Below are 70,900 nucleotides of genomic sequence, written 5' to 3'. Positions count from 1 at the left end.
GTGTGTGTGTGTGTGTGTGTGTGTGTGTGTGTGTGTGTGTGTGTGTGTGTGTGTGTGTGTGTGTGTATGAGCTACTCACAAGCTTTTAAGCAAAACTCCATTAGGCAAAGATTTTCACTTCATGTCTTTGCTTTGAAACCCCACTCACCAGTTGAAACATGTCTTTGCTTTGAAACTTTACCAGATTCACAATTGAGCATTGAGAGCCTACAATCTCTATCCGCTATCCTTTATTCTTTATCCTCTATCCTCTATCCTTAATCCTCTATCCTCTATCCTTTATCCTCTATTCTTTATCCTCTATCCTCTATCCTTAATCCTCTATCCTCTATCCTTTTTCCTCTATTCTTTATCCTCTATACTTTATCCTCTATCCTCTATCCTTAATCCTCTATCCTTTATCCTCTATTCTTTATCCTCTATACTTTATCCTCTATCCTTTATCCTTAATCCTCTATCCTCTATCCTTTATCCTCTATTCTTTATCCTCTATACTTTATCCTCTATCCTCTATCCTTAATCCTCTATCCTCTATCCTTTATCCTCTATTCTTTATCCTCTATACTTTATCCTCTATACTTTATCCTTTATCATTTACCCTCTATCATTTATCATCTATTCTTTATCCTCTATACTTTATCCTTTATCCTCTATCCTCTATCATTTATCCTCTATACTTTATCCTTTATCCTCTATCCTTTATCCTCTATTCTTTATCCTCTATTCTTAGCATCTACCCTTCAACCTCTATCATTTATCCTCTATCCTTTATCCTCCAACCTCTATCCTTTACCCTCTATCCTCTATTCTCTATCCTTCAATCTCTATTATTTATCCTCTATCCTTTATTCTCTATCCTCTATTCTTAGCATCTATCCTCCAATCTCTATTCTTTATCCTCTATCCTTTATCCTCTATCCTTTATCCTCTAACCTCTATCCTTAGCCTCTATCCTTCATCCTCTATCCTCTATTCCTTATCCTCTATTCTTTATCCTCTATCCTCTATTCTTTATCCTTCAATCAATATCATCTATCCTTTAACCTTCAACCAATATCCTCTATCCTTTATCCTTTGTCCTCTATCCTTCAACCAATATCCTCTGTCCTTTATCCTCTATCCTGTATCGCCTTTCAGCCCTATTATCATCTGTTTGCCTTTTCACAAGTTACACTTAACTTATCAAACAAATTAGACTTAATTTATGTATAAAACTCAAATCCACCGCTAAACAGGGTCGTATTCATTAGGACACACCATAGCAAAACGTTTTTCAACAGAAAATGAAAATGTGCCTCTCTTATTGGACTAGTTCAGTGTTCTCCCATAGTTGGTGCCTTATGAACACTGACCCAGATAAATACCACTCATTAGGAATGACTGAGGCATGAAAAATAGTCTTGACTCCTCCTGACATTCCTCTAAATTAACACACACCAATTACCCAGACCATTGATGGTATGCTCTGCCTTTCATCTGGGGCCGTATCAAACATCTCAGAGTAGGAGTGCTGATCTGGGATCAGTTCCAACCTGTCTATGTAGTCTTATTCATTAGGATCTAAGGCTGCGTTCACATAGGTATCCCAATTCGGATCTTTTTTTCAGTAATTGGTCTTCAGACCAATTAGATCAACTCTTTGGCCAATAATTTGGCAAAAGATCAGAATTGGGCTACCTGTGTAAACGGCCAGTGCTATCCTAGGATCCTTGGGATGTCCGACTCTGACGTCATCCCATTGCTAGAGGACTCCCAATAACTCCAGTGATAAGTATAATTTTGCAGGTGATTGTTGACACATCAACCAGCATTAAGGGGCAGGGCAATTTGTGACTGTTGTTGTTTTGGTAATCAGTGGCTATATTGTAGAGGGAGTAGTTTCTCCTTTTTAGGCAATCAGAAATTGGTACCAGGAGGTGTGCTCTTAACCTCTGCTAGGCAAGTAGCCATTAGTGTTAGTTCTTTAGTTTTAGCCGAAACAAAGACAGGTCTGTGGAGTTGGAAGGACGGACGGACAGACGGACGAGACCAGACCAGACCAGACCACACCACTCTCACTTGAGAATCGTGCCTTGTTATTTACAGACTCTCATTTTGCTCTTTGTCAACTATGTGTGTGTTTTCTATACCTGTTCACTCTTCTCCCTGTAGGCTTTACAGATGCTTCCCACCCCTTGGCTGCAACCCTTCTTATTTAGTGTACTCTGTGTGCCCAACCCATGTGTAATTTCTGGTCTGGTAGCGTTTTAATCTGCTTATCTGTGGTCAAGAATGCAGAGTTCATCTCAGCCTATGTTGCCCTTCAGTCCCTGTACTTTTTTTTTTACCCTGACGGAGACATGGATCAGCCCAGAGAACACTACTACTCCAGCTGCTCTCTCTCCATCTGACTACGTGTTCTCTCATAGTCCGAGAGCATCTGGTTGTCATGCTGGTGGCACAGGGCTACTAATGTCTCCTAAGTGGAGACTTTCTCTTTCTCACTCACGTGTCCATTTCATCTGTGTCCCTCCTTTTCTTTCCATAATACTTGAGCTCTGACCACCACCTGAGCTCAACCTCAACAAAACTGAGCTTTACTTCCTCCCGGGGAAGGCCTGCCTGCTCCAAGACCTCTTCATCACGGTTGACAACTCCGTGGTGTCCCCCTCCCAGAGATCAAAGAACCTTGGCGTTACCTGGACAACACCCTGTCGTTCCCTGCAAACATCAGCAGTGACTCCCTCCTGCCGGTTGATGCTCTACAACATCCATAGAGTATGAACCTACCTCACACAGGAAGCGGCGCAGGTCCTAATCCAGGCACTTGTCATCGCCCATCTGGACTATTGCAACTCAATGTTGGCTGGGCTGCCCGCTTGTGCCATCAAACCCCTGAAACTTATCCTACCTGGTGTTCAACCTTCCCAAGTCACCCCACTCCTCAGCACGCTCCACTGGCATCCACTACAAGACAATGGTACTTGCCTACGAAGCAGCAAGAGCAACTGACCCCCCACCTATTCAAAGAGTTTCTTAAATAATCCCACAGCAACTCCCCTCACCCCCCTCCAACAGGTCTGATACGTTGATATGAGTTGTCAAATTAGAAGAAAGCACAAAATCCTTATTTTGATATATCAATACTAATGTTCTGTATAGTGTTGGTTACGGTTTGTCTATTCATAGAGCCACTGTGCAGGACCATTAGGCTAATTGTACTAATGGGTCGCCCCTTACATAAGAGGTGTGTGGGTGGCTGTGGTTAGTGCCATCATTAACTGTCAGCTCAAGGACCTTTTTTCTTTTTGCCATCTGCTCCTTCAGTGCTGTCAATGGCAGGACCACACACAGTCAGATGGGTTCCCTTCATAAAAAAATATCTGTTGGATACTGACTGTTATCAAAGTGTACACCCTAGTTTATACCATATGTACGCATGGAAGAACTATAAGAAGCTACACAAAATACTGTTGCGTAGCAAAACTACGCAGACATGTGCAGCCCCGCAATTCATAACTCAACGCAAGAATGCAGGATTGCCGTTTTGCGTATAGCGTTCTTGCATTGCATATGTAGGCCTAGGGTATAAAATGGTATCTATCCGCATTGGGGAAATTATTTTTGTTACTTAAATAACAATTCCTTTCAGCCCATATGTGTCATCCTATGTTGCACACTCACTATCCCTCTGTTTAATTAGTCTATATTTGCCCTAACTAATGTGGAAGTGGTCCTGAAGCTCATCTGTCGACTGTACACTTGGGGACTGCAGGGGTTTTATCTCAGAGGAGGTAGCCTACCTCCCATTAGTTTTCTGTGGGGAAAAACTAACTACATCCACAAATGTTCCAGTTCTAAGGGAGGTTAAGCGATAGGGAGGGATCCAATCTCCTGCCTATTCAACTGAACAGAGTTTGAAATTGGGGATGAGATGTGGTCAGCGACTGTGACATGAGAGTGGGCTAATCGATGGCCTTTCTGATTGGCTCCCTTACAACATCCTAGCAGTTCCTGTGGGTTGGCTGCTCTTCCTCTCTCCCCAAGTCAATTCCCTTCGACACTGGAGCCAAATGAGATCAGTGACGGTTCACAGTCCCTCTGTCACCATCCAGCTCCTCTTCTCAGCTGGGAGAACAGACAGAGGTAAAGGAGAGGGGAAGAAGCTAAAGAGGAAGAGGTGGGAGGGCGGAAAGGAGATGGTGAGGGATGAACTGAGATTGAAGGAAGCTAAAGAGGAAGAGGTGGGAGGGGGGAAAGGAGATGGTGAGGGATGAACTGAGATTGAAGGAAGCTAAAGAGGAAGAGGTGGGAGGGGGGAAAGGAGATGGTGAGGGATGAACTGAGATTGAAGGAAGCTAAAGAGGAAGAGGTGGGAGGGGGGAAAGGAGATGGTGAGGGATGAACTGAGATTGAAGGAAGCTAAAGAGGAAGAGGTGGGAGGGGGGAAAGGAGATGGTGAGGGATGAACTGAGATTGAAGGAAGGAAAAGAGAGACTGAGTATGAAAGTCGATCGACAAAATAAAAAACATTGAAGCTGAAGCTATGAGGCAGGATTTTATTGAGCTAGTCAAAATTACCAAGCACAATGTTTAATTAAACCTGGTTAATCAGGTGCCAGTTCATAAACCATTTTAGAATTAGATATACAAAACAACATTTACATTGTGAAATAAAAAGAAACCCAGCACAATAAAAACCTGCTGCTAGTGCTGCAGGGAAATAAATTATATTTTTCAATCCTACCAGACGCCCAGTAACTGGCTGTGATCGATTTAGTATCTTTTATTTTATATTTTTATTTCACCTTTATTTAACCAGGGAGGCCAGTTGAGAACAACTTCTCATTTACAACTGCAACCTGGCCAAGATAAAGCAAAGCAGTGCGACACAAACAACAACACAGAGTTACACATGGAATAAACAAATGTACAGTCAATAACACAATAGAGAAAGTCTACATACGGTGTGTGCAAATGGCGTGAGGAGGTAAGGCAATAAATAAGCCATAGTAGTGATGTAATTGCAATTTAGCAAATAAACACTGGAGTGATAGATGTGCAGATGATGACGTGCAAGTAGAAATACTGGTGTGCAAAAGAGCAAAAAAAAAGTTAATCAAAACAATATGGGAATGAGGTAGGTAGATTGGGTGGGCTATTTACAGATGGGCTGTGTACAGCTGCAGCGATCGGTAAGCTGCTCAGATAGCTGATGTTTAAAGTTAGTGAGGGAGATATAAGTCTCCAACTTCAGCGATTTTTGCAATTCGTTCAAGTCATTGGCAGCCGAGAGCTGGAAGGAAAGGCGGCCAAATGAGGTGTTGGCTTTGGGGATGACCAGTGAGATATACCTGCTGGAGCGCGTGCTACGGGTGGGTGTTGTTATGGTGACCAGTGAGCTGAGATAAGGTGGAGCATTACCTAGCAAAGACTTATAGATGACCTGGAGCCAGTGGGTCAGGCGACAAATATGTAGCGAGGGCCAGCCGACGAGAGCATACAGGTTGCAGTGGTGGGTGGTATATGGGGGTTTGGTGACAAAACGGATGGCACTGTGATAGACTGCATCCAGTTTGCTAAGTAGAGTGTTGGAGGCTATTTTGTAAATGACATCGCCAAAGTCAAGGATCGGTAGGATAGTCAGTTTTACGAGGGTATGTTTGGCAGCGTGAGTGAAGGAGGCTTTGTTGTGAAATAGGAAGCCGATTCTAGATTTCATTTTGGATTGGAGATGTTTAATATGAGTCTGGAAGGAGAGTTTACAGTCTAGCCAGACACCTAGGTATTTGTAGTTGTCCACATATTCTAAGTCAGAACCGTCCAGAGTAGTGATGCTAGTCGGGTGGGCGGGTGCAGGCAGCGATCGGTTGAAAAGCATGCATTTAGTTTTACTAGCGTTTAAGAGCAGTTGGAGGCCACGGAAGGAGAGTTGTATGGCATTGAAGCTCGTTTGGAGGTTTGTTAACAGTGTCCAAAGAAGGGTCAGATGTATAGAGAATGGTGTCGTCTGCGTAGAGGTGGATAAGGGAATCCCCTGCAGCAAGAGCGACATTGTTGATATATACAGAGAGAGAGTCGGCCCGAGAATTTAACCCTGGGGTACCCCCATAGACTGCCAGAGGTCCGGACAACAGGCCCTCCGATTTGACACACTGAATTCTATCTGAGAAGTAGTTGGTGAACCAGGCAAGGCAGTCATTTGAGAAACCAAGGCTGTTTGTTGAGTCTGCCGATATGAATACGGTGATTGACAGAGAGTCGAAAGCCTTGGCCAGGTCGATAAAGACGGCTGCGCAGTACTTTCTTTTATTGATGGCGGTTATGATGTCGTTTAGTACCTTGAGGGTGGCTGAGGTGCACCCGTGACCAGCTCGGAAACCGGATTACACAGCGGAGAAGGGACAGTGGGATTCGAAATGGTCAGTGATCTGTTTGTTAACTTGGCTTTCGAAGACTTCAGAAAGGCAGGATGGATATATGTCCCAAAACTTTTGTTCTGAATTGTATTAGTTTAATTTGAGCTGCCATATCGGCAGATATCAATGGAGTTTTGCTTGCTTTCTCTGTTCTGCCTGGCAGTCCCTCACTCTGAAACGGTGGTGGCGGCCGAATCTGTGTGAGCCTAGCGTCACCTGGTTTGCCTCAATTGCCATCTGTGCTGCAACTCAGTTATAAGATTAATTGCATCACGTTTCAAGGATGTCAGATGACTTGGACAAGCAGAGCGGGGCAACAACCGAATGATGCGTCAACGTTTTCAGTACAGTGGCTAATAACCCCACTAGGGCACGGTGCCAAGAGGAAATTCTGTGTACATGAGGCCTTCTCTTTAACCTCCGGCCATTTGCATACATTTAACATGCATGTTGACTACCTGCTCTGTGTCTGCACTGAAGGCAGAGGGTGGCCAGGATTCAGTGCAAGTTGTGTTTATAGAGCAGTGCACTGTTCCATACTTTTCAAAAAAGCATTTTATGCTTCAACCAACATGCACAGCATTTACCATGGTCCAGCTATCGAACCGGTTTGCCCAGCTTGAGACGGCCCTACCAGCCCCGGGAGTCAACACAGATCCTGGGTGTATACCAACAGCTGGCGGCCGCCCAGTGGCACCATCCTCCACAGCCACCACACTTCAGCAGGTCATTTCCACATCGGATTCCACCACTACCATCATCATTGTGGGCAGCTCAATGGTGAGAGATTTTGGTCTGCCTATGGTTTGTGGACCGACCAAGGTCCACTGTCACCCAGGAGCCCATTTCCATGACGTCACCTCTCTCCTGCACCCGGTTCTGGCCAACTACTCCAATATTGACACCATCGTCACTCACGTAGGTTTTAACGACCTTCGTTTTAGGAGATCTGAGGGAGGACTACAACATTTTTTTAAAGACTCTCGCTAGCACAGGAAATATAATTATCTCTGGCCCCTCCCATGCTACCGAAGGGGTTTGGAATGTTCCAGCCGACCCTTTGCCCTAAATGAATACCTGAAGAATGTTTTGTGACCACTTTGATTTGCTGTGGGAGCAAACAGCACTTTTTTTAAAGAGATGGGATTCACCCTAACCACAGGGGTTCAAGGATTAGTTCCAGCAACATGGCAAACTGTTTAAGAGACTGACAGACAGCGTCTGGACTTGGAAACCATATCAACTCCTGTAGAACTGGCACTATGGTTATTGTGAGTAACCTTATACTCTGCCTTCTAGTGAGTTTATACAAACTGTCATCCTACCATTCTGATTGGAGACTGTCAGAAAATGTGGTTGTAATGTTAATAATTTGGTTGTTATTCTATTGGTTACCTCTAGGCAGATCCCAGTGTGCTCACACTCATTGAATATGGCACTTTTAAATGGTAGGTTTTACTAGTGATTGCTCTTTCTCGTGAATGACCTCATTACTGAGCGCAAAGTTGATTGCATGTTTCTCACTGAAACATGGATGTGTTCAGACTGTAGTGCCACTCTTATTAAAGCACCCCCCACCCAACCCTACAGCGTTCCATACTCTATCAGAAAAGGGTAGAGGGGCAGACACTATTTTTACTGATGCTCTCAGCTGTTAGGACATTTCATTTGGTGACTTTGGGTCTTTTGCGCATCATGCTATACTGTTTAAATGTTTTATCTAGGCAAGTCAATTAAGAACAAATTCTTATTTACAATGATGGCCTACCCCGGCCAAACCCGGACGACGCTGGGCCAATTGTGCGCCGCCCTATGGGACTCCCAATCACGGCCGGATGTGATACAGTGTCAGAATCTCCCTAGGAGAGGTGGGTGTGGAGTCAGGCGCAGGAGAGCAAGAATATCCAAAGAAGGGAGTTAATTACTGTCCACCAACACAACAGGTACAGGACCACAAACGTAGCCACAGGAACGCAGTCAGTAAAAGAAACGGAGGAAACACTCCTCTATGGAAACTGACGTGAGGGCAAAACAGTCCCGTGACAAAACACCTGCTAAACAGTAAAAAAACGCAACCCAAACCAACGACTGTAAATCAAAACCAATCCCGCACAAAACCAATCCCGCACAAAACCAATCCCGCACAAAACCAATCCCGCACAAAACCAATCCCGCACAAAACCAATCCCGCACAAAACCTAGTGGGTAGGGCGAGATTAAATACCCCACTGATTAACTAAACTAGACACAGGTGAGCACAAGACAGACAAAACCTAGCAGGTAGGGCGAGATTAAATACCCCACTGAATAACTAAACTAGACACAGGTGAACACAAGACAGACAAAACCTAGCGGGTAGGGCGAGATTAAATACCCCACTGATTAACTAAACTAGACACAGGTGAACACAAGACAGACAAAACCTAGCGGGTAGGGCGAGATTAAACACCCCACTGATTAACTAAACTAGACACAGGTGAACACAAGACAGACAAAACCTAGCGGGTAGGGCGAGATTAAATACCCCACTGATTAACTAAACTAGACACAGGTGAACACAAGACAGACAAAACCTAGCGGGTAGGGCGAGATTAAATATTCCACTGATTAACTAAACTAGACACAGGTGAACACAAGACAGACTAAACCTAGCGGGTAGGGCGAGATTAAATACCCCACTGATTAACTAAACTAGACACAGGTGAACACAAAACAGACTAAACCTAGCGGGTAGGGCGAGATTAAATACCCCACTGATTAACTAAACTAGACACAGGTGAACACAAGACAGACTAAACCAAATGGGATCGGTGGCAGCTAGTAGGCCGGCGACGACAACCGCCGAGCGCCGCCCAAACAGGGAGAGGAGCCACCTTCGGTGGAAGTCGTGATATACAGCCTGGATTCAAACCAGGGACTGTAGTGACGCTTCTTGCACTGAGATGCAGTGCCTTAGACCGCTGCGCCACTCAGGAGCCTGACATTACCTCTGAAGTTGCTACAGATTGTGAGTGTATGAACAGTACTCCGTCACCTATTTTGCCTTCCTCTTGTGGTGATTATAGTTGACTTAACTTTAATAGCAAATTAAGGGCAACCATTGATGTCCTAGCACATGGGTATCAGTCAAGCAAGACCTGATGAGAAGTTTGTGCCCTAGGCTACCATGCAAAGTCACTATGGATTTATTTTCCCTGGTTGACAGACATGCTCATCAGGAAAGAGATGTCACAATTTAAGCCTTCTACCTGCCTTCTCGATCCTATCCCCACCACCTTATTCAAAACAGTATTTAATTGCATATCTGAAGAAGTGCAAGCTATTGTTAATCACTCCCTGATCACAGGCACTTTCCCCACTGCACTAAAACCTGCTATGGTGAAACCCCTTCTGAAGAAAAGTGATCTAAATTCTTCAGCTCATAACAATTTTCAGCCAATCTCCAACCTTCCATTCTTAAGCAAATTTCTGGGGAAATTGTTTTTTAAACAGCTAAATGATTTTTTTTTTTAAGTGCCAACTGTATTTTTGAAAAATGACAATCTGGTTTTCAGGCCCATCACAGCACCGAGACATCCATAGTTAAAATGGTAAATGATCTTAGAGCCAACACAGATGCCAAACAGCTCTCTGTCCTTGTATTGCATTTGACACTGTTGACTATGATGTTCTTCTAGACAGACTGGAGAGGTGGGTTGGCCTCTCCGGTTCAGTTCTAAATTGGTTTAGGACCTATTTAACCGGTCAAAAAATAAATAAATTGTAACCCTTGGTGAACATAACTTCAAGAAATACATATCACATGTGGCATTCCACAAGGTTCAATTTTTGGGTCTGGTACTGTTCAGTTTATATATCTTACCCCTTGCCAGCGTTATCCGAAAGTCAAAACATTGATTTTCACTGTAATGCAGATGATACACAACTTTTATTGTTATTTATACATTTTTTAAGTACTTCTTCCAGCTAAATCAAGACAAGACTGAGGTACTTATTGTTGGAGCCAAAGCACAGAGAGAGAATATTGCCGCACATTTAAATCACAGGCAATAAAGAAATAAAGATAAAACACCAGGTAAAAAAGGTAGATGTTATTTTAGATTCTGAACTCAATTTCGAATCACACATTAGGAATGTGACCAATAGCTTTTTACCACCTGAAGAACATTGCAAAGGTGCTGCCGTTTCTCTCTGTCTGATGCAGAGAGACTCATCCATGCTTTTATTACAAGCAGGCTTGACTACTGTAATGCTCTGCTGTCTGGTCTATCCAAGAAATCCATTGGTCAACTGCAAAACATACAGAATGCTACAACACGGGTACTGACCAAGACCAGACGGAGAGCACACATTACACCAGTGTTAAGGTTTCTGCACTGGCTGCCTGTGAGTTTAAGAATTAATTTTAAGATTATTTTATTGTTTTTTAAATCAATCCATGATTGTGCACACCAATACATGTCAGACATGCTCTTTAGTTATGTACCCAGTAGGTCCCTCAGGTCCTCTGGCACTGGCCTTTTAACTACCCCAAAGCCTAGGACCAAGAGGCATGGAGAAGCAGCCTTTAGTTACAATGCCCCAGCCTCTGGAAAGCCTGCCAGAGAACCTGAGGGCGGCCGACACTGTGGACATTTTTATAAGAGATCTTAAAACACACCTTTGCTTTGCTTTTCCTTGGGGTGCTATTTAGTCGTTCAGTTTTTGTTATTCTTTAGTTTTTTATCCACTTGTGTTTTTATTCTCATTGTTATTATTGGTCTTTTCCTGTGAAGCATGCCATGTCTGAAAATGTGCTGTATAAATAAAGCTTGATTTCATTTGATTCGCAAACTTTGGAGGAAAATGCATTTTAAAAGGCACATTGTCAGGTGTATATTGTAGCGAACAGCGGGTCAGGGAAGCGAACCCGGGTCACTGGCATGAAAGGCAAACACCCTACGCCAATAGTTAACCACTGATTGGAATTGTTATACAATGCCCCCTCCGAAGAGGAAGTCCCCGTGCTTCGACCCATCGCGGCTCCCTCACAAGTCTGGCCATGAGTTCCGACAACTTCACGACCGGCATCCCATTCTCCCACCAATGTAGCGAATGGAGGGGCAGGAAAGTGAACCCGGTTATGTTCCCCAATGCTGGAAGGGGAGCCTGAGTGAAAGTTTGGGAACCCCTGGTATGGAGCATTGTGCTATATAACGCGGTTTGCATTTAATCCCAGCGAATGTCTTGTCTGTGAGGCTTGATAAGGCTACTGTGTGATTGGAGTCCAAATTGAGCCGTTTTCAGTAGCCACTGACTACAGTACTTTTGGAGGTTTTCTGAGTCCTATGGTGTGAAGGCCACTGTCCATGTGATTGGTTATTGATTTGACCATAGCAGCCTGGAAATCGAGGCTAATTGGACCTCTAAAAATCCATCCACTGTAATTACTTGAGATAATTAGGGACATAACTTGTTCTGACTGTCTCTCTGACTTCTTTCGGGTCTATGTGTTTGATTTGGCCTTGAGAGGTTATTTTTCATCTACAACGATGAGAGAGCGAGTGTGAGAGAGTTCTAGCATTCTCTTGCTCTGTACTTTCCTCTGTCTTTCTCATTTACAGTGCATCCTGAAAGTTTACAGATCCCTTGACTTAATTACTCTACAGCCTTATTCTAAAATGTATTTAAATATTTATTTCCCTCATCAATCTACCCACAATACCCCATAATGACAAAGCAAAAACAGGTTTTTGTCAATTTAGCAAATTTATCACATTTACATAAGTATTCAGACCCTTTACTCAGTACTTTGTTGAAGCAGCTTTGGCAGCGATTACAGCCTCGAGTCTTCTTGGGTATGAAGCTACAAGCTTGGCACACCTGTATTTGGAGAGTTTCTCGCATTCTTCTCCGTAGATCTTCTCAAGCTCTGTCAAGTTGGATGGGGAGAGTCGCTGCAGAGCTATTTTCAGGTCTCTCTAGAGATGTTCGATCGGGTTCAAGTCCGGGCTCTGCATTGTCTTGGCTGTGTGCCTAGGGTCATTGTCCTGTTGGAAGGTAAACCTTCGCCCCAGTCTGAAGTCCTGAGCACTCTGGACCAGGTTTTCATCAAGGATCTCTATGTACTTTGCTCCGTTCATCTTTCCCCTCGATCCTGACTAGGAAAAACATGCCCACAGCATGATGCTGCCACCTCCATGCTTCACCGTAGGGATGGTGCCAGGTTTCCTCCATACGTGACGCTTGGCATTCAAGCCAAAGAGTTCAATCTTGGTTTCATCAGACCAGAGAATTTTGTTTCTCATGGTCTGAGAGGCTTTAGGTGCCCTTTGGCTGTCATGTGGCTTCCGTCTGGCCACTCTACCATAAAGGCCTGATTGGTGGAGTGCTGCAGAGATGGTTGTCCTTCTGAAAGGTTCTCCCATCTCCACAGAGGAATTCTAGAGCTCTGTCATTGTGACCATCGGGTTCTTGGCCACCTCTCTGACCAAGGCCCTTCTCCCCCGATTGCTCAGTTTGGCTGGGCGGCCAGCTCTAGGAAGAGTCTTGGTGGTTCCAAACTTCTTCCATTTAAGAATGATGGAGGCCACTGTCTTCTTGGGGACCTTCAATGCTGCAGAAATGTTTTGGTACCCTTACCCAGATCTGTGCCTCGACACAATCCTGTCTCGTAGGTCTACGGACAATTCCTTTGACCTCATGGCTTGGTTTTTGCTCTAACATGCATTGTCAACTGTGGGACCTTTAATATAGACAGGTGTGTGCCTTTCCAAATCATGTCCAATTAATTGAATTTCGCACAGGTGGATTCCAATCAAGTTGTAGAAACATCTCAAGGATGATCGATGGAAACAGGATGCACCTGAGCTCAATTTCAAGTCTCATCGCAAAGGGTCTGAATACTTATGTAAATAAGGTATTTAAGTTTTTTTATTTGTAATACATTTTCAAAAATGTCTAAAAACCTGTTTTCTCTTTGTCATTATGTGGTACTGTGTGTAGATTAATGAGGAAAATAATTAAACTAATCCATTTTAGAATAAGGCTGTAACAAAATGTGGAAAAAGTCAAGGGATCTGAATACTTTCTGAATGCGCTGTACATTCTGCTCTACTTTCCCAGTTTGTCTCTTCTCTGTTTAACCTGTCTGTATGTGTCAAGTTATCTTAATACCACATGCTTGAATGTCTCTTTGCAAATAATACAGTAGAATTGTAGACCTAAATGGAATCTTTCTTTGTGGCTTTTGATAAAATGGTTACAGGAGGCAAATATTAAGAGGCATCATAGACCTATTTTGATCCGGGGTAAATGTTATACTGCTGTAGGTACAGATCTAGGATCAACTTTCCCTGCCCCATCATAATTTTAACAATTTGTCTGAAAAATACATAACGGACTCAAGATCAGTGTCTAAGTGCAACTTCACTTTACTCCTTACTACACTACCGGCCCCCCTTACTACACTACTGTCTGATGCCATCTAGTGGGTAAAGTGAGGGAACATTTCATAGTTTTTTTTAATCCTCAAAATACAGTGTTATGAAATGTAACCTTTTTCTCACCTGCCCTGTTAACTTTCTATTCTTAGGAATTAGTCATGGGAACAAAATCTGTTTTTAAAAGCTTTCATGAAGGCTTTTAGTTCAGAGGGTATCAAGAGATTCTCATTAAAAGTGAAACTACACACTTTGAAATGATTAAATTATTAAGGTTTAACTTTTTAATTTTCTCTGGAGTGTAATTTAGTTTGTAAAGTATTTACAAAGGGAAATTGTAGTACTAAAACAGAAATGTAGTACGAGTCAACATATGAATAGTACAACAACGCATGCTAACCTGCTAACATCACTTTAACCCATTGTGTTCTTCATTATAGAATTGTATAAGATAAAAACAAGAGACACGGCAATAAGACCTGAAATGTTTTGAACGTGGCGTTGTAAAAGTGATGAACCATTCCTGTGAGAAAATAGCTGTATCCACTTGTCATTTTGACATCTTGTGGTTACTAATTTTGTTTAATCTAAAATGAAGACGTATGAGATTAAATGATCACTTGCTTTTGATTTAAATAACGAAGTAAACAGATTGTTTTACCCGCTTATTCTCACAAAAATGTAAAAAAAAGTTATTTTGATTCATATAGATCTGTAAGGTACATATATATATATATATATATATAGCCATTTGTACAACACTGATCAGGCTTTTGAATATACCAGCTCAGTGGTAGAACTGTGCATTGTAACATACAAAACATACAAAAAGCATTGCAACGTACAAAACGTATCCAAGTTCCGCTCATATCTACAATACAGTCCTAGCAGTATACTTCAGCTGTAGACACCGACAGCTCTATTTTTGGTCAGTTGTATCCATAGAGAACGATAGAGGCCTCTAGTTGACAACAGACCGTATTAGCATGGGCAGCGCCATTGAGGGTTTCCACCATTTTAATTAAGTCAACAGGGTGGGAGCAAGGCTGACGGCAGGCCCAAAAATACAATTTCCATACACGGCCACATAGAAAAGTTAGATTTTCAAATGTGTAATAAGACACTGCCGTCTGTTACGTTCGTTGATGGAAGGATCGGACCAAGGTGCAGCGTGGTGTTGATAAAACGTTTACTGGAGACAGGAGATCAAGTGGAGACATAGGACAAGGTGGATATTTTTATAATAAGGCCGTTTAATCACATGTAAAAATATCTTAGTAAAATCGTGCAGCACGGCTCCTTCTGTCTGATTCGTATGGAATCGTCAGGAAAGAGAGTCTCTAAACAGTTGTACAGCTTTATATATGCATTGAATGAAGTAGGTTGATCTGGTAGTCTGGCCTTCTGATTGGTCGATCTGGGTCGTGGGTAGTCCTGATCAGGCCTGGTGTCAACGTTCCATTGGTTCCTGAGATAGTTTTTTGTTTTGTGCTCCAACCTTGAGTTGTGTGTGTCTGTGGTTGTCATGGGGGGGGGGGGGGAGTTGTGTGTGTCTATGGTTGGTGTCTTAATGAGACCAGCATATGTCCAAGGGAAAAGGGGGGTGTGTGTATTTTGTATAAAAGATGGCTTATGTTGAGAAGTTGTTATTACAAGTTTCCAGTATCTATTACAATTTCTTACAGTGGTAGGCACACATTTTAATTTACTAAAGGAACACCGAATAAACAACAAAACAAAACGAAACATCTGGTAGGGCTAAACAGCACAGTACCAAAAACAAGGTCCCACAAACTACAGGTGGAAAAAAGGCTGCCTAAGTATGATCCCCAATCAGAGACAACGATAGACAGCTGCCTCTGATTGGGAACCATACCCAGCCAACAAAGAAATAGAAAACATAGATTGCCCACCCTAGTCACACCCTGATCTAACCAAATAGAGAATTTAAAGGATCTCTAAGGTCAAGGTGTGACACCGTCATCACCTTTGTGCACAAAACACCCATTTAATTATTCAAATAGTTGTCGCTGAGGACCCCTTTTTGTTTCATCACTCACAGCTGAAGACATTAACATTTTTATATTAATCAAATTGTATTTGTCACATGCTTCGTAAACAACTAAGGTGTGGACTAACGGTGAAATGCTTAGTCACTGGCCGTTCCCAACAATGCAGAGAAAAGTAAAGTACTTAATAATAGATACACAATGAGTAACAAAAACTTGGCTACAGTGGGCTCAAAGTATTGCGACAGTGACAAATGTTTTGTTGTTTTGACTCTGTACCCCAGCACTTTCAAATGATACAATGACTGAGGTTAAAATGCAGACCGTCAGCTTTAATTTGAGGGTATTTTCATCCATTAGAAATTACAGCACTTTTTGTATATAGCCCCCCAATATTAGGGAACCAAAAGTATTTGGACAAATTCACTTACCGTGGATGTATATTAAAACAGTAAAAAGTTAAATATTTTTTACCATAATCATAGCACACAATGACTACATCAAGCTTGTGACTCTACAAATTGGTTGTATACCTTCAAGACATGCTAACCTCTCACCACCACAATAACAGAGTTATCTGTAATGATGGTAGCATCCACATTAATGTAGAAGTTTTTAGAAACATTATACTCTTATTTACAATAAAAGTGACTACAAAATGTCACAATACATTATTTACCATTCATTTCTATTGCGCACAAAATAATCTGAAACACAAACAGCAAATGCATTTTACCAATTTGTAGAGTCACAAGCTTGATGTAGTCATTACGTGCTATGAATATGGGATCAAATACTTAAGGGAATTTTTCCAAATAATTTTGGTCCCCTAAAATGGGGGTACTATGTACAAAACGGTTCACTCAATAATGATGTAAATACCCTCAAATTAAAACTGACAGTCTGCACTTTATCTTCATAGTCATTGTATCATTTCAAATCCAATGGGCTGGAGTACAGAGACAAAACAACAAAAATGGTCACTGTCCCAATACTTTTGGAGCTCACTATACATACAAGGGGTACCATTACCAAGTCTGTGCATGGGGTAATTGAGGTAGATATGTAGATATAACTAGGAATAAACTGACAGATAGTAAACAGTAACAGCAGTGTATGCAAGGAGTCCAAGTTCAATGCATATAGTCCAAGTAGCTATTTGATGAACTATTTAGCAGTCTTATGGCTTGGGGGTAGAAGCTGTTCAGGGTCCTGGTGATTCCAGACTTGGTACATCGGTACCGCTTGCCTTGCGGTAGCAGAGAGAACAGTCTATGACTTTGGTGGCTGGAGTCTTTGACCATTTTTAGGGCCTTCCTCTGACACCGCCTGGTATAGAGGTCTCTGGCCTCCTCCATATAGGCTGTCTCTTCGTCAGTGATCAGGCCTACCACTGTCGTGTCATCGCAAACTTAATGGCGGTGTTGGAGTTGTGCGCGGCCACACGGTCATGAATGAACATGGAGTACGTACAGGAGGGGACTAAGCACGCACCCCTGAGGGGCCCCCGTGTTGAGGGTCAGTGTGGCGGATGTGTTGTCTATCCTCACCACCTGTCAGGAAGTTCAGGATGAAGTTTTAGATGGAGGTGTTCAGTTCCAGGGTCCTTAGCTTAGTGATGAGCTTGGAGGGCACTATGATGTTGAATGTTGAGCTGTAGTCAGTGAACAGCATTCTCACATAGGTGTTTCTCTTGTCCAGGTGGGAAAGGGCAGTGTGGATCTGTTGGGGCGGTATGCGAATTGGAGTGGGTCCAGGGTGTCTGGGATTATGGTGTTGATGTGAGCCATGAGCAGCCTTTCAAAGCACTTCATGGCTACAGATGTGAGTGTTACAGGTAAATAGTCATTTAGACAGGTTACCTTGGCATTCTATGGTGGTCTGCTTGAAACATAGGTATTACATACTGGGTCAGGGAGAGGTTGAAAATGTCAGTGAAGACACTTGCCAGCTAGTCAGCGCATGTTCTGAGTACACATCTTGGTAATCCGTCTGGCCCTGCGGCCTTGTGAATGTTGACCTGTTTAAAGGTCTTACTCACATCGGCTACGTAGAGCGTGATCCCACAGTCATCCAGAACAGCTGGTGCTCTCGTGCATGGTTCAGTGTAGCTTGCCTCGAAGCGAGCATAGAAGGCATTTAACTAGTCTGCTAGGCTTGCGTCACTGGGCAGCTCACGGCTCTGTTTCTCTTTGTAATCCGTGATAGTTTGCAAGCCACATCTGACAAGCGTTAGAGCCGGTGTAGTAGGATTTGATCTTAGTCCTGTATTGGTGCTTTGCCTGTTTGATGGTTCATTGGAGGGCATTTCTTTTAAGCGTCCGGGTTAGTGTCCCGCTCCTTGAAAGCGGCAGCTCTAGCCTTTAGCTCAGTGCGGATGTTGCCTGTAATCCATGGCTTCTGTTTGGGATCTGTACTGTCACTGTGGGGACGATGTCATCGATGCACTTATTAATGAAGCCGGTAACTGATGTGGTAAAGTCCTCAATGCCGTCGGATGTGTCCCGGAACATTTTCCTGTCTGTGCTAGCTATACTCTCCTGTAGCTTAGCATCCACTTCATCAGACCACTTCCATATTGAGCACGTCACTGCTACTTCTTGCTTGAGTTTTTGCTTGTAAGCAGCAATCAGGAGGATAGAGTTATGGTCAGATTTGCCAAATGGAGGGCGATGGAGAGCTGTGTCTGCATCTCTTTGTATAGAGCACAGGTGTCAAACTCATTCCACGGGGGGCCGAGTGTCTGCGGGTTTTCGCTCCTCCCTTATACTTGATTGATGAATTAACATCACTAATTAGTTAGGAACTCCCCACACCTGGTTGTCTAGGGCTTTATTGAAAGGAAAAACCAAAAACCTGCAGACACTAGGCCCTCCGTGGAATGAGTTTGACACCCCTGGTATAGAGTAAAGGTAATCTAGAGTTTTTTCACCTCTAGTTGCACAGGTGACATGCTGGTAGAAATGAGGTAAAACAGATTTCAGTTTTCCTGCATTAAATTCACCGGCCACTAGGAGTGCCGCATCTGGATGAGCATTTTCTTCTTTGCTTATGGCCTTATACAGCTCGTTGAGTGCAGTCTTAGTGCCAGCATCAGTTTGTGGTAGTAAATAAACAGCTATGAAAAATATGGATATAAACTCTCTTGATAAATATTATGGTCTACAGCTTATGAGGTATTCTAAATCAGGCGAGCCGAATCGTGAGACTTCCTTAATATTAGAGATTGCGCACCAGCTGTTGTTAACAAAGAGACACACATCACCACTCTTGAGCTTACCCGACACTGCCATTCTGTCCTGCCAACGCATAGAAAAGCCGCTAGAATATTATCTATGTCCTTGTTCAGCCAAGTTTCTGGGAAACATAGGATATTATTCCAGTTTGTTCTCCAGTGACTGTACATTCACCAATAGAACAGAGGTAGAGGTGGATTATTTACTTGCCTCTGTAGTTTCATCATGGTACCCGCACGTCGGCCTCTATATTGCCATCTCTTTCTCTTCCGAGTGTCAGGGATTAGGGCCTGGTCCAGGGTGAGCAGTATGTCCTGTGCCGTTGACTCATTGAAGTAGAGATCTTCATCCAAATAGAGGTTACTGATCGCTGTTCTGATGTCCAGAACTATTTTTGGTCTTAAGACATGATGGCGGGAACATTATGTGCAAAACAGGTTAAGATCAGCGCAAAAAAACAAACCGATTAGCAGAATTGGTTAGGATCCCGTAAAACGTCCGCAGTACATTCCACCGCCATTCTCAACATCCAATGTCAGCCATGTTTTTGGATGCTTTGATGACGTTGTCATTGCTCGCCCTGCTCCCTGTGCGCACTGAGTGCTAGTGCACATGTGATGTTGGTCTGTACAAACCTTATGCAACCCGGATATAGACGGTCCATGAATCATCGTATGTGAACGTGAGTAGTTTACCTTGAAAAATACGGTCAAACATCTTGGACACAGTCCTATCATGCCTCAGTGTGTGGGAGTCATGTCCTGGAGGGATCAGCCAATCATGAAGAAAATGGACTACTTCAAAATGGAGATAGTATGGACAGCTCCATTGAGGCTGTCACAGATGCTATAATGGCACAGATAAAGATTTTTATTTAACTTGGCAAGTCCGTTAAGAACAAAATCTTATTTACAATGACGGCCTACGCCCTAACCCGGGCGGTGCTGGGCCAATTGTGCACCGCCCTATGGGACTCCCAATCACAGCCGGTTGTGATACAGCCTGGAATCAAACCAGGTTCTGTAGTGATGCAGTGCCTTAGACCGTCGGGAGCCCAGTTAGTTAAAGGACTCATCTCCTATCTCTATGGTTACATTCACCTTGGGGGAAAAAACACTGACAAAATAGCTGATGAAACCAACACAGGAAAAGTATAAACGTTTTAATCAGCGTCACTTCTCAGTAGTTGATGGTTGAAAATATGATCAACAGGACCTTTGTGTCAGCAGGTTGTGCATGATCTTTTTGCCCCCAACTGATTTTAATAGACCAATAACAGAGACGTTCAAACCACTCTGCCATAATGAACTTGTGTTAACCTTACAAATCCCTGCCATTTCAACTGGGCTGGGGTTATTCTCCCCCTTCCCCTGCTAACTTGGTAACTTGTCCCTTTTCCCACCAGGCGTCTTATACCGCGTTCACGTGCTAGTCGAAACTAGGAAACTCTAGGAAACATGGCACATGTATAACTACAATCAGTTAGCAAGTCAAGAATTTCAGAGTTTCCTAGTTCCCACAAGCACGTGAACGCGGCATTAGACCACGCCCAGACAGTCTGGAAGAAATTTCTTGAAAAATTGTGGTTAGCAAAAAGCATTTTTTATTTTTGGAGGACCATTGTAACTGAAAACAATTAAAGTAAGTAATTTATTGTTAACCAGAAATGATTTGATACAGTGTGAAGAAGCTATGGAGATCAAAGATCAATCCTCTTCACCATTATCCTTACGATTGGAGTCCAACTGTAGTCCTAGGTAGGCCATTCTGTCTCTCTCAGCCAATCCCGGCCAGTCTTTCTGGGGATATCACACGGACTTCCTCCTCTTGCCAAACATGTTGTTGATGAGCTTGGCCATGGACTTGGAGCTGCTGTAGCGGCGTCGGTCGGCGCGGTACTTGAGGTGCTCCATCACTTGTCTGATGAGCTGGGTGAAGAGGTTGGCGATCTCCTGGTAGCTCTCGGCCGCCGACACCTCCTGGAAAAGGCAGCGGTTCTCCTGCGCCAGCGAGCGGCCCTCCTCCTCACAAACCTGCCGGGCGTGGCACAGGTCCTGCTTGTTGCCCACAAGACAGACTGGCACCTCCACCTCCCTGGCAGAGTAAAGCAGAGACTGAGAGTCAGTGTATTTTCATTTGGAGAATCGAGGTGTGCTTCTAGTTTGACTAGGTATCAGAGCAGGTATCAGAAGATAGGGCATTAGCATCTCATATGAGGGAAAAGTTCAAGCGTATGACAACAACTAACTGACTTCATGCCACACATGGTTTCTTAATGTTTTTAGGCTCATTTTAATAGGCGGGACTAAAAAAGCAAGCCTTTTACTGTAGGCCTGGAAATCCTGCCATTACAAACCACTGAGCTCCAGAGATATGCTGCTCTATCCAAATGAAGCCCATTCACACTGCCTTACTGAGATGTTCTTGTCTATGACAGTTTGATGTATATGGGAGGCCCAAATTCATGCCCTCGCTCGGTCTGTTTGGCTGTTCTAGATATAACACTTGTCTGTTTAGGCAGTTTTTATAAGGTGAATCCCTAACACGATCAACAGCATTATTCCAGACAAATTCTTTCCCAGTGCCACAGAATTCAAACTTTATAGTGAAGATGCATGCCTTGCCCCTCTGGGCACGGGTTACAAAACGCACCCTGAGACATTTAACTCTGCCATTCACCCAGTCTGTCTCCCCATCTCAATGCGCTGTCCAACAAAGAACAAAAAAATAGGAAAAGAGTGTGGATTTCCACTCTTTTTATTAAGAGAAAACAGAGGTACTACATGGATTTACAAATGGTTTTGCCTCTCACCAAGCCTCCCAAAAATGTAATTCCCTGTTCAGAGGAACTCTCACCCTTTGCAGTTCTCAATCCGTGTCTCTCTGATCTGCTGCAGAATGTTTTCAGCATTGATGAAGGATGTTCGGTCGCTGATGTTGTACACCACCACAAAGCCATCAGCCCAGTCCACCGGCTCCTCCAGTATACACCTAGCCTCAGTTCCCTGTCAAACAACACTGCCACAGTTAGGTAGCTCAACACTGAGACGTGTTCATTAGACACAAAACAGAAGAGAACGGACTGAAACAACAAGGGAGGGACTATCTGATCTAATAAGAAACATACATTTTTGTTCATGAACATGATTATGATGTGTTCTTAAATTCTCAAAAAATGTCCTGACGTTTTCTCTCAAGATTCATTCTGTGCATCTCATACAATCTCCGCATGAATAATTTTTAGGTTAAATAAGATTAAATCAGTCCTGTATCAAAACAGTGACCGTGGTGTATATGGCAAAAGACAAGTAGCTCTTTCACACGCCGTACCCCTTGGCTACAGGTGCTGCAGAGCAGTGAACATCCAGGCTCACACCAACCTCTCTCTGTTTCTCTCTTTAATGACATCATGGTTTTTCTTTATGAAGGTGGAGGCCGTAAAGATCGAGCCATGGGACAATGCATCTAAAGCCACTCTAGCGTTCCTCTTAGGTCTTGGCTTACAGTGAGCTTTAGCAGAGTACAATAGATTGGCCTTACCCCCTCTGGGCCTCAGCCTCAGGGTGTTCCAATAAAGCAGAACTTTGTAGTAAAAACCCTCTGAGGTCTCTGGCCTGGTTGGCTACGCACAGAACAGCTTGTATGGCTCTCTTTCTTCAAAGGTAGACTCATTGGCACTCACTGCCTTGGGATACACTCGTAAATCTCATGGGATTTAAAACTCTACGGTATGGATCGTCTATGTGACTGCAGAAAGTAAACATTAGACTGCTCCTGGGGTTTGTGCAAGGGGAAAACCAGGTCACGGGAGTGCAGTACAACGCTACCCCAATGTTGTGACAGGTGTTGTTTAGGAAGATTTGGCCTATGTTGTATTCTGTTGTACCTGAGAGCAAGGGTCGAACACCTCCAGGTTCAGCTGTCTACCATCAATGGATAGTCTTTTACGATACAGGGAATCTAGAACAGAGAAGATATCCATTAGAAACCTGTGAGGTAACTAACTCTATTTACCCGTACAGGGCGCATGTGTTTCCATGTATTACATCAATGTGCAGTGATTGCTTTAAGAACAAGAAGCACAGGTGTCATTTCTACACCATTATTAGGCAGATGGATAATAATATTTGATAAACATTTATTGGTGTTGAGATACCACTGCACATACACTACCATTCTAAAGTTTGGGGTCATTTAGAAATGTCCTTGTTTTTGAAAGAAAAGCATATTTTTGGTCCATTAAAATGACATCAAATTGATCAGAAATACAGTGTAGACATTGTTAATGTTGTAAATATGCCGTTTCCAGCTACAATAGTCATTTTTCATGGAATATCTACATAGGCGTACAGAGGCCCATTATCAGCAACCATCACTCCTGTTCCAATGGCACGTTGTGTTAGCTAATCCAAGTTTATAATTTTAAAAGGCTAATTGATCATTATAAAACCCTTTTGCAATTATGTTAGCACAGCTGAAAACTGTTCTGATTAAATAAGCAATAAAACTGGCCTTCTTTAGACTAGTTGAGTACCGGGAGCATCAGCATTTGTGGGTTCGATTACAGGCTCAAAATGGCCAGAAACAAAGACGTTCATCTGAAACTCGTCAGTCTATTCTTGTTCTGAGAAATGAAGGCTATTCTATGCTAGAAATTGCCAAGAAACTGAAGATCTCGTACAACGCTGTGTCCTACTCCCTTCACAGAACAGCGCAAACTAGCTCTAACCAGAATAGAAAGAGGAGTGGGAGGCCCCGGTGCACAACTGAGCAAGAGGACAAGTACATTAGAGTGTCTAGTTTGAGAAACAGACGCGTCGCAAGTTCTCAACTGGCAGCTTCATTAAATAGTACCCGCAAAACACCAGTCTCAACGTCAAAGTGAAAAGGCGACTCTGGGATGCTGGCCTTCTAGGCAGAGTTGCAAAGAAAAAGCCAAATCTAAGACTGGCCAATAAAAATAAAAGATGAATATGGGCAAAAGAACACAGACACTGGACCGAGGAAGATTGGAAAAAAGTGTTATGGACAGACAAATGTAAGTTTGAGGTGTTCGGATCACAAAGAAGAACATTCATGAGATGCAGAAAAAATGAAAAGATGCTGGAGGAGTGCTTGACGCCATCTGTCAAGCATGGTAGAGGCAATGTGATGGTCTGGGGGTGTTTTTGTGATGGTTAAGTGGGAGATTTGTACAGGGTAAAAGGGATCTTTAAGAAGGAAGGCTATCACTCCATTTTGCAATGCCATGCCATACCCTGTGGACGGTGCTTAATTTGAACCAATTTCCTCCTACAACAGGACAATGACCCAAAGCGCAGCTCCAAACTATGCAATAACTATTTAGGGAAGAAGCAGTCAGCTGGTATTCTGTCTATAATGGAGAGGCCAGCACAGTCACCGGATCTCAACCGTATTGAGCTGTTGTGGGAGCAGCTTGACCGTATGGTACGTAAGAAGTGCCCATCAAGCCAATCCAACTTGTGGGAGGTGCTTCAGGGAGCAGGGGGTCAAATCTCTTCAGAATACCTCAACAAATTGACAACTAGAATGCCAAAGGTCTGCAAGGCTGTAATTGCTGCAAATGGAGGATTCTTTGACGAAGCAAAGTTTGAAGGACACAATTATTATTTCAATTAAATCTCATTATTTATAACCTTGTCAACATCTTGACTATATTTCCTATTCATTTTGCAACTAATTTCATGTATATTTTCATGGAAAACAAGGACATTTCTAAGTGACCCCAAACCTTTGAACGGTAGTGTATCTGTGATACTTTGCTCCACTGACGCAGTATGTGAACAACACTATGGCCATGATATCATGGGGCTGTGGGCCTGTGGGGCCGTGTGTTTGCAGTATGTGAACAACACTATGGCCATGATATCATGGGGCTGTGGGCCTGTGGGGCCGTGTGTTTGCAGTATGTGAACAACACTATGGCCATGATATCATGGGGCTGTGCGCCTGTGGGCCTGTGGGCCTGTGGGGCCGTGCGTTTACAGTATGTGAACAACACTATGGCCATGATATCGTGGGGCTGTGGGGCTGTGGGTCTGTGGGGCCGTGTGTTTGCAGTATGTGAACAACACCATGGCCATGATATCGTGGGACTGTGGGCCTGTGGGCCTGTGGGGCCGTGTGGTTACAGTATGTGAACAACACTATGGCCATGATACCGTGGGGCTGTGGGCCTGTGGGGCCGTGTGTTTACAGTATGTGAACAACACTATGGCCATGATATCGTGGGGCTGTGGGCCTGTGTGGAGAACCTACTAGTGTTGGAGGCGTACTCCCCGATGAAGCGCTTGGTCAGAAACCGCACCAGAACAGCTGGAGGAAATCGGCGAATGAAAAAGAAAACAAGGTTACAGTTTTTCCAGTGGAGGAAAATGTGTTTTCATATGATCCCCAAATGGCTCCCTATTTACAGTATGTTCACTACTATTGACCTGATCCCTATGGGCCTGGGTCAATAGTAGTACACTTTATAATGTGGGTGTAATTTGGGACGCAGGCTTGATGAGGGTGCAGGCTTGATGAGGGTGCCAAAAGCCTGAGGAATCAGGAGTTTCATCTAACCCCACACATGAAAGGTTTGGCCTGGATGGGTTTACCTCGAGGGATGTGTGCATATTTGGCAAGCAAAATTGGCTATTTCTGCTCGTTCTCCCTTTCCAGATTCTGAACACACTACCCTCTCTGTGAGAGATGAGGTCACAGCCATCAGACTCAATTGAAGCCCCAGGTTGAGTTTTACTGAGCTCTGGTTGAAGCGCTCCAGTCCACTTGCACACACACATGCTCATACACACACATACAGTAATGCACACACGCAAGCACACACACACATACTGGCAGAAACACAGAAACAGACCGATACACACTTACAATGTAATACATTTCCTGTAAAATGTACAGTAACTTAATGGCAGCACTCTCCCTCAAACACCCACTGTCTCTCTCACTCTCTCTCCCTCACACCCACTGTCTCTCTCACTCCCTCTCCCTCACACCCACTGTCTCTCTACCTCCCTCTCTCACACACTCACTCTCTCTCTCACTCCCTCACTGTCACACTCACTGTCTCTCACTCCCTCTCTCTCACACTCACTGTCACACTCACTGTCTCTCACTCCCTCTCTCTCACACTCACTGTCACACTCACTGTCTCTCTCACTCCCTCTCTCACACCCACTGTCTCTCTCACTCCCTCTCTCTCACACTCACTGTCACACCCACTGTCTCTCTCACTCCCTCTCTCTCACACCCACTCTCTCTCTCACTCCCTCTCTCTCACACTCACTGTCACACTCACTGTTTCTCTCACTCCCTCTCTCTCACACCCACTGTCACACTCACTGTCTCTTTCTCTCACTCTCTCAAACACTCACTCTCTCTCTCACTCCCTCTCTCTCACACTCCCTCTCTCTCACACTCCCTCTCTCTCACACTCAGATCCCCGCAGTCTCTGGGGTTCTAGCCTCACAGCACAGTCGGTGCATCTCCACAGAAAACACTCTGCAGTGCAGTGTGCCAGGGGGAATGGTACACCTTGCTGTTTTATTAAACACATATACCAGGGTCGTATCTAGGCACCAAACGGAAGAAAATGGTCTGCAACAGGGAGGGGCTAACCTGCACTTGTCCAATAAGAAACACTTGTTTACATTGAAAAACATTTTCCATTGCAAAACGTTTTGCTACGGTGTGCACTAATGGGCTCCCGAAGGCTGCAGTGACTCACTGAATACTGATATTTACCAGACAGGACGCCATACAGCCACAAGACTCTTAATGAGTCCCCCTGCCTCCCTCAAGTCCAGACAATGAAAAACAACTGTACAGTCACTGTCCCTCCCAAGTTAATTTCAATTGATTTATTGTGGGAAATACATGGGGTTTCTTTAACTCACGAGTCCCTCAAAGAAGCTGATACACATAATAAAGATTGTGATCATTGTCATTAGTATTTAGTATTTCCCTATTACATTCATATCTGGAGCTATATTTTATTACATTCATATCTGGAGCTATATTTTTAACATTCATATCTGGGGATATATTTATTTCATTCATATCTGAGGATATATTTATTACATTCATATCTGGAGCTATATTTTTAACATTCATATCCGGGGATATATTTATTACATTCATATCTGGGGATATTAAGTGATTCTTTTCCAATCATTGTGTACAGCCATTATATTTGATCAAGGGTCATTCTGCATATCCAGTACTATATGTGACAAAATACTCATATTGAAGAGTTACACTGATTGACCCCTCATAACGGATTTGTTTTCTCAGACCACACTCCCCTCCATATCTGAATGGGTCCCCCATATATTATCACATTGTGGGACAAATTATGACAAACAGTGAGATTAAACAATTATTTACATGCTCCCACATACACTCTTAGAAATAAAGGATTAGATTTGTTCTTAAAGAGCTATAAACACTTGTCACTGGGGTGGTACCCTGTAAGGTCATCCTTTGTGCCTTTAGTTATAGGAACATGATTGTACCCTTGTTTATATCTCAGATAGTACCTTTCTTACATGTAGTCCATAGGTACAAAGTATGCATTTAGAAAATGTACATTTAGCCTTTATAGAGTAGCACCACAATAAAAAGTTTTTTGTTCTTTGTAAGTGACAAAAATGTTTACCTCTACCATAGACTACTTAAATTGGCACAACACTTTCACTCACGGGTGGCCAAAAATAACTGACGGAAAGCCATGCCCCCATTAAGCCACGCCTCCAATATAATTTCCCAGTGTGCCTTGCCTTTTCGAGTGAATTGTAGAGTTACCACCCATTACTGTATTTGTTAATGACAGAGACATTTTTAGCCCTGTGGTCTTCTCCGAGCAAGATCCTAGGTGAATTTTGTCATTCAAATTTAAGTAATTATAACAAATACATCTCATAAGGCTTTATTATGAAGGTCTATGCTTATCCTAATACAGTAGGCAGAAACTCATGGTTTACAGGCCACGTCAGATATCAGTAATTTTCACATTTCCTGCTTATTCCGTCCCAGTTCCAACCATGGAAAGGTTTCCAGAATTTGCAAACCTACCTGCAATCCACACTATGCTAACTTGCAAAGGGATAAGTAATTCCTTTTGGAATCCAGACAGAGTTAACTATCGAACAGGTGGAATTATTATTTACCAGCAACCTGCATTCACTGACTTTTAGGTTCAGAGACAATGTGAAGAGACTAACTAAGCCATTTAAACTGGAAGAACCATTTCAGTAACGGGTGCAAAAAATACAACCGTATTGATAAATTTAGAAAAATTCATATTATTTATGTTTATGTAGCATAACATTAATGAATCAATGCAAAATCACAGATATTTAAACATAAATATGCTAATGAATAAATTCTGAGGGAAATGGCGGTGAAAAGGGCTTTGTGTGCAAATATTGATATAATAAAAAAATAATATAAATATATATATATTTGTCACATGCAGCGAATACAACAGGTGTAGACCTTACCGTGAAATGCTTACTTAAAGCCCTTAACCAACAATTATTGGTCGACACAGTGTGTTGTGAAATCTGTGAATGTATTGTAATGTTTTAAAATGATATGAACTGCCTTATTAATTTTGCTGGACCCCATGAATGGGGATCATAATAAATACAAATACAAATGCAGTTCAAGAAATAGAGTTATGACCATAATAACCATCATATCAAAGTCAATTTGGAGCCACGTGATGAAATGTTGTGTAGTCCTCCAAATGATGTATGATGAAACCATTATTTACATGGTTCCACATACATACAGGTGTGTACTTGTATGACTTTGATCTTGAACTTGTTTCTCTTTACAAGATCGATTAGATTACAGATCTCTCACCCCCCCCCCCCCCCCCCCCCCCCTGCATATTGACTACCATATGCTCCCCTCCCTCCAGGCACAGGGGCTCTGTCTGACCTAGAGATTTCGCTGCTCTCCGGTGGATCTCTCACCTGATTTCCCAGCGCCCTCACTGCCCAGCAGGGCCAGTTTGATGTCGTTCATGTCGCTCTTGATTTCTCTCCTCTGATCTCACTCTGGTCCAGTCCTGTGCTGTGCTGTTGTGTTAGCTGGTTAGCTTTAGCACACTAACATGCCTCTTGGTCTTGAGAGCAACAGAGTGTGGACTGCCCCTTCAAAGAGTGGTTTCACAAATGCTTCCCTCTCACAAGACGCACACCCCTCTTTTTTTCTCTCTCCACTATCTCTTTCCCCCTCTTAATTCCTATCTCTCTCCTTTTGTCTGCCTTTTTCTCTTTTACTCTCTGTCCTCTGTCTGTACTCTGTCTGTCCTCTGTCTGTTTCTTTCTCTCCTCTCCGTCTTTCCTCCCACTAAGGTGGAGGTTACTTCAAGGTCACTGAAGTGAATATTTTCTTTCCTCTCTTTATGCTTTCATCTCCGACTGTACAGTATTCTATGCCTCTTTTCACCATGTGATGTTTGCTTTTTCCCCCTGGGTGATTGTTCTCTACACGGTTTCATTGTTTTGAAGTGCAGCTCCCTCCCCCTTATTCACCTATAGTATTACTGTTCACATACTGTAATGTATTTAGTTGTACTTCGTGGTGCATACAAATAAATACATTCATTACATACAATCTACAGTGCACACATTGAAGAAGTTCCGGTGGTGAGTTGCTAGTGGCCATGCTAGTGGGAAAGTCCTGGATTAATACTGTATGACATCAAAACTCTGTATCAAAACATCGATCATACTCTGACATCGAACTGAGCTGTTTTGGATGAGACGTCAAACAATCCGTCTCCCCTCAGCTTCCCACCACACAAAATGTGGCACGTGTAGCCATTCCATCATCCTTAACCTCAATTTCATAGACGGTAGCCTAACACCAGCCAAGAAATACAATATTATAGAAATTTCAGCCATTTTTCCCCTGACCTTCTTTTGCTTGTGCAGGGCCTTTGTGCCCCATTCCAATCCGATTTAATTTAATTTGATCTTATTGTATCTGTTGACTGTAAAGCCACTGACCCACTTCCAGAAGAAAGACTTAACTTGTACCCCAGCCTGTCAAAATGGCCTGTTCTCCTTGGCTGTGTTCACCTAGGTTAACACTGTTTGGGAAAACTGAAAAGGCACCGTTTAACTGGTTTAAAGTTAGGTTAAATGCGAGCAGTTCTAGAATCAAAAATAATAACATAGCCATGACATGTTGATCCTCAGCAGCCATATTGCGTGGTACTCCATTCAGACACAAAGGGCTTTTGAAATGTTTACTAAAATATGGATTTGCTCTTCAAATGGAATCTCACTTCAAATTGTATACAGAGGGGCTGACCTCACACGAGGACACATAAGTGCTACCACATTGCAATGAGTTAGGGATGAAATGAGGACGGACCATGTTTCCTTTAATATCTGTTTCATTATCTTTAAAGGTGCAATCTGGGATTCAAACGACGACAAAGGAGTCACTGCATTCATTTATTTTGGGCAAAGAGCTGAGGGATAGAGCTAGATAAATGTAACCACAAAATAACTCATAGCTTGATTTATGGGATGCAAATGCTGATCATCCATGAGATCAATATGATTGTTTTAAGCTATACAATGTTTGTTTACAATGACATTGTTCACAAATAATGGAGTAAAATAAGCTTATAGTTTGGTTTCTGTTGGGATAAGACAGGATAACCATGAGGCATATACAGTTGAAGTCGGAAGTTTACATATACCTAAGCCAAATACATTAAACTCAGTTTTTCACTATTCCTGACATTTTATCCTAGTAAGAATTCCCCGTCTTAGGTCAATTAGGATCACGACTTTATTTTAAGAATGTGAAATGTCAGAATAATAGTAGAGAATTATTTATTTCAGCTATTATTTCTTTCATCACATTCCCAGTGGGTCAGAAGTTTACATACACTCAATTAGTATTTGGTAGCATTGCCTTTAAATTGTTTAACTTGGGTCAAACGTTTCGGGTAGCCTTCCCGAAGCTTCCCACAATAAGATGGGTGAATTTTGTCTCATTCCTCCTGACAAAGCTGGTGTAACTGAGTCAGGTTTGTAGGCCTCCTTGCTCACACACACTTTTTCAGTTCTGCCCACATATTTTCTATAGGATTGAGGTCAGGGCTTTGTGATGGCCACTCCAATACCTTGACTTTGTTGTCCTTAAGCCATTTTGCCACAAGTTTGGAAGTATGCTTGGGGTCATTGTCCATTTGGAAGACCCATTTCCAACCAAGCTTTAACTTCCTGACTGATGACTTGAGATGTCGCTTCAATATATCCACATAATTTTCCTGCCCCATGATGCCATCTATTTCGTGAAGTGCACCAATCCCTCCTGCCGCAAAGCACAGCACAAAATGATGCTGCCACCCCCATGGTTCGCGGTTGGGATAGTGTTCTTCGGTTTGCAAGCCTCCCCCTTCTTCCTCCAAACATAACGATGGTCATTATGGTCAAATAGTTCTAATTGTTTCATTAGACCAGAGGACATTTCTCTAAAAAGTACAATCTTTGTCCCCATGTGGCCCTTCTTTGGACACTGTGTTAACTAACCTCCAGACGAGTTTCCATGCCATACAACTCTCCTTCCGTGGCCTCCAACTGCTCTTAAATGCAGGTAAAACTAAATGCATGCTCTTCAACCAATCGCTGCCCACACCTGCCTGCCCGTCCAGCATCACTACTCTAGACGGTTCTGACTTAGAATATGTGGACAACTACAAATACCTAGGTGTCTGGTTAGATTGTAAACTCTCCTTCCAGACTCACATTAAGCATCTCCAATCCAAAATTAAATCTAGAATCGGCTTCCTATTTTGCAACAAAGCCTCCTTCACTCATGCTGTCAAACATACCCTCGTAAGACTGTCCTACCGGACCTTAACTTCAGTGATGTCATTTATAAAACAGCCTCCAACACTCTACTCAGCAAATTGGATGCAGTCTATCATAGTGCCATCCGTTTTGTCACTCAAGCCCCATATACCACCCACCACTGCGACCTGTATGCTCTCGTTGGCTGGCCATCGCTTCATATTCGTCGCCTGACCCACTGGCTCCAGGTCAACTATAAGTCTTTGCTAGGTAAAGCCCCGCCTTATCTCAGCTCACTGGGCACCATAGCAGCACCCACCCGTAGCACGCGCTCCAGAAGGTATATCTCACTGGTCACCCCCAAAGCCAATTCCTCATTTGGCCGCCTTTCCTTCCAGTTCTCTGCTGCCAATGACTAGAACGAACTGCAAAAATCTATAGTTTTGGCAAGTCGGTTAGGACATCTACTTTGCATGACACAAGTCATTTTTCCAACAATTGTTTACAGACCGATATTTTGTCTTATAATTCACTGTATCACAATTCCAGTGGGTCAGAAGTTAACATACACTAAGTTGACTGTGCCTTTTAAACAGCTTGGAAAATTCTATAACATGATGTCATGGCTTTAGAAGCTTCTGATAGGCTGATTTACATAATTTGAGTCAATGGGAGGTATCTGTGGATGAATTTCAAGGCTTACCTTGAAACTCATTGCTTGACATCATGGGAAAATCAAAAGAAATCAGCCAGACCTCAGAAAAAGGAATCAGTAGACTTCCACAAGTCTGGTTCATCCTTGGGAGCAATTCCCAAACACCTGAAGGTACCACGTTCATCTGTAAAAACAATTGTACCCAAGTATACACACCATGGGACCACGCAGCCGTCATACCGCTCAGGAAGGAGACGCGTTCAATCTCCTAGAGACGTACTTTGGTGCGAAAAGGGCAAATTGATCCCAGAACAACAGAAAAGGACATTGTGAAGATGCTGGAGGTAACAGGTACAAAAGTATCTATATCCACAGTAAAACGAGTCCTATATCCTGAAAGGCCGCTCAGCAAGTAAGAAGCCACTGCTCCAAAAGCACCATAAAAAGCCAGACTATGGTTTGCAAATGCAAATGGGGACAAAGATCATACTTTTTGGAGAAATGTCCTCTGGTCTGATGAAACAAAAAAATAACTGTTTGGCCATATTGACCATCGTTATGTTTGGAGGAAAAAGGGGGAGGCTTGCAAGCCGAAGAACATCATCCCAACCGTGAAGCACGGGGGTGGCAGCATCATGTTGTGGGGGTGCTTTGCTGCAGGAGGGACTGGTGCACTTCACAAAATAGATGGCATCATGAGGCAGGAAAATTATGTGACTCCAAGCATACTTCCAAAGTTGAGGCAAAATGGCTTAAGGACAACAAAGTCAAGGTATTGGAGTGGCCATCACAAAGCCCTGACCTCAATTCCATAGAACATTTGTGTGCAGAACTGAAAAAACGTGTGTATGAGCAAGGAGGCCTACTACAAACCTGATTCAGTTACACCAGCTCTGTCAGGAGGAATGGGTCAAAATTCACCCAACTTATTGTGGGAAACTTGTGGAAGGCTACCCGAAACGTTTGACCCAAGTTAAACAATTTAAAGGCAATGCTACCAAATACTAATTGAGTGTATGTAAACTTCTGACCCACTGGGAATGTGATGAAAGAAATAAAATCTGAAATATATCATTATCTCTACTATTATTCTGACATTTCATATTCTTAAAATAAAGTGGTGATCCTAACTGACCTAAGACGGGGAATTCTTACTAGGATTAAATGTCAGGAATTGTGAATAACTGAGTTTAAATGAATTTGGCTAAGGTATATGTAAACTTCCAACTTCAACTGTATGTACAAATCCCAGGATGTCCTTTTAATAATTGTCCTTCATGGACAACTGTCTGGCCTAAAATTCTGCAGTCATCCAGAGTAGGACGGGGTTTCTACAGTCATCCAGAGGATGACAGAGTTACCGTCCACTGTCTGGCCTGATCTTCTACGGTCATCCAGAGGAGGACGGGTATCCTGTCAAGGAGTTTGGGCCTTTTCAGACTGTTACATCAGGTTCCTCTTGGGCCCAGTTTGCTGTTGAGCACTTTGTGATAAATAGATTTGATAATACACTGTGTTATACATACCGTGTATAATTTCATTGATTTATGAAATGTAATCTAATTGCAATTCTGTGATGAGTCATCTCCAACATATAACACTGATAAATAGTGTAAGAACACTTCTTCTCAAAGCGACATAATCCCATACACTTAAAATGCCACAGATCTGACCTGTACTTAAAGGCTCCTGATGTGGCCTGGGGTGGTCTAGCGGTCTAAGCTGCTGTCTCTAAGCACATAAACACCACTTCAGCATCGGTTTAAATCCACCCTATTGCCATTTCAGTATATTCTCTTATCTTTCCACTCTGTCTCTATCCTATAAACAAAAAAGAGAAGGGCTGCCACACATCTTCTTCGATTAAAAACAGCCGGGGAGATTGAGGATGGAGAGATAAAATGTGCAGTTGATAAAAGCAAGTAAACCCGAGAATAAGACTGCATTCTTCTGTCGCCTCTCATCCTCAAATCTCAAAATCTTCTTAATGAAAAGAAATATTCCACCACTGATGAAAAATAAAAGGCAGGCTGCCAGACTCAGCCATTCATAACGGTTTACAACTTTTCATCTGACCAAATGGACCTACACGTGCCTGTATAGCACTACTGCGCAAGAGGCAATGTCACATACTCAAAAAAACATCAAACTCACTTAGCTACGGTGTACAGGTCATCATTTCATGCACTCCTTCCCTCCAACTAACTCCCTCTAAGTCGCAGTATAAACCCACTCAACACACATAGAAAGGGCTCTTTCCAGCTCTCAGTATGGTTTAAGGGGTAACGCAGCCCTTCACGGTATTACATCATGTCTGTGTCATAAGAATGTCTCATGGGGCTGAGACAGAATGGTAAAGTGCCCATAGTGAAATTAGGGATAAGCACATATGCTTCTCCAGCACTGTAGGTGGAGGAGAGGTTCATTACTAACATATAGTAGTGGTGCGCATTCTGACACCAAATGGCTAGAGCATAGTGCATCATTGGGGTGAGTGCTATCAGAGCATTGTGTGTAGCCTAATGTTTGAAAAGCACTTTACAGATCAACTAAATGATCATTAGGTACCAAGTGTTTTATATCCTCAGAGGAGACAATTTAGCAAATGTAACAATGATACATTTAAATTGCATTAGTTATAATCCTAAATCCACTAAATCTGGGTAATCAACGGTTTATTTTGTAATGTCTTCTATACCGGCAATATATTATTTCAGCTCAGTTAGCTTTTAAAGTTGTAATATGAATAAAACCAACAAAGGTATGAACAGTACAAGGCAAACTAAGTGAAACTGAATACATACTGTGCATTACTTTAACCAAAGAATATATTTCAGACAGGGCATATAGCCTAGATAGCTGAAGTACACTATAGGAATGAACACTACAGATCAAATGACATCATTTGACATGCCTCGCTCTTTTCCTCATGGTGTGATGGATATTGTTCTCTCCTCTTGCCGAGTTAGATTCCTAAATTTGGGCATAAGGCAGGCTTTGACATACTTGTTCTCTCGAAGTTCAAATACTGGGCATGGAGTGAAATAACAATTTAATGAAATACTAATTGAATTGATATTCCTTTGGCTCCGCCTCATTTGAACTTGAATTGGTCTTTGTTGTGCTGTAATGTCGATCCAAGTCCATGTCTTAGTCAGGGTGTTCTGTAGGATATTATGAGGATAACGATATGTAATTAAAGATTTCTGTGGCCCAGATATTAGGGAGAGGACAGTTCAAGCAGCCTTTGATTAGGAATTACCTCCTTTATAGTATTTTCCCTTGCATTTTCATTAATCTGCCAGTTAAATATTGGCCATTTTGTAATGAATGAGACACAAATTTTAAAAAAGCTGAATAATATTCTTGGGCCCGTCCTGATTCCACCCACCGAAATGAATCTTTCAAGGATGGTAACAAACTTCTAACCTTGTTCTCAACCACAGGAGGTTGGTGATAACTTAATTGGGGAGGACGGGCCCGTGGTAATGACTGGAGCGGCATCAGTGGAATGGTATGAAATACATCAAACACATGGTTTCCAGATGTTTGATGCCATTCCATTTGCGCCATTCCAGCCAATATTATGAGCTGTTCTCCCCTCAGCAGCCTCCACTGTTCTCAACATAGTCCAACACAAACAACGCACCCTGCTATTCCTGTTATTAGACTCAATATTTTGCTAATGAATGTTGGATCATTTTATGAGTTGTTTTATTCTAGGCTTGTGAGAAGAAAGCGAGTAAAGTCGTTTAATTTTGTCTTAATTAGAAAATGTACTTTATTTTTGTTTTATAAATGCATGTACATTGCTTTTTCTTGCTTAGACATTCGTAACAGAGAGAGAGAAGTACAGAGAGAGACAGAGAGTAGGAGCCATGGCATGATTAGTAACCCAGTCGCAGGCGTGTGTGTAATCCGGAGTCAGCCGCGCTACCACTAGGCCAGACGCTAGCAGCCGGAAAACTGTCATGGACATATCTGTAAGCCTTTTTAAACATATTGCATTGCTTCCAAAATTATGAAATCCCTTACAGTGAATGGTAAGCAAGTGTATGGTTCACAATGCACACTTCCAGCTGGCTCTAGTCTATGCGATTGAGTGTAGAGTAAACAATACATGTAGGTCTAGTAGAATACGTCTCCATTACACAGGGCTTGCTGGTTGTACTCCCTTGAGGTGTACTGGCTCTTCACCCAACAACGATCAAAAACACATGTGGCTCGGCTTCTTTAGAATTAGAAAAAAGTAAAGAACGTGCATGTGTCGAGAATCATCCTTCCCCTTGATACAATCTCAAAATCGACTTCCCCATTTCACTTAACATTACCCAAAAGGCTGTAGGCTTTTAAAAGGGGATCTTATCTCCTTCCATGAGTCTTCTTTCATTTGTTGTTAATGCCCATGGATACACAAATACATCAAAGACATTCAGATGGTGGGTGCATGGCAACAGAGATGCAGAATTTAACACTCACCTGTGAGGTGATATTGATGGGTTGTCGGCACTGTTGGTTTGTTTACAAGCAGGTCAGGAGAATTAACGTGTCAGGTTAGGAGAACTAACTTGGCAGGTTAGGATAACTAATGTGTCAGGTTAGGAGACAGAGGTTAAGGTTAGATAACGGGTTAGGCTTAGCTAAAATGCTACAGTTGTCAACAACTGTTATCCTCAATGCGACAACTAGATGGAGCTGTAATGGTAGCCACCAACCATGAGTCTCGAAAACCATCAGCATCATAACACCTACAGGTTAGCACTGGATTTTTTTATATGCTACTAACGGGAGATTACATGGAGCTCCAGGCTAAAATAATCGTGGTTGCAACTAAAATAACTGAGGATCTATACAGACCAGCTGATCTGACGTTGTTACGGTGTCAAGCCGGCTTGATACTAGACAGACGAAATGGTCATTGGCTTCATTCAATACTCCTGCCCCCAATGAAGTAACATCCTATCAGGAACAACAAAATCGAAATAGGAAAAGCATAAATGAAAGAATATGACATATTACAACTAGTGATGGGAAGTTCGGCTCTTCTATTGACTCTAATTTTTTTCGACTCATTCAGTCAAACGAACAAATCTTTGGACTCATTTTGTTCATTTGAGTCAGCAATGCCCAGAGCACGCAGGACGCCTATTCATAAAGAATATTCAAAAGTCTCGACATAGAACCCGTCAGGTAATTGGCTTGAGCCTTTTTGAGTGCGCGACGTCACTCTGCTTACCAAAACACAAAAAATGGCGGACAATTTCTCTAGGATCTGAAACCAGTATTAACCACCAAATTCAATGACAGTTAACATAAAATTTAAATACGAATCTGACATTCCTGCTTCCAAATAAAATTGTTGTCGATGAGGGCTTGCTAGCTACAGTATTTGATTCAGAAATGCTAGCTAGCTAACATTAGCTAGACTCGGGAGCTCATGGGGACATAGATAGGCTTCAGGAGCCAACTGGTTAGACATGATAACCAACAATAGCTGGCGACTAATTATTTTTAGACAAACATTTTCAACTCTTCGACTTATTTTATCCACTGACCACTGCATTTAAGAGGATAGCTAATTTCTGAAATGTAGCTAGCTAGATCACTGGCCAGGCAGTAACCATTAATTTATCGTGGATGAATACATTTGTGTTAACTTGCTCATATCAAGCAACACGTACCTGTCACGTTCCTGACCTGTTTTCCTTTGTTATGTATTTGTTTTAGTTTGGTCAGGGCGTGAGTTTTGGGTGGGCAGTCTATGTTTTCTATTTCTATGTTGGGTTTTTGTGTTCGGCCTGGTATGATTCTCAATCAGAGACAGGTGTGTATCGTTTGTCTCTGATTGAGAGTCATACTAAGGCAGCCAGGGTTTCACTGGTGTTTTGTGGGTGTTTGTTCTTGTGTCAGCGTTTGGGCCACACAGGACTGTTGCAGGTTAGTCACGTTTGTTGTTTTGTTAATTTGTAGTGCTTCCTCCACGTCTCCTGATGTACTGGCCTGTCTCCTGGTAGCGCGTCCATGCTCTGGACACTACGCTGACAGACACAGCAAACCTTCTTGCCACAGCTCGCATTGATGTGCCATCCTGGATGAGCTGCACTACCTGAGCCACTTGTGTGGGTTGTAGACTCCGTCTCATGCTACCACTAGAGTGAGAGCACCGCCAGCATTCAAAAGTGACCAAAACATCAGCCAGGAAGCATAGGAACTGAGAAGTGGTCTGTGGTCACCACCTGCAGAATCACTCCTTTTTTGGGGGTGTCTTGCTAATTGCCTATAATTTCCACCTTTTGTCTATTCCATTTGCACAACAGCATGTGAAATTTATTGTCAATCAGTGTTGCTTCCTAAGGGGACAGTTTGATTTCATAGAAATGTGATTGACTTGGAGTTACATTGTGTTGTTTAAGTGTTCCCTTTATTTTTTTGAGCAGTGTATATTAAGACAATAGGATTATAATTAAGCAATAAGGCCTGAGGGGGTGTTCTTAACCTCGACGCAACGTGGAGTGCCTGGACATAGCCCTTAGCCGTGGTATATTGGCCATAAATCACAAACCCCCGAGGTGCCTTATTGCTATTATAAACGTAATTAGAGCAGTAAAAATAACATGTTTTGTCATATCCGTGGTTTAAACCATGGCTGTCAGACAATCAAGATTGAGGGCTTAAACCACCCAGTTTATAATATTCCTTAACTACTCAGTTAATACATAGCATAACTGCTTACCTGTCATTCTATTAATTTAGACGTTTTTTAAATAATCTACAGCCACTTTATTACTAGATTTCCCAACCGTGGTCACGTTTTCAATGCTAATCCTGTAGAATTCAGCAACGGCGCTGGTCCCATGTGTTTATTTTCAAAAGCTTCTGCATGGAATTATGTTGTCTTAACCTTTCCATCTTCAACCTGACCAGCGAGCTATGTCAGCTATGTATGAATAAAAACAAGCCATATTACAACCTGTGCGTTGTGATAATTGCGTTGTTTGCCCTATAACCTGTTAAATGCATATGGCTTGCCAACGTGACACAGCCTAAGGCTATAAGACACAGTGGTAGAACAAATTCAACCACACCTTTGTTTCAACACAAAACCGGAGAGCAACATCTGTCTGGTGGAGTCCACAAAGCATATTGCATGCAGCCAGGGGTAGAAAAAGTATCCAATTGTCATACTTAAGTAAAAGTAAAGATACCTTAATAGAAAATGACTCAAGTAAAAGTGAAAGTCACCCAGTAAAATACTACTTGAGTAAAAGTAGAAACGTATTTGGTTTTAAATATACTTAAGTATCAAAAGTAAATGTAATTGCTCAAATAAACTTAGGTATCTAAGGTAAAAGTCATTTAAAATTCCTTATATTATTAAGCAAACAGCATAATTTTCTTGTTTTTTAAATTTACGGATACAACATTTACAAACAAAGCATGTGTATTTAGTGAGTCCGCCAGAGGCAGTAGGGATGACCAGGGATGTTCTCTTGATAAGTGCGTGAATTAGATAATTTTCCTTTCCTGCTAAGCATTCAAAATGTAACGAATACTTTTGGGTGTCAGGGAAAATGTAGGGAGTAAAAAGTACATTATTTTCTTTAGGAATGTAGTGAAGTAAAAGTTGTCAAAAATATTAATAGTAAAGTACAGATACCACAAAAAACTACTTAATTAGTACTTTAAAGTAGTTTTACTTACTGTAAGTTCTTTACACCACTGCATGTAACTGACAGACATACAGCATGGTCAAGCAAGTTAATGTTTCCGACATTTTCGGGCTACTTGTAACGGTGTTCCTCTCTCTCTTCATAAGAAGAGGAGGTGTAGTGATCGAGCCAAGGCGCAGCGGGTTGTGAATACATGATTATTTATTAAATAAACAAAACAGACCAAACTAATACGAAAACGAACTATACTTGATATAACTAACAAAATAACAAAACGATGTAGACAGACCTGAACAAACGAACTTACAAATACACGAAGCACGCAGACACAGGAACAGACTACATAAACGCACGAACAAACCGAAACAATCCCGTATGGTGTAACATTGACACAGAAACAGGAGACAATCACCCACCAACAAACAGTGAGAACACCCTACCTAAATATGACTCTTAATTAGAGGAGAACGCAAAACACCTGCCTCTAAGAGCCATACCAGGCAACCAAAACCAACATAGAAACAGATAACATAGACTGCCCACCCAAAACACATGCCCTGACCTAAACACATACAAAAACAACATAAAACAGGTCAGGACCGTTACACTACTAAACAACTTAATTTAGAACACCCGAGAGTTACTGCAAGTTGCAAAGAAAACCGGAACTACCTCCACTATTCCAACACCATTTCAACATCATCAATTCACCTATACTTAGTCTACTAATACAGTAACAACTAAAAGATTCCAAAAACAATTTAGTCCAATCAACGTTAGCTAACTACAATGTGGCTGTCCATGGTACTGATTCCTGTGTGTGTGTGTACGTAAGTGGAAAAAACATGTAAACTCCCCCTACGGCCAATGCCATCCTCCTCTCTTTCATGTTAACGAAATGTTTTATGACTCTGGCATACAGTATACACTTTTAGTTTTTGTTGTCCTAGGCTACCTGGCTAAAATGCTTGCTGGCTAGCCTAACTTCCTTTCATGGACAACAATTAGCCAGCTAGTTAACATTAGCCTACTACTGTTACATCTAGCTACATATTGAACTTCCATTCTCTCAGGCCAGGGGTACAACAATGTATGAATTTATGGTTGGATCAGAATCGCTATTATAATCATTGGTCAGTATGGAGAATTAAGTAAAACCACAAGTCCAAATCCCTCTCTCTGTCCATGGCTAATTTAGGAAAGGAACAATTTTAGCTAGCTAGCTAGCCACCAGAGGTCAACATCTCAACGAGATGCAACAATTCAATTTATTTTCTGATAAATTACGTTTGGCTTGATGTGATTGGTGTGAAGCCAAATTCAAACTGGCTTCCCTTGACACTTAAAAATGTGGTGTGCCAGGACCATTTACAGTTGAGCTTACTCAGTTTAGCTCAACGCTGATTAGATATTATTGTATAAAAAAAATATCAAGGGAGGCCAAATGCGTGCTGGCTTCCCATGCATTCAATGCTACGGGCAGCAAAAAGATCATACTATTTTTGACCAGACAGCATCAGATAGATGGGCTACACATACAGAGGCACTGTTTCGCTCGATCGGATGCCTCTCCAGTGAGATACATTCAGCCTCTTGCGAATTGAAGGAAAATGATGAAACACAGAGACGAAAGGTCAATTAATAAAACATTTTTTGTTTTGTTTTGTTTGTCAATTTTTTGGGGAAACCTGGCTTCCCTTGGCATCCATGAATAGATGCCACTGATCTCATATGCTAACGTTAGCTAGCTGGCTAGATGGTTGTGGTCTTTTTGCTGCCTAGGCAGCGTAGCTACAATTCTTGAGCTGGTCCCATGGTTGATTCAGAGTGGTAGAACCTCCACATTATTGTGACGCTGTTGTCGTTACCTTCCCATCTTCAACCAAGTGGTAAACTATGAAAATTAATAGTTTATTTCAGTTGTACGGAATGATTGCCAAATAGATAAATTGCTATAATAGCAGGATTCAATTGTTCCGATGATAAAACCAGCAGAAATTGAAATAGTCTTGAAAAATGATGGCAGCAATCAGGACTAAGAGTAAACTCCGACATCCGCTTCACGGAGCAGTAAATCGGTGGCCAATAATGGTTGCAATTAAGATCACTGTGTGCGTAATTTTATCAGTATTAATGGTTTAACAAAAGATCAGATGGCGATAATCTGGTGGCCATCGATGGATTCAATTGGCCCCTAAATGTTTAATAAAGACATTTAATCACTTCAAATTTAACAAGACTGTAAAACACAAATTCTGAATAAAACGTTCCCATATATGTCTACATTCCATGATTATAAAATAATGTAATTTAGATATGGCCAGACTAAGGTTGAATTAATATTAAAAATATACAACTATGTGAGATGTTTTGCCACCATACAACATTACACCAGACCACTTCAGAAGTCAAGGAAGTGACCTCGTTTCTTCTTCCTGTGGTAGTCCCTCCTTTTCCTGTTCAGCCAAACGAGACTGTTCCTGTTCGCTCTGTCCTGGGTCAGCGTGGGGAAGGCTTGGCTGGGAAACACCTCCCTCAGCTTGGACAGGAAGAACACCTCGAGGTTACGACCTGCGTTGGCGACCTCAGAGTCCGGCTAGAGGTCAAGAGGTCAGATGTCATGAAGGGAGCTGCAGAGTTCAACTTTCAACACAATGAAGGAGAATTTATGTACAAAACAAAAAAATTAAATTGCTGTGTTCCTGGCTCCTATATGTCTATGGGAAAATCCCTATGGCTTATTGGCAAGAAAAAAAGATAAGCCTAGTTTTAGTTTTTGGAAATTGAATATTATCTTAACATTAACAATAACAAAATATTTTTTAAATAACAAAATAATGATTTAATTCATATGGATTTGACCTACGTAATTGAAAGTTGCACAGTTCCTGAACATGAGTAGAACGTCGTCCACAAACTGCTGGGCTGTGAAGTAGTGAAGAGTGTTCCTCTGGTCTAGCTTCTTCCTGATCACTGATAGGTCCATCGGCCTCTTAATGATCTGGTAGTAATGACGAGCCTGGAGCCCAATCACAGAGTCTATTTAATTTTTATCAAAACATAACGATAATATGGTGCGCGCCGAAGAGGATGGCTGATGTTTTACATGCTCCTGATCAATTGTGCTCTTTTGTTAGTATTTCTGCATTGTTTGTAACTTATTTGTTTACTTATTTTGTACATAACGTTTCTTCTACCATCTCTTATGACCAAAAATAACTTCTGGACATCAGAACAGCGATTACTCACAACGAACTGGAAGAAGCTTTTTCCTTTAACGAGTCCGACGAGAAGAATATACTGCTCTCCCGGGAACAGGCCCAAATCCCCGTCATTTGCGCGAAGAGACAACGGAGAAAGAGGACGGAGGATGGGCTGCCTTCTGAGAATCCGTAGGCGAGCGAGTAAACTCCCACTGCCTTCCGTTCTACTTGCTAACATGCAATTATTGGAAAATAAAATGTAGGACCCACCATTACCATTATCCTACCAATGGGACATTGACAACTGTTATATCTTATGTTTCACCGAGTCGTGGCTGGACGACGACACGGACAATACAGAGCTGGCGGGATTTTCCATGCACCGGCAGAACAGAGATGCTACGTCTGGTAAGATGAGGGGTGGGGTCGTGTGTCTTTTTGTCAATAACAGCTGGTGCGCAATGTCTAATATTAAAGAAGTCTCGAGGTATTGCTCACCTGAGGTAGAATACCTTATGACAAGCTGTAGACCACAATATCTTCCAAGAGAGTTGTCATCTATATTATTCGTAGCCGTGTATTTACCACCACAGACCGATGCTGGCACTAAGACCAGCACTCAACCAACTCTATAAGGCCATAAGCAAACAAGAAAATGCTAATCCAGAAGCGGGGGTCCTAGTGGCTGGGGACTTTAATGCAGGCAAACTTAAATCAGTTTTACAAACAATTTTACCAGCATGTCACATTTACTCCACACAGAGATGCATACAAAGCTCTCCCCCGTGCTCCATTTTGCAAATCTGACCTTAATTCTATCCTCCTGATTCCTGTTACAAGCAAAAACGAAATCAGGAAGTCAGATGACGCGGATGCTACGCTACAGGACTGTTATGCTAGCACAGAATGGAATATGTTCCGGGATTCATCCAATGGCATTGATGAGTATACCACCTCAGTCATCGGCTTCATCAATAAATGCATCGACGATGTCGTCCCCACAGTGACCGTACATACATATCCCAACCAGAAGCAATGGATTACAGGCAACATCCGCATCGAGCTAAAGTCTAGAGCTGCCGCTTTCAAGACTAATCCGGATGCTTATAATAAATCCTACTATGCCTTCAGACAAACCATCAAACAAGCAAAGCTTCAATACAGGATTAAGATTGAATCCTACTACACCGGCTCTGACGCTCGTCGGATATGGCAGGGCTTGAAAACTATTACGGACTACAAAGGGAAACCCAGACGCGAGCTGCCCAGTGACGCGAGCCTACCAGATGAGCTAAATGCCTTTTATGCTCGCTTCAAGGCAAGCAACACTGAAGCAGGCACTAGAACACCAGCTGTTCTGGATGACTGTGTGATAACGCTCTCAGTAGCCGATGTGAGCAAGACCTTTAAACAGGTTAACATTCACAAAGCCGCGGGGCCAGATGAATTACCAGGATGTGTTCTCAAAGCATGCATGGACCAACTAGCATGTGTCTACACTGACATTTTCAACCTCTCCCTGTCTGAGTCTGAAATATCTACATGTTTCAAGCACACCACCATAGTTCCTGTGCCCAAGGAAGCAAAGGTAACCTGCCTAAATGGTTACTGCCCCGTAGCAGTAACGTCGGTAGCCATGAAGTGCTTTGAAAGGCTGGCCATGGCTCACATCAATAGCATCCTCCCGGGAAACCCTAGACCAGGGCTGCCCAACCCTCTTCCTGGAGATCTACTGTCTTGTGGGTTCAGTCCAACCCTAATTTAACACAACCCTAATTTGACTCTACTAATTAGCTGCTCAACAAGACCTTAACTAGCTGAATCAGATATGCTAAATGAGGGTTGACTGAAAACCTATAGGACAGTAGATCTCCAGGAAGAGGGTTGGGCAGCCCATCCCTAGACCCACTCCCACTCCAATAGATCCACAGATGACGCAATCTCAAAATCGCACTCCACACTGCCCTTTCCCACCTGGACAAAAGGAACACCTATGTGAGAATGCTGTTCATTGACTACAGCTCAGCGGTCAACACCATAGTGCCCACGAAACTCATCACTAAGCTAAGGACCCTGGGACTAAACACCTCCCTCTGCAACTGGATCCTGGACTTCATGACGGGCTGCCCCCAGGTGGTAAGGGTGGGCAACAACACGTCTGCCACGCTGATCCTCAACACCGGTGCCCCTCAGGTGTGTGTACGTAGGCTTCTCCTGTACTCCCTGTTCGCCCATGACTGCATGGCAAAACTTGACTCCAACACCATCATTAAGTTTGCTGACGACACAACAGTGATCACCGACAACGATGAGACAGCCTTTAGGGAGGAGGTCAGAGAACTGGCAGTGTAGTGCCAGGACAACAACCTCTCCCTCAATGTGAGCAAGACAAAGGAGCTGGTTGTGATGTACTGGGCCTTACGCACTACCCTCTGTAGTGCCTTGCGGTCGGAAGCCGAGCAGTTGCCATAACAGGCAGTGACGCAACCAGTCAGGATGCTCTCGATGGTGCAGTTGTAGAACCTTTTGAGAATCTGAGGGCCCATGCCAAATCTTTTCATCTCCTCAGGGGAAATTGGTTTTGTCGTGCCCTCTTTACGACTGTCTTGGTGTGCTTGGACCATGTTAGTTTGTTGGAGATTTGTTGGAGATGTGGACACCAAGGAACATGAAGCTCTCAACCTGCTCCACCACAGCCCCGCCGATGAGAATGGGGCGTGCTCGGTCCTCCTTTTACTGCAGTCCACAATCATCTCCTTTGTCCTGATCACGTTGAGGGAGAGGTTATTGTCCTGGCACCACACGGCCAGGTCTCTGACCTCCTTCCTATAGGCTGTCTCGTCATTGTCGGTTGTTTCATCGGCAAACTTAATGATGGCGTTGGAGTTGTGCCTGGCCGTGCAGTTATAAGTGAACAGGAAGTACAGGAGAGGACCGAGTACACACACCTGAGGGGCGCCAGTGTTGAGGATCAGCATGGTGGATTTGTTGTTACCTACCCTTACCACCTGGGGGCAGCCCGTCATGAAGTCCAGGATCCAGTTGCAAAGGGAGGTGTTTAGTCCCAGGGTCCTTAGCTTATTGAAGAGCTTTGAGGGAACTATGGTGATGAACGCTGAGCTGTAGTCAATGAATAGCATTCTCATATAGGTGTTCCTTTTGTCCAGGTGGAAAAGAGCAGTGTGGAGTGCAATAGAGATTGCATTATCTGTGGATCTGTTAGGGCGGTATGCAAATCAGAGTGAGTCTAAGGTTTCTGGGATAATGGGATAATGGTGTTGATGTGAGTCATGACCAGCCTTTCAAAGCACTTCATGGCTACAGTGAGTGTTACGGGTCGGTAGTCATTTAGGCAGGTTACCTTAGTGTTCTTAGGTACAGGGACTATGGTGGTCTGCTTGAAACATGTTGGTATTACAGACTCAGTCAGGGACAGTCTGAAAATGTCAGTGAAGACACTTGCCAGTTGGTCAGCGCATGCTCACAGTACACATCCTGGTAATCTGTCTGGACCTGTGGCCTTGTGAATGTTGACCTGTTTAAAGGTCTTACTCACTTCAGCTGCGAAGTGTGATCACACAGTCGTCCGTAACAGCTGGTGCTCTCATGCATGTTTCAGTGTTATTTGCCTCGAAGCGAGCATAGAAGTGGTTTAGCTCGTCTGGTAGGCTCGTGTCACTGAGCAGCTCTCGGCTGTGCTGGTCGACTGTAATGGTTTGCAAGCCCAGCCACATCCGACGAGCGTTGGAGCCGGTGTAGTACGATTCAATCTTAGTCCTGTATTGATGCTTTGCCTGTTTGATGGTTCGTCGGAGGGCATGGCGGGATTTCTTATAAGCTTCTGGGTTAGAGTCCCACTCCTTGAAAGCGGCAGCTTTAGCTTTTAGCTCAGTGCGGATGTTGCCTGTAACCCATAGCTTCTGGTTGGGGTATGTAATTACACTCCATGTAAAAGCCCAGCCATTTAATGGGTATTTACCAATGTTTCGGCATCACTGTGCCTTCCTCAGGGTGAGCAAGAGTGGGGACGATGTCATCAATGCACTTATTGATTAAGCCAATGACTGATGTGGTGTAATCAACGCCATCGGAAGAATCCCGGAACATATTCCAGTCTGTGCTAGCAAAACAGTCCTGTAGCTTAGCATCTGCTTCATCTGACAACTTTTTTAATTGACCGAGTCACTGGTGCTTCCTGGTTTAATTTTAGCTTGTAAGCAGGAATCAGGAGGATAGAATTATGGTCAGAATTGCCAAATGGAGGGCGAGGGAGAGCTTTGTACGTGTCTCTGTGTGTGGAGTAAAGGTGGTCTCGAGTTTTTTTCTTCTCTGGTTGCACATTTAACATGCTGATAGAAATTTGGTGAAACCAGATTTAAGTTTCCCTGCATTAAAGTCCCTCGCCACTAGGAGCGTCGCCTCTGGATGAGCGTTTTCCTGTTTGCTTATGGCGGAATACAGCTCATTGAGTGCGGTCTTAGTTACAACATCGGTCTGTGGTGGTATTTATTTATTTCACCTTTATTTAATCAGGTAGGCCAGTTGAGAACAAGTTCTCATTTACAACTGTAACCTGGTATGTAGACAGCTACGAAAAATACGGATGAAAACTCTAGATAGATAGTGTGGTCTACAGCTTATCATGAGATAATTTACCTCAGGCGAGCAAAACCTTGACTTACTTAGATATTGTGCACCCGCTGTTTACATATATGCCTAGTCCGCCACCCCCTTGTCTTACCAAACGCCGCAGTTCTATCCTGCCGATACAGCGTATAGCCAGCCAGCTGTATGTTGATAATGTCGTCATTCAGCCACGACTCCGTGAAGCATAAGGTATTAACGTTATTGATGTCCAGTTGGTAGTTTAATCTTCCTCGTAGGTTGTCGATTTTATTTTCCAATGATTGGAAGTTAGCTAGAAGAACAGAAGGCAGGGGGCGTTTATTCGATCGCCTTCGGATTCTCAGAAGGCAGCCCGACCTCTGTCCTTTTTCTCCGTCGTCTCTTCACGCAAATGACGGGGATTTGGGCCTGTTCCTGGGAAAGCAGTTTATCGCTCACGTCGGGCTCGTTAAAGGAAAAAAAAGCTTCTGCCAGTCCGCGGTGAGTAATCGCTGTTCTAATGTCCATTAGTTATTTTCAGTCATAAGAGACGGTAGCAGCAACATTATGTACAAAACAAGTTAAAAAATAAGTTTAACAACGCAAAAAAAATGAACCTAAAAATACAATCCGTTAGGAGCATGTAAAACTTCAGCCATCTTCTCCGGCGCTGTCTTCTTTTTTTCTCTACTACATTCCTAAATAAAATAATGTACTTTTCACTACTTACATTTTCCCTGACACCCAAAAGTATTCGTTACATTTTGAATGCTTAGCAGGACAGGAAAATTGTCTAATTCACGCACTTATCAAGAGAACATCCCTGGTCATCCCTACTGCCTCTGGCAGACTCACTAAACACAAATGCTTCGTTTGTAAATTATGTCAGACTGTTGAAGAGTGCCCCTGGCTATCCATAAAAAAAATGAAAACAAGTAATTCGTGCCATCTGGGTTGCTTAATATAAGGAATTTGATATGATTTATACTTTTACTTTTGACTCTTAAGTATATTTCAGCAATTACATTTACTTTTGATACTTAAGTATATTTCAAACCAAATACTTTTAGACTTTTACTCAAGTAGTATTTTACTGGGTGACTTTCACTTTTACTTGAGACATTTTCTATTAAGGCATCTTTACTTTTACTCAAGTATGACAATTGGGTACTTTTTCCACCACTGAATAGAGGAAGATATGTCAATAGACTTGGAGGAAGATGATTGGTGCCTTATTACCAGTGGGCTGACAGGCTCCTGGAATGGAGCACTGAGGACGTGGCTGGACAACAGAAGAGTCAGCTTCTCACACCTCTGCAAAGAAAGAGATACACATAACTAAAATCATACTGAACCCCACTATTCCCTTCATTAAACCATGATAGTTCCCTATCCTAAACAGACACTGTAGCTGGCTCTTACATACTCTCCTTTAACGTATGTTGGTGATGTGCTGTAAATCTGTCTATGCGAATACTTGTATGCTTGACTGCTGTATGACATGGAAAGAATGTCCTAATGGATACAGTGAAGATCATCATCATCATCATAACACACTCTTTGGTCCAGGCTTGACAGTGTGTATGGTGTGCCTGCCCCCTGGTGGTCTGTCGAGGGATGTATGGTCTCACAGTCATAGCCCACCCCAGGGTCTTGGTCACTCCGGCACAATGTGCACACCCAGTCGCCCCTGTGGGACAGAGAGAGAGGGTCAGATTCATATTTGTCCCATTTCCTCAGCTAATCCAGAGGCTTTCAGTATTACATAAACTGTCAATATGGTTTTTGGTTACAGAACACATATTGTTGCCCTGTGAACATTGTCAACAATGCCAACTCAAGACCGGTTTAGTTTTGCACTACAGCAGGGCCGGGGTTATGGGCGGGCCTTAGGGGGCCTGGCCCGCCCTACCGTACCTCTGTGCCAGTCCAAATAAAATATTGATCATGTATTGGACAGAGATGCACGCCGACAGAAAGATGCATCAATCGAGAGTTTCAGCAGAGCGGACGAGGTGAAGCGAGAGGGCTCACTCTCGCCAAAATCTGCCCAGAATAAACCCAATGAGTTTCTTTGGGAATTATATCCAGACCCAGGGGCGCAACTTTGGTTTTAGAAGTGGGGGGGGACAAATTATTATTATTTTATTTTTCTATCCAGTTGGATAAACACTCCAAACAGCCTACCCGACCACTCGGAGGCATCCGCATGGTCCTAAAGCACACTGTTGCTTCGTTTTGTATCACATTCCAATGATAAAGCTGGGTGGGGGACAAAAATGCAATTTCCGAACGTTGGGTGGACATGTGAAAGTTGCACTCCTGTGCAGACCTAAGCTTGTCGCCTGCCTTCCCGTCTTTGGCACAACGACTCCCATTGTTAGGGCGGAGACATGAGCATCTTGTCATTATATACAGATCTCTGGTTTCAGCCTCTTGCGAATTGGAAAGGAAAATTGGCTAGTGTACTGTAAGGATGCTGGCTTCCCCAAAATTAAATTGATGTTTGGCCAAAATTATAGAATTACTACTCCTGTCTAAATAAAAACATAAAAAATACTTCACCAGAGAGCATGACTTAGCCACAGAGGATCATTAGCTGATTTTCCCCCAAAAATGTGTGGATTGTTTCAAATCCTAAATGTGTAGGTCAATACCTATTTGGAAATCCTGCAATTTGGGCGGCACGTATGGCAATATGATTAGCTGATTGAGTTGAGGCTGTGAGTGAAAAGCATCTAAAATATGTGTGAAGATAATGTGTCTTGTGTATCATTAAAATGTTGCAACAAGAAGGAGGTGTGGCAAAGATATGGTGCGTCTCTCTCCAGAATGCGCTCAGCTGTCTCCCACCAATTCTTTCCCGTTCATTGTGTGAATTTTTTGCCCTTTGATGGTTTCTTTTTCATAAATTCCCCATTACATGTCACCAGTAGGTCTAGTAAATGTACCCTTAATCCCTCTTCATTTGGTTACACGCATTTCTGTTAATGCATGTGTTAATTAGTCATTTACCATTCTCATTCTCGGAGTGGAAATGTTATTTGCAGAGTTCACAACGATTATGAGTTTTGTTAATCATTTCTTTGGAGTTTTCCATGAGCAATGAGTCTGGTTTCTCTGTCCTGATAACATTGAGGGAACGAGCACGACTGAGCATGCATAGAAGTAACTGCCTTGTTTAGGGGCAGAAAGACAGATTTTTAGCTTGTTGGCTCGGGGATTCGTTCTTGCAACCTTTCGGTTATTAGTCCAACGCTCTAACCACTAGGCTACCTGCCGCCTCTACACTCTAACCACTAGGCTACCTGCCGCCTCTACACTCTAACCACTAGGCTACCTGCCGCCTCTACACTCTAACCACTAGGCTACCTGCCGCCTCTACACTCTAACCACTAGGCTACCTGCCGCCCCAAAGAGGAGAAAGGCCAGTGCTTGTTGCGCACCGCAACATCACCCACCTTGCAATCTAAACAGGAGGCAGTCAACATTTTAAAACTATTCAACCATAAACGTAATTGTTTAAAACCTGGACTTGTCATTTTACGAGGTATATTTTACCGTGTTCCGACCATAAGAATGTTAAAGGGATTATTTTATAATCACTTCCTCATATGCCATTGAAACCTGTACTTGTCTCATGTTCTCAACTTTATTTCATATTAACAACCCATGGGATGCACTTATTTTGGAACATTCCCACGTATAGCCTACTGCTGCGCTTATAATGTGAAGAAATAGCCTAATAGTTTATCAACATTTTAAACTAAACATTCTGATCTGTTGGATCATTCTCATTGCTTTAAAAACATTTTTAGATGTCTGGTCTTAACATATCACCTCCACCACTAATAAGCTGAGATTCTCAGTCATTTTTTCTTCGGACTCACACAAGTCAACAAAGTATTAAAAACATTTTTTTTTTTACATCCATTACAAATGATAGTTCCTCCGTATTGGAAAAATCTTTCTTACACTCCCGGCCTCGATAATCACCAAGCGTCGGTGTGAAAGAGCAAACCACCCCTTCAAATTAGTGGATTCAGCTATTTCAGCAAAACCTGTTGCTGACAGGTGTATAAAATCAAGCACACAGCCATGCAATCTCCATAGACAAACATTGGCAGTTGAATGGCCGATACTGAAGAGCTCAGTGACTGTCAATGTGGCACTGTCATAGGATGCCACCTTTACAACAAGTCAGTTCATCAAATTTCTGCCCTGCTAGAGCTGCTCCAGTCAACTGTTGTTATTGTGAAGTGGAAATGTCTAGGAGCAACAATGGCTCAGCCGCAAAGTGGTAGGTCACACAAGCTCACAGAACGGGACCGCGAGTGCAGAAGTGCAGAGCACGTAAAAAAATGTTTGCAACACTCACTACCGACTTCCAAACTGCCTCTGGAAGCAACATTAGCACAATAACTGTTCGTCGGGAGCTTCATGAAATGGGTTTCCATGGCCAAGCAGCCACACACAAGCCTAAGATCACCATGTGCAATGACGATCATCTTCTTGAGGGGTGTAAAGCTCGCCACCATTGGACTCTGGAGGAGTGAAAACACGTTCTCTGGAGTGATGAATAATGCTTCACCCTCTGGCAGTCCAACGGACAAATCTGGGTTTGGCGAATGCCAGGAGAACGCTAGGAGGAATAATGTTCTGGGGCTGTTTTTCATGGCTAGGCCCCTTAGATCCAGTGAAGGGAAATCTTAACACTACAGCATACAATGACATTCTAGACGATTCTGGGCTTTCAACTTTGTGGCAACAGTTTGGGAAAGGCCCTTTCCCGTTTCAGCATGACAATGCCCCCGTGCACAAAGTGAGGTTTGTTGAGATCAGTGTGGAAGAACTTGACTGGCCTGCACAGAGCCTTGACCTCAACCCCATCGAACACCTTTTGAATGAATTGGAATGCCGACTGGGAGCCAGGCCTAATTGCCCAACATCAGTGTCCGACCTCACTAATGCTCTTTTGGCTGAATGGAAGCAAGTCCCCTCAGCAATGTTCCAGCATCTAGTGGAAAGTCTTCCCAGAAGAGTGGAGGCTGTTATAGCAGCAAAGGCAGGACTAACTCCATATTAATGCCCATGATTTTGGAATGAGATGTTGGACGAGCAGGGGTCGACATACTATTGGTCAGGTAGTGTATGATGATCTGATTATCCCTATATCCAGTGGAAACGTCATTAAAAAAAACTTCCTGTCTCGAGCTCACTGGTGCAGGAAACTATAATTAAGAGCCCGGAAAAGGCTAGTTGATGCAATGTTGCAAGTTCGTTATCGACAGCTTCTTCAGGCAGAACCTGTGATGATTTGATACAATGTTGAACTTCACTAGCAATCGCTCAAGTCAAGACAGATAGAAAGGGAGGCAGACAGGCAGAAAAGAGAGACGAATGTGATTGAAACGTTATAGGCCTACTGCTGCATTGGCCAATAGGCTATCTCTGAGTTCTATGTGCTTATTTCTTTAACCGCCAATGGATCACAGAGTATCAATGTGTCCATATGGCAGAGGCTAGTGCTCTCGCCATAGTTACATTTGAACTTTTATATTTTTATAATTTTACTTTAGATGTTTATGATTAACTATGTGACAATTATTTTGAGAAACGAAAACGTTCTTATTAAAATTAAACTGTTCTATGGAAATGTGCATATAAAATAATCATAACTGCCACGCAGATGGGTAGAAAAGGTCAATTGTAAGCTTGCCCAAACTTGAAACTCACCAACTACCTATAGTCTTTACTATAACAGCCATTCAAAAATGCATGCACGCACGTGCACACATGGGGGGTTCCGTGAAAAAACAAGCCCACCTATGGAAATCAAAGGCACATCCAACTGATTCGTTTTGGCGCCGGGTCTACGGTACAGTATAATAAACATTTTCCTGAAATTGTATCTCCACATCTAAAATGTGCGGGATACACAAAAATTCAAAGGATGTGAAACTCTATTTGGAAAAATGTTTAGAAGAAATCATTATAAAACGTTCATAAACACCGACAATGGCATCTTAATACATACAGCGGGGAGCTTCGGAGGGGTGGTATGTGGCAGGAGAGGTGGTAGACCTTAGGGCAGCCATCGCAGCACAGCAAGTCACCCCCATTGGAGCACACCGCACAGAAATCCTCACTCTCCATCCCTGCTGCCCCTTTCTCGTTCTCAGGCTGCTCCTGGGACACTATAGACCCATCGATAGGTGTGCACTGCCCCACATGACCCCCCTCGCTGTCCTCTCCATCTGCAGGCTCCCAATCAGATTCCAGTTTTGTTTCTGATTCCGACTTTGGGTCTAACTCCATTGACAGATTCAGCTCTGACTTTGGCTCCAGGTCTGATTCCATTTCCAGTGAATCTGAGCCAGATTTCAGACCTGGAACCAATTCAGACTCACATTCAGACTCCAAGTCGAGTACTAGATCTGATTCTGGTGCTTTTCCTATAGGGGGCAATGGAGGTGCAGGTCTCTCCTGAGGGTGTGGTGGTTCAGTCCAGAGGGGCCCCTGTATTTGTGTTGGCTCCATCCCTGAGGCCCCTGGTTCTGATCCAGATGACTCTTCTCTGTTTGTTGAACTCTGCTGGAAATCCAGACTGGACCCTGTCTTCAAATAGAAGACAGAGAGGAATCTAAAGTCACATTTCTAGAATTGGCCAATAAACACATTACTCTATGTAGAACAGGGACAGGTCAGCTTGGTTGATGGGCGTGGAGGAAAGCCATTTCAAACGGTGAATCCCAGGCAATTACCGTAACTGTGTAACCTCTCTAACCCAGTGTGATTCGAGGTGGCCGAATCCTAATTTGAGAAACATCCATTCATGCAACTCTCATTGACATTAAACCCTGATTTAGGAATGAAACGTCTGACTCGTCTAATAGAGTAGGACTTTTTAAAGCACTAATGTATTTGTAGCACTGTATCATAACATGAGAAAATATGTGGGGAACCAGGTGAATCTGTAGAGGTAGATACAGGGCCATTCTTTGCGTCTTTACCATAATGACTTTGACCGCATGGGCAGCACCATTGAGGGCAATTTTAAAGTAGACAATTACTTATTTTTCAACTTCTAGGAGTTTGTTGGCAGTCGGTAAACAAACTGAAAATGGTAAATACTGCCATCTGGAGTGTGCTGTCAGAACAGGCATAAAGCCAAGGTTGGTGATTTACTTCCACATGCAGTGAATGGAATGTTTGCTCAGGGCTATAATTCATTGGCTGTTCCCTCCTGCTGACTTGTATGTAATTCTATGATCACTTGTTTACCCATAGGAAGTACCACCCAGTTGACTGTTTCAAAATGTTGAAAGTACTCAATGGCACTGCAGGTCTTGTTGCTAGCAAATTACCAGTCCCTTTCATCATCACCAATGGTAACATTTCATGGTAAAGCATGCAGGCTTTGTGGCAAGTGCGCCCTCTATCCAACTCTATGGTCTGTACCTGTTGGACATGCTCCTCTGGGGTAATGACTGCCGGCAGAGGCGCCGCAGCGTCCTCAGTCAGCAACTCTGAGTGTGGTTGGCGTAACAATGACACCAAAGACACCAGTGGCGGTACCATTGACAGGGCAACTGACTGTCCGGGGTCAAGTTTGATCCTCAGACGCTCCAGACGCACAGTGGCTACACAGGAACTGCCCAGAATCCTCTGGGACTCTGGATGGATCCTGAGGATATGGAAAATGGCCTTAGTCTACGAGGTCCTGTCTTAAACATAATATGCTACAAAATAACACTGGCCAATTTGCTCTGTAGTTATTTGAATATGTTGATATTACAAGACCAATGTATTAATTTGATGCCAATGTATTGTAACGACCCTGGGTTTATAAGCGCGGAAATCGACTCTGCCGTTCGAGCATGCTTTTGCGGCACAGTCGATAGCGCGATGGACTTCGGGCTAGAAGGTTGAGGGTTCGAGACCTGCTCCCTGCTGTTTCATTACAGTATTAAAAAAGTAAATTGAAATATCTGTCAGTTTCGCTTTAAGTTTCTGCTTGTCTCAAACAGGTCTCGTTGATATGTATGTTGCTAGCAAATTACCAGTCCCTTATGTAATATTTCATCTGCATTCACTTCACTGTCTTGAATATCCTGTTTTGGTTTATACGGTGTCCATATTAGGACAATCACATCGATGGAAGTTGTTGGTTCTGTCCTAAAATGGACACCGTAGGTCTGAGCGAACACACAAGATTGAGCATTACTATCCAAGGGATGTCATTATTTTCTGAAACTGACTTGGCCTACCTGATTCTCTCCAGTGAAGCTGCTGTGGTTCTGTCTTTCCCATCAGCCTCTCTGTTCTTCCCACTATGGACCCATACTGAGGAGAGAAGTAGTACATTTATGAGAGCAGCAACTTTGGCATACCACTGTATTTAATTCCTTTATGATATCTTAGGGTACAACCATGAGAACTCTGTATGACGGGCTCTGTCTGACAGACTGTCAAAGGAGCAATGTTTGGGTCAGGGTGATTTTGACGCTGCTGAGAGGATGAGGGGGACATCTTGGCTTTGCAGATAAATGTCCAACCTGGCCCCATTTCTATCCCACAGGGCTGAATAGTGCCAGGCTACAGGGAGGCAGACAAAGATGGACCAGTATAATTAGAGTAAGATAAACACTTCAACTTCCTGTCAACCTAATTGGTGTAACACTTTCGTTCAAAGTCCATGCAAAAAACACATGAAAAGGCCATCTCTCACTTTCTCTCCAATTCTTTATTTCTTCCGATTCTTTATTTCCCCCTCTGCCCCTTTCTAGATCTTCATTGCTCTAGGTTCTTATCTCTACCACTTTCTCACTCTCTCTTTTACACCCACCCCCTTTCCCGTATTACCTGCTGTGTTGTCTGCCTCAGTGCCCCTGCTGTGGTTACCAGGTTTGGGCCAGTAGTCTCACTCTTCCCAGTGGGCTGTCTCTCCGGTGCTGTCGATGTCACCTGTTTGGCCATGGAGCGCTGGAATCCCCGCGGCAACAAGGTCGCCCGCCTTTGGGGCATGTTGCCATGGCGCCTGCGGGCCGCCGCTGCCATCGCCAGCGAACTGGATCCCTGGGTGTTAGATAGACACATGACCAACTCACTACATCTCTACCGCTATAGGCCAGGTAACAATAGTCTTATATCCCTACAGCCATAGGCCAGTTTACCGTAGCAAAACAAATGTCCCAATGGTATGCCATAACGAAAGATGCCCTGAATCTACATAAGCACAGAACGATGCCCCGGACTATGCACTAAATCTACATAAACACCATAACGAAAGATGCCCTGAAAGAAGCCCTGAATCTACATAAACACCATAACGAAAGATGCCCTGAAAGAAGCCCTGAATCTACATAAACACCATAACGAAAGAAGCCCTGAATCTACATAAACACCATAACGAAAGATGCCCTGAAAGAAGCCCTGAATCTACATAAACACCATAACGAAAGAAGCCCTAAATCTACATAAACACCATAACGAAAGATGCCCTGAACAGGCACTGCATCTACATTAACAAAACCACCAGGTGCTGATTGTAGTCGACAGCAAAACGATAATTTATGACATCCAGCGAACATTACCACGTTACCACGACAGAATGCACGGACGTCTACAGTAAAACATATTTTTATAGCGATTCACTATAGTGACAGCAGAATAACACTTACCTCTACAATGTCCCAATAGTGCAACAATAAACTTTTCTAAGCAACGAATATGGGTGTGTGACTACAGAAGAACTGTGTTTCTGACCTAATGAGAAGAGTGGTAGTAATTTTCCTTTTCTCCGGGACAGTGGAAGACGGGATGAGATAGATTGATGTTGATGGATGAAGAGAGGAAAGAAGCAAAGAGATGACGGTAGAGTATCACGGTGGTCCTCCCTGATTGGAGGAACGTTTGACGCAAAATTTGTCCCTACACGCGTCCTCTCCCCCCTGGCATCTCATTAGTACCTGGATTGTATTCATTAAGTTGTATCCACACCTTTGAAAAACATTTCGCAACAGAAAACAAAAACAAGTGTTCCTAATTGGTTCAGGCAGTAGCTCACTATTTTTCTTGCATTTTGTGCCTAATGAACACAACCCTGGTTTTGTACATGTGAGTTTGCAGTGCACTGCAAAGTGTTCCATATTAATCCACCTACACGTCAGAGAGTGGTAGGGGTGTAGATTGAAAAGCATGTCCCAAGCTTGGTTGTAATGTGTTAAAATGTGAAAAGCTGGACAATCAAATCTTCAAGCTGCTGTCACCATTATTGATGATGAAGCATACACATGCAATCTATACTTACGCTCTTTAAAGCTTGTGGGTGGGTACCTACATGTTAACTTGGACACAAACAGCAGTATCTGGTCTTAGACTTGGTCTTGCTGTCTCTGTGCTGGAAGTTTAATCAACTGGAACTCCTGCTGTTCCTCTGTGTGGCCTGTGCTTGACGTCGTCTGACTCGAAGGGCCTTGTGCACCGTCATGTGCTTCAGCTGGCCAAATCGACCCAACCCCAACCCAGCTCTGTCTGCTGCCTTGAGTACCATCCCATGTCCATCTGTCCCTGGCTGCCTGGTAGCCTCTGGACCAGGGGTTGGTGAGGAGACCACAGCAAATGTTCTGGTGTGATCTATAGAAGGCCTGGAGAAGAGCCACTACATGGCCATCTTAGAGTGAAGTCTGGTCCACAGGGTCCGGGGATGATTCTAGACCTGTTCCTGTGGGTTCTGCTGAGAGTTTGGATCTGGGTGTGACTGATCTGACTGATTCTGGATCTGTGATGTGTCCTCATATCAGGAAAAGCAACCCTGTTGAGGATAGAGCAGGGAACCATAGCTCTGATTCAAGAGGGCAGTGGAAGCCAAAGAGGAGATTGCCTGAGGCTTTGGGAGACACTGCTACGAAAGAGACACTGCTACACTCCTCAAAAACCTGCCGGTTTTCTCCCTCAGTGACCAGATAACCTCAATGTAGACAAATCAAATGAGCTTTTAACCCAAAATGGCCTGTCGTGATGAAAATACATTACTTTTGGATATACAGTGTACAGAATATTAAGAACATGGGGCATGGACTCTACAAGGTGTTGAAAGCGTTCCACAGGGATGCTGTGACATTCCATGTCTCAAGACTTAAAAATCCTTCATTAACCTGTCTCCTCCCCTTCATTCCACTGATTCAAGTGGATTTAACAAGTGACATCAGTAAGGGATCATAGCTTTCACCTGGATTCACCTGGTCAGTCTGTCATGGAAAGAGCAGATGTTCTTAATGTTTTGTACACTCAGTGAATCAACTTTTTACAAGACAAATTAAATACCCAACCGGTAACTTATAATAAAAAGTCTTATTGACAAAAAATAAAAAATAATAATACTTCATTATTTGATATGGGAAGATTTTCATACCTAGAGTGGCTATCTGCCTTGTTCAAAGGCTAGCGTCCCAGTATAACTGAATTTTGACTGAGGCGGTAATAGTAAGGACTAAGGATTCCAGGAGGTCTTGTACATGGTGACAAATCTGACAAACAAGGTTTGAGTTATGGAATCTCTTTTAATATTCTGTCCAGACTTTATGTGGGTAATAGAAGCACAATACAAAAAGCACATCTTGTCACCCGATCATTCCTGAGCTAATAAAAAAGCCTGGAGTTATTTGCATGACATTAACGGTAACATTTGATCAAACATTCTTATCGTAATAACCAACTGTTCTTTCCAAATGGATAGCTTTGCACCAGTGTGTAGTTCCATTATGCTTCCGGCCACACAAAAGAACAGTACAAAATGTATTCTGATTACACACAGGCCCACTAAACAGCAGTGATGGTCCCACATTTATACGTGTTGTGTCGACAAACAATGTTTGTACAACACCAAAGGAATCACGTGACATCCCACTGGGCACAGACGTCAATTCAACGTCTATTCCACGATGGTTCAGTGTAATTTCTTTGAAACAACATTGATTTATTAACCAGTGGGATGGCCTTCTGTTTCTACAACAAATGGCTAAAAGGGGCCATTTCAAACATACTCCAAGAACATCTGCCGATTAAGTCAAACAAGAAAAGGTCCAAGAGCATTGTTCAAGTGAACAAATATGGTGAAGTGCTCACCAGCTCACTGCTGAACTGTGGTTGGTAGATGAAGGTGATGTTCTCTACATGATCCAGTTGGTGGAAAAGGGCTATCTCCTGTTGCAGTTGCTCATCGAGGTGTTGCCTGTGATTGCTGCAAAGATTCGGTGATGGACAGAGCAATAACCCAAACAGGTCTTGTATTCAGACAACAATAAAAACAAGCTACAAATCACTCGAGTCCTGCAGAGGTCAAGTGAGTAGAGAGAATAGAGACCAACAGAGGTCAAGTGAGTAGAGAGAATAGAGACCAACAGAGGTCAAGTGAGTAGAAAGAATAGAGACCAACAGAGGTCAAGTGAGTAGAGAGAATAGAGACCAGCAGAGGTCAAGTGAGTAGAAAGAATAGAGACCAACAGAGGTCAAGTGAGTAGAGAGAATAGAGACCAACAGAGGTCAAGTGAGTAGAGAGAATAGAGACCAGCAGAGGTCAAGTGAGTAGAGAGAATAGAGACCAGCAGAGGTCAAGTGAGTAGAGAGAATAGAGACGTCAATTCCAAGTTGGTTCAACGTAATTTAATTGAAATTATGTGGAAGCAATGTTGATTCAACCAGTGTGTGCCCAGTGTGAAGCAGCTATCTTGCAGAATTCCCAGAAAGTTGCAGGAAGGTTGTATGCAAAATAACCATAGGACAACTACGCTCTCGCCAAGCGCTAAGAAACATGGTTCTCAGAACGTTATGTGCTAGCTGGGATGTAAATTGTCCAATAAAAATTACTGATAACTGGTATCTGCAAAAAGGTTGTTATAGCCTAATAAATAAATAGGCCTACTGCAGCTTCGTGTGATCATGATTTGGTTGGGGATCAAACTGCGATATCATTCAGTCTAATTCAGGAATTAATAGCATTGTTTCAATTCATATTCATAAACTTCTCAATTTATCAGCTTGTATTCGCACATATTTGTTTTCTTCTGTCCGTCCCATAACCCTCACCTAACAATTAAAAAAAAAAACTTCAAGGGGGTAGGGACGTCCCGAGAATTCCGTATAGCACGGACCGTCCGTCTGATGTCGCTGTAGGTTCTTTGAAAGTTGTGTCGCGTTGCAAATCTCGTGCAAAACCGTGAGATTTCCAATTCGCGTTCCTCTTAATTTATCCTCCAAGATGGTAGGTACTTACATGTATACCCCTGCTGTAGAAATGGGCTTAAATCTATGTCCATCCTGAGTTTTGCGAGTAGAAAAAAACACATTTGTAAAATTGTATTATATGTGACAGACAATGTCCCACTCCCATGTCACTATTACTGATTATGTGGTGAAGAAACGTAAATCGGCGAAAACTCACCGATGTTGGATACATGCCGTTCAAACCTAACTCGTTGTAACCACGTTTACTGGCGAGATTACGATGTCGTAAATTACATACATTACGTCACGGAACTTTGTAAAATGTGTTATATGCGTCTTGTAATACTTACAATCTTGGCCATTGTGACCAGAGATCTGTTGTGCTAGATTAGCTTTTTAGCTAACTAGTCATTTAGCTGCTAACGTTACCTGGCAGGGGTAAGGTAGGGGGAGAGCAAAGATGAGGATCGAGTGCATTATGCCTAGGTGTATATTTTTCTATTTGATTATTGACCAGGTTGTGAAGTCTTCTGTTTGGTGGTTGACATGACATGCTTGGCTAAAAAGGTCGCCTACTGGTGGGCCAATCATGACTGTGTTGCTACCTAGTTTGCTAACCTCAAGTGATGTATTGCAGCCCACCAAAAAGACCAAGACCAGGAAGCTCCGAGGGCACGTAAGCCACGGACATGGTCGTATCGGTGAGTTGAGCATAGTCAACATTGGTGATACTTGTGTGTTTATAATGTTAATAATAATGTTATAATATTACAAGATGTGACAACTGTCGTTTCTCTTCCTAGGCAAGCACAGGAAGCATCCTGGAGGTCGTGGTAATGCTGGTGGCATGCATCACCACAGAATTAACTTTGACAAATAGTGAGTAGAGAGCACTTTTACCTTGTCTGGTTCAGTGTGACACTATTCAGCATATCTTACAGTAAGCCTACACTGCATTGTTTGGTGGCTTCAGTAGTAAGAAAACAACATTATCAATGTTGTTTAAGAGTGAGTGATTGTCAGAGACTCAGAGTCTCATCTTGACAAACACCATTGTCTTGGTGTGCTAGAGTTCTCTCAGAGCGAAGACTGTTCCTATTCACCGACTCGCCTTCTCATAGGCCAGTCACCCACATGGGCAGTTACAAGTGTCATGCATTGTTGCCAACACATCTATATGTCCAATACATAGTAGTTTGCTCACATTACTGAAGGTTGTGGGATGAAATCATCCCTCATCACTTTCATTTTGTGCTTCTGGTAAAGTTACTATTAAATGCTTTACCTATAAGGAAATAGTCAGGTACTTATAGCTGATGGATTTGCTGGCCTACTGCTTTAGATCTCTTCTGTTGATTACATTATCATCATGGCAAACTGTTATAAAGTAGCAATATGCAACTTTTTGGGCAATCTGACCCAAATTCGGATACAAATGTGGGTTATAGATCTATCATTTGACTTGAAAGCAAGTCTAAAAAGTGGTAGATTTTTTCTATGTGCACTATTTCTATGCTTCCCTTAAAGTTTTGTTTTTTTGGTGTCTGTCTTTTGGTTTTGTACAACAATTTCAATCAGATGAAAGAAACCATTTTTGATTATGGGAAATATATTTCACAGCAGTTTAGATGGTACAATGATTCTCAACACTAAACTGTCTTATTTTGTCACATTAACTGAAATTAGGTGCACTGTTTGTTTCATTAACCAGGAAATGGCGGAGTGATTTGTGTTTAGTGCAACTTTAAGGGTGGATTTGGTGTGAGTACAGCTATTAGTATACTGTGAATACCAAAGTGTGTGTGTATATACACACACAAACAAAGGATAGAAATTCAAATGATACAGGAGCTTCTCATCTAAACCATATTGCAGTGTTGCACACTTAACTAATGCAATTTTGTGTGGATATTTTAAGCCTTTCATTTTCAATTTGGCTAACAGTGAAAAATGCTGTTTACTGGTACTACGGTAATTCTTGCAGGGACATGTGGTGTGGGAGGGCTGTTGTCTTTACACTATAACACTCAAAAGGGGGGGGGGGGGGGTGTAGATGTCTCCCACACTACTGCCAAAAGAGATCTCTTAGGTTTGAATCTAGATCTGTCTCATTAAACTACACAAGTATCTCTCCTGGACCTAGTTTGCCGTCAATGTATTGTAGAGGTCCTAAGACTGAACTGTTTACTTTCAGCTTCATCACCAGTAACAATTGGTGTAACACAATGTGTTTGATATATCACCTTTCTGGTCTCCTCTGTGCCTCCACAGCCACCCGGGCTACTTTGGTAAGGTGGGTATGAGACACTACCATCTCAAAAGGAACACGGTGCACTGCCCAACTGTCAACCTCGACAAGCTGTGGACGCTGGTGAGCGAGCAGACCAGGCTCAACTACGCCAAGAAGCCTGAGGGCCCCGCTCCCATCATTGATGCTGTGCGCGCTGTAAGTATCTTCCCAACAGGACAGTATGTCTGGTCCCATATGGAAGTTGCTGATTCATACAGTTAATGGAAAACAGTTGTTGTAATGGCTTTTTCTACAGGCCTTTTCTTCGGTTCTGTTCTAACACATCTGATTAAGGTAATCATAGGCCTGGTTAGTGGCTGACTGCTATGGTGGGGTTCAATATGCCACACAGTGAGTGATGTAGCCAGAGACTCAAGAGTCTCATCTTGACAAACACCATTGTCTTGGTGTGCTAGAGTTCTCTCAGAGTGAAGACTGTTCCTATTCACCGACTGGTCCTCTCATAGGTCAAGCGGCCACATGGACCGTTACAAGTGTCATACATTGTTACAAACACATCAATTGGCCATATATAAAGTGAACTGAAAACTAAAATGAGTTTTTCTTGCTGGACATGTTCAAGTAGTCTTCAGGAGGGTTAGCCACCCCTGATAAGGATGTTGGTTTTTCCACAAGTAGGACAAATTATTTTCCATAACAGTCAGCACTCATGCAACAGTAAATGTCTTTATGAGCCCCAGCACAGGTTTTACTGACCTAACCTCAGTCATCGGCTGAAACTAGCCTAGACTGTTCTAGACCCAGGTTTGTGCGGGAGCTCTTGGCCTTTACCCTCTATCAGACAGAATATATATCTTTAAATGTAGGCATGTTGGGAGCTTGCTTGCGTACTAGCTGGTTGTTCAAAATGAACTGCTATAAAAAGTCCATAATAAGATCCCTAAACAGATGACAGCCCCCTGCTGTTGTTGAGAAACATATTGGCTTCCTGACCGCTTGCTCAAGGGTGTCAATATATATATATTTTTAATCTAGTTTGTTGTAGCCATGCTGGCTTTGATGGCATGGAATCTTTGACTGACATTGGTGTGAAAAGAGCTGTGTTCAGTGTTCCCCCTATATTCATTTAGCAGTGGCTGCCCACCGCTGCTATATTGTTGCCACCGCTGCAAATAATGTAATTTTTTACAAATATATATATTTCCGGCTAACATATGGAATTGTTTTAAGATAGCCAAATGATCCTTGGTATGACCATTTGATTTTGAATTTTAGGACTGCTGTAAGTATAATTTTTTTAATGAGACGTTGAATTTGGCCTTGCTGCTATTAGCCCATAGAAATGCATTGAATAATGTATTCATGCATAGCGAAACAGATAGTTAAAAAATATATATTGTAAAGAAGTTTGTTTTGAAGTGTCTGTCCTATATCTAAGAAATATTAAAATGTTGTATTTTTACCCATATATAACCCCGACACTAAAGCAATGTTCCCTCAAAAAAATTCTGCCGCTGATCAAATTTCAGGTCTGCTGAAGTTGTGAAAATTCAGCAATTTTCGCTGTGCGTTTACTGTGAATACTGAGGCTGTACCTGTTAAGTTATTTTTAACAGTGGTCAAGTAAGGTATTGTGGCTATTTGATCATAATGCAGGCCTACCAGAGTGGCCTACCATAAAAAAAATGGAAGTGGAATGGAAAAAATGGAAGTGTTTATCCACTTGTCTTTCAGACAATGTGACTGAGAAATTATACTGTGGTGTTTGATGCAAGAAACCACTTTACAAAATAAAATTCATCATTATTCCCATACCATTATTACAGAGAATCAGACAAATTATGCTACCCGCTGCCTATTAGCTACAAATCTTATTCAAGCCTGTCTCAAAATACAACTCTGCCCCTTTAAGTAGGAAAAAAAGCTATTTTACCTGACTCACCTTTCAAAGATTGCTTCCTACAATCACTCCCCCATTGCTGACTAAGAATTATCTATAACTGGGCTAATAACTCACTAACTAGCAAAGGATATGAACAAACGTGCACATGTTGCTACATGCAGCTCTTGCTTTGATCTCAACAAGCGCATCTACTCACAACCTCTCATGCTGTAAACACAGTCCAGTTCAAAGTGAGTGGCACAGATCCATATATGGCAATGGTCTATTTGCAAATAGGCCTACTGCAGCTCTGATTGGTTATGGAGCGCCAGTCTGTAGAGTACGGCCCTGAGTTATCAATGCAATAGAATCCTACTCTGATGCATTCTGCCTACAACAAAAGCTACCCTGGCCACCACATAGTTAGTTTCATTTCGGTATGTTGCATTGAATAGCTAATATTGTATTGATTTGATCACAATTCCCACAGTGAAGGGAAACGTTGATAGTGTTAAATAACGGGGTAAACTCTAGAAAGTTGAGTGAAGTTCAATCTTGTGCTTCTCTGCACAGGCTGAAATTTCTTGTGCTGGAAGTCCTGGGGGAGCTGGGCAGACGCGCAGCTTAGAGGGAACATTGCACTAAAGTACTTCTATAAATGTAACTGGTACCGGGCTAACATCAAATGAGGCTTGTGGGCGTCCTAGAGCAAAACAACCGATATGTTTGTGAAAGTCTCACCTTTCGATGGTGGGGTCCTGTTACTGTGTAGCCCAAACTGTTTGGATGCTACAGACAGAAGTTAGCAGATCAGCAGTACCGACTTCCGACGTGTCCCGTGACTCTTGTGGGGGTCGTAGAGCAAAACGGAGAACGCCATATTTTTCGTGAGTCATCTTTCCAGAGTGGTCACATTAGTTTATAGGGCAAACTGTTCAGACGCTATAGACGTTTTTGTGAGAAGACTGTCGGGATGTTTCCTGGTCTGACAAACGGCGCTGTATCTCTTCCACCGCAGAAGGCCGACATAGGCGGATGGATTGAGATACAGTCCATGCAAACAGACAGATTTTGATGGGTATTAACGACCCGCTACCCTTACCACTACAGCTGGAGAAAAAGATCCTAGTGGAACACCATTACTGCAGTAGCTGCTGTGCTGTTTTATCAAGGGGATAGAGATTGTGGTAGTGGTAATTTGAACCATGTATGTCTTCAAGATCTGCTGCCTGTCATTTTGGGGTCACTCGTTTTGCAGATTAAACTTGAGTAACTACATGGCAATGGCATGTAGGACAGACTTTGTGGGAAGGTAGGCCCCCAAAAAAGTGTGTAGATGTGTTGGTTAATGTTGGTTCTGTCGCTCCCCACAGGGCTACTTCAAAGTGCTGGGCAAAGGCAAGCTGCCCAAGCAGCCTGTGATCGTCAAGGCAAAGTTCTTCAGCCGACGGGCGGAAGAGAAGATCAAAGCAGTGGGAGGAGCCTGTGTGCTGATGGCATAAGCTCCTGTCAGTGTTTTTCGAATAAACTGTATAAATGGGATCGACTTGTCTTGTGGTCTGTCGAAGATGTAAATGTTGCCTGAAGCTTAGCTCACACATTGTTGGGTAAAATATGTCAAAGGAACAGAATGGATTGATTTGCTGCATAGAACAATGCCTTTGTCACACTTGTCAACAACCTTGGTCCTTGTAGTTACAGGGTGTGGAGACTAGTTCCAACCAGCATGTACACATCTGATTTGGCTAATAAAGGTGTGTTTGAGACATTGCAATTGGCCTGGACAGAATCGCTGATCTACAAGTTACCTTGAATCCACCAAATAACTGTCAGGATAATAGGATGCATGAGGTGTCAGTGTTTGGCTAGGTCAACCTGTACAAATAGTTTTGCAGGACCTGGTTTGTGACCACGGGTGAGTCAAATACAGTTTTCGGGTCATGACTGAAGTTATTTTAATAACCTGGATTTTCTGTTATAATGAAGTAGGCGTACATTTGTAGTTTTTGTATTTGATGTCTCTGTTACATTACCAAAACAACCTAAAAGAGTCACTAATGGAAAAACTATTTTTAATCAAGACATGATTACATCCGGCAGTGTAAGTAACCATTTCACAGCACATTGATTCTGGCCATATTTAATTAATATTTAATTAATTCAAATGTTATTCAAAAATGGGCATTGCTCATTTTTGAATAACATTTGAATTAATTAAATATTTTGACACTTAACGCCAGAATAAAGGATTAATTTGGTGAGAGACGGAGCGGGATCTAGTCAATCCAGATTATAAAGGCGGCGCCCTACACCGGAAATGTGACGACAATCTTTAAAGCAAGTTTAGTGGGCGCAAAAGTAATTTAAACGGGCGTAAATTTTCTGGTAAGTAGCTTTCTGTGAATACATTGTTTCTCGTCCACACAAATTATTATGATTGGATGGGAATTCGTGTTCAACATATTCTCGAATTTAGGGATCTACTCGAGTGCTCACTGCCTGTTTTGCATTGCTGCTCGTGCTCTGTCAAATCTGCGTGCACAAAGCAATGGAGATTGTGACGTCAGCGTTATGTTTACGTTATTCTACAATCATTTTCTTGTCATAAGAGGGTTGTTTGCCGGTTGGTTGGGTACAGCAGAGATTTGACCCGCGGTGTTGTTTTCTATAGCGAGGCACGCCTGGCAGATGGAGTTATCCCTGCTCCGCTCCGCCAGACTCGGCCTAGAAGTACTGGAGAGAGCCTCGAGACGGAGTGTAGACTGGTCTAGTTCGAATCCGTATCCCAGTACAACACCAAAGGATGACAACGCCGTGAGTGAGGAGGTAGGCTTATGTGTAATTGAGTACATTTACATGCACACTATTAATTCGATATTACATTTATTATGGCCGAGTATGGCGTTAGTCATGTAAACACCATACTATGTTTATCTTAATCGGCGTAAGGTCATAATCGAAGTAAGCATACGCAGATTGCACAGAAAACCAGGTATTTTAATCTTTCGAAATATATTAGGACATCTCAACACTTTGGTCGGCGTTCCAGTCGTGAATATTTGATATGCGCATGTGCTAGCACACTCACCGCAAACTTCCCCTTCTGTGTGAGTGGAGTGAGTTCACTGAAAGTATGCATTTTAAAAATGGTTCTCACATGCAAACTTTATTTGTCCGAACTCGGAATCAGATAGTCTTAGTAAGAATAACATGGTCACTGTGGTAGAACGTTTGTTTTGTTGGCGATTTGTGCATTTATAAAAAGTCCCATCAGTAGCCAAATTTCAGATGTACCATGTATTGTATACAGATTTATTAGGGACATCGTTATTCATGCAAAGTATGCATGTAAACGTTTTAAACGAACTATTATATTAATTTGACTATCCACAATAATTGTATTATTGCGCGCATGGAACCGTGCAGTCTTTGTCAGCTATCTTGTTTTCTCTGGTTTCTTTGTACTATGTGAAGCACTGGGGCATTTTGGGAATTTATCTAATTTGTCTCATGCAATTGCTACATCAATTTTTTGACTAATAAATTAAGGATATGTACCCCTTTGATTCTTGAAGAATATAATTTAAAGTTGCACTATGCAGAAATTGACCCGACCATTCCTGGTTGCTAAAACTAATTGTTTGCCTAATTTCAGTTTGTCACAAAATAAGCTGATATAGTGTAGAGAATCATTGTCTCGTCTAAACCGCTGTGAAATATATTTTCCACAACTAAAAATATTGTATTTTCAGCTGTTTGAAGCTGGTGTACAAAACATTTAAGAACGGGAAGCATAGAAATAGCGCACATAGAACATATCTACTGCTTCTTAGACTTGCTTTCAAGTAAAATGTTTGATCTACAACTCACATTTCTATTTTGAATTTAGCCGGGTTGCCCAAAAAGTTACATATTCCCACTTTATATGAGCTTAGTTCAACTGTCGTACCCTATCAGAACCCAAAATATATATTTATTTATTTAACTAGGCAAGTCAGTTAACCAATTCTTATTTACAATGAAGGCTTATGAACAGTGGGTTAACTGCCTTGTTGAGGCCTAGGAACAGTGGGTTAACTGCCTTGTTCAGGGGCAGAACGACAGATTTTGACCATGTCAGCTCGGGGATTCGATCTAACAACCTTTTGGTTACTGGCCCAATGCTCTAACCACTAGGCTACCTGCCGCCCCTTATAATATAAGTTTGTTTAACTCCAATGTTTACAACAAAGTAAATCTAAAACACTGTATAGACTCAACATGGTTAAACTATACATTTGGTAGCATCGGTGGTGAGTCCTTGCATCTATAGCTCTTTGTTATTGTTTCTACTGCTGATTGCCGCTTTGATGTCCAACTGTCCATATTCAGGTTCAGGGAGACTCAGCCCACACAAGCCTGGATGATGCTTTTGAGACCATAGCTGAATTCATGGCACAGACAACATATCAATGCAAGGTATGTGCTCCAAACCAATTCTACTGCCCTTACTTTGTGCATGCTTTTGTCAGTGCTAGATAAATATGTTTTTATTACAGAACTTTTACATGTCGGAGACAGAGCCTATGGAAAATGAGAGAACCCATGTGTGTAGATACCATTCTCAATCTCACCAACACCCAGGGACCTCACTGCAGACCAGGAAACATGTGAGGCAAAGTTACAGCCTTTCAGTGCAACAAGCTGTCATAAAGCCATATTGTACATTTAGAATTGTAGGGCAGAGCCCATATATTCAAATGGGAAAGTCAACAAAAACATGCCATTTGAAATGGCATTTCTTGTCATACTCCTGTGGTTGAGATACTAAGCTATGCCTGTGTTTCTACAGGCACAGTCATCACCTGAGGATTTCCACATTGAGGTGTCTCCAGGTACCTATAAAATTACTGCAGGAGCGCAGGACTCACAGCAACAGACCCGGGTAGTACGCATTAATGCAGGAGAGAGCATGAACCTCACATTTCACCTCTAACCTCTCACCCCTGACCAATCCCCATGATTTTTCTGTTAACAATAACAAAACTGCCCAACCTGAATGTTTACGTACATATTTTCACGTCCTACTATCGTTTTCTGTTGAAATGTCGCGTTAGAGTGATAATGTTATTAATTTGCTGCTAAATGAGAAGCCATATTTTGATGATTGAATCATGATTTTATTTTTATATTCAATTTTGTATGTAAAATGTCTATCCAAACGCATCATGTAAAGAATTTTTTTTGTTTTTGTCATCAGTATAATAAAGTATATATTTTATATCAATGATCATTTAGTTTATGGCACAGTTTGTCAACTCAACAATTCTCAATCAAATGTTTAATACATATACTCCACAAGATTCATATCTGATAGACAAAACCTTAATATATAAACAGTTGTGACTGTGAGGTCTGGAGTCTGTCAGGCAAAACACACCCCCGATGGTCACGCTTCTCTCACAACCAGGAAGTGAGTGAAACGCTGAGCTGTGATTGTGTGAGCCACTGATCTT

General features: G+C 42.6%; 4 protein-coding genes and 1 non-coding gene across 8 annotated transcripts; 3 read left to right on the top strand and 2 right to left on the bottom strand.

The window, feature by feature from the left end:
- Positions 1–20,644: 20,644 nt before the first annotated feature.
- LOC129854983 (ras-related and estrogen-regulated growth inhibitor-like protein) lies at positions 20,645–29,509 on the bottom strand. 2 transcript variants are annotated; one of them, XM_055922202.1, is made up of 5 exons: positions 29,069–29,509; positions 25,344–25,400; positions 22,951–23,024; positions 21,921–22,069; positions 20,645–21,158 (listed from the first exon to the last, which is right to left on the bottom strand). In XM_055922202.1, exons 1-5 carry the CDS (start codon positions 29,118–29,120, stop codon positions 20,873–20,875), a joined length of 618 nt encoding a protein of 205 aa, XP_055778177.1. In that variant the 5' UTR covers positions 29,121–29,509; the 3' UTR covers positions 20,645–20,872. The 2 variants fall into 2 exon arrangements, with proteins under 2 accessions (XP_055778177.1, XP_055778178.1); XM_055922203.1 differs by lacking the exon at positions 25,344–25,400.
- A 10,911-nt stretch (positions 29,510–40,420) lies between these two features.
- Positions 40,421–57,928, bottom strand: LOC129854982 (tripartite motif-containing protein 66-like). 2 transcript variants are annotated; one of them, XM_055922200.1, is made up of 10 exons: positions 57,729–57,928; positions 56,911–57,123; positions 56,478–56,643; positions 56,316–56,391; positions 55,507–55,732; positions 54,083–54,663; positions 49,603–49,735; positions 49,285–49,359; positions 43,104–43,256; positions 40,421–42,833 (listed from the first exon to the last, which is right to left on the bottom strand). In XM_055922200.1, the coding sequence occupies exons 2-10, from the start codon at positions 57,103–57,105 to the stop codon at positions 42,639–42,641; spliced, it is 1,800 nt and encodes a 599-aa protein (XP_055778175.1). In that variant the 5' UTR covers positions 57,106–57,123; positions 57,729–57,928; the 3' UTR covers positions 40,421–42,638. The 2 variants fall into 2 exon arrangements, with proteins under 2 accessions (XP_055778175.1, XP_055778176.1); XM_055922201.1 differs by having other exon boundaries at positions 57,814–57,919.
- Positions 57,929–61,846: 3,918 nt separating this feature from the next.
- On the top strand, positions 61,847–66,947 carry LOC129854980 (60S ribosomal protein L27a-like). Its single transcript, XM_055922196.1, has 4 exons — positions 61,847–61,973; positions 62,076–62,151; positions 63,544–63,718; positions 66,779–66,947. Exons 1-4 carry the CDS (start codon positions 61,862–61,864, stop codon positions 66,905–66,907), a joined length of 492 nt encoding a protein of 163 aa, XP_055778171.1. The 5' UTR covers positions 61,847–61,861; the 3' UTR covers positions 66,908–66,947.
- Positions 63,927–64,058, top strand: LOC129856341 (small nucleolar RNA SNORA3/SNORA45 family). The gene has a single exon (XR_008759747.1). It is a non-coding gene; the product is annotated as a small nucleolar RNA SNORA3/SNORA45 family (small nucleolar RNA).
- Positions 66,948–67,657: 710 nt separating the features above from the next.
- Positions 67,658–70,674, top strand: LOC129854981 (A-kinase-interacting protein 1-like). Of its 2 annotated transcripts, XM_055922198.1 has the most exons (5): positions 67,658–67,790; positions 68,077–68,231; positions 69,777–69,863; positions 69,944–70,054; positions 70,237–70,674. In XM_055922198.1, the coding sequence occupies exons 2-5, from the start codon at positions 68,094–68,096 to the stop codon at positions 70,378–70,380; spliced, it is 480 nt and encodes a 159-aa protein (XP_055778173.1). In that variant the 5' UTR covers positions 67,658–67,790; positions 68,077–68,093; the 3' UTR covers positions 70,381–70,674. The 2 variants fall into 2 exon arrangements, with proteins under 2 accessions (XP_055778173.1, XP_055778174.1); XM_055922199.1 differs by lacking the exon at positions 69,944–70,054 and having other exon boundaries at positions 67,660–67,790.
- Positions 70,675–70,900: the final 226 nt, after the last annotated feature.

Source organism: Salvelinus fontinalis, chromosome 5, assembly GCF_029448725.1.
Source record: "Salvelinus fontinalis isolate EN_2023a chromosome 5, ASM2944872v1, whole genome shotgun sequence".
Classification (NCBI taxonomy): domain Eukaryota; kingdom Metazoa; phylum Chordata; class Actinopteri; order Salmoniformes; family Salmonidae; genus Salvelinus; species Salvelinus fontinalis.
Note: the sequence above shows the minus strand (reverse complement) of the source record. Positions and strands in the feature narration are given on the sequence as shown.

Excerpts from the sequence above, each read along its gene's own strand:
- LOC129854981 (XM_055922198.1), top strand. The coding sequence starts at position 68,094 with ATGGAGTTATCCCTGCTCCGCTCCGCCAGACTCGGCCTAGAAGTACTG. Across the intron at positions 69,864-69,943 it reads AGACAACATATCAATGCAAG|AACTTTTACATGTCGGAGAC; the intron begins GTATGTGCTCCA and ends TTTTTATTACAG. Across the intron at positions 70,055-70,236 it reads CACTGCAGACCAGGAAACAT|GCACAGTCATCACCTGAGGA; the intron begins GTGAGGCAAAGT and ends GTGTTTCTACAG.
- LOC129854983 (XM_055922202.1), bottom strand. The coding sequence starts at position 29,120 with ATGAACGACATCAAACTGGCCCTGCTGGGCAGTGAGGGCGCTGGGAAA. Across the intron at positions 25,401-29,068 it reads TGAGGGCGCTGGGAAATCAG|CTGTTCTGGTGCGGTTTCTG; the intron begins GTGAGAGATCCA and ends GATTTCCTCCAG. Across the intron at positions 23,025-25,343 it reads GGAGTACGCCTCCAACACTA|ATTCCCTGTATCGTAAAAGA; the intron begins GTAGGTTCTCCA and ends TCTCTGTTCTAG.
- LOC129854982 (XM_055922200.1), bottom strand. The coding sequence starts at position 57,105 with ATGGCAGCGGCGGCCCGCAGGCGCCATGGCAACATGCCCCAAAGGCGG. Across the intron at positions 56,392-56,477 it reads CGTCATACAGAGTTCTCATG|TATGGGTCCATAGTGGGAAG; the intron begins GTTGTACCCTAA and ends TTCTCTCCTCAG. Across the intron at positions 55,733-56,315 it reads GCTTCACTGGAGAGAATCAG|GATCCATCCAGAGTCCCAGA; the intron begins GTAGGCCAAGTC and ends CCATATCCTCAG.
- LOC129854980 (XM_055922196.1), top strand. The coding sequence starts at position 61,862 with ATGACTGTGTTGCTACCTAGTTTGCTAACCTCAAGTGATGTATTGCAG. Across the intron at positions 62,152-63,543 it reads AGAATTAACTTTGACAAATA|CCACCCGGGCTACTTTGGTA; the intron begins GTGAGTAGAGAG and ends GTGCCTCCACAG. Across the intron at positions 63,719-66,778 it reads TCATTGATGCTGTGCGCGCT|GGCTACTTCAAAGTGCTGGG; the intron begins GTAAGTATCTTC and ends CGCTCCCCACAG.